At 37.4% G+C, this 72,089-nt stretch overlaps 1 protein-coding gene and 2 non-coding genes across 3 annotated transcripts; all 3 read left to right on the top strand.

Moving 5' to 3' along the window:
• Positions 1-26,850: 26,850 nt before the first annotated feature.
• On the top strand, positions 26,851-26,934 carry LOC117275344 (small nucleolar RNA Z159/U59). Its single transcript, XR_004505508.1, has one exon. It is a non-coding gene; the product is annotated as a small nucleolar RNA Z159/U59 (small nucleolar RNA).
• Positions 26,935-27,100: 166 nt separating this feature from the next.
• Positions 27,101-27,180, top strand: LOC117275345 (small nucleolar RNA Z159/U59). The gene has a single exon (XR_004505509.1). It is a non-coding gene; the product is annotated as a small nucleolar RNA Z159/U59 (small nucleolar RNA).
• Positions 27,181-35,186: 8,006 nt separating this feature from the next.
• On the top strand, positions 35,187-38,949 carry LOC104090596 (vacuolar iron transporter 1). Its single transcript, XM_009595732.4, has 4 exons — positions 35,187-35,613; positions 36,324-36,409; positions 37,316-37,430; positions 38,500-38,949. The coding sequence occupies exons 1-4, from the start codon at positions 35,393-35,395 to the stop codon at positions 38,798-38,800; spliced, it is 723 nt and encodes a 240-aa protein (XP_009594027.1). The 5' UTR covers positions 35,187-35,392; the 3' UTR covers positions 38,801-38,949.
• The last annotated feature ends 33,140 nt before the right edge of the window (positions 38,950-72,089 follow it).

Consider the following 72,089-nt stretch of genomic DNA (forward strand, 5'->3'; position numbering starts at 1 on the left):
AGCTACCTTGATAATCTCCACATAATGAACTCCGAAATATAGCAACTGCCATATCCGGGAGCACCTGGATATGCACACGAGATGCAAAGTGTAGTATGAGTACAACCAACTCAATAAGTAACAAGACTAAACTTTGGGCTGAAAGTAGTAACGAGCTCAGCAGGTACAGTCCAGTATAGAAATAACAATACAGAAATATAAGCATGCTTTCAAGTTCAACAGTTACTCTCAGTACAAATAAAATAGATCAATTCCGAACAATGTGAGGAATATGAGATCTTTGTATCTACATGTCAATATACATATTGTATGTCATGCAACTTAGTGAAAACTCTGTGTACTCACGATCTAAACTACTCAATCACTCATTACTATATATGGCCAATCCAACCGAGGGAAGATCCATCCCAAATATATATATATATATATGCAACTTAGTGAAAACTCTGTGTACTCACGATCTAAACTACTCAATCACTCATTACTATATATGGCCAATCCAACCGAGGGAAGATCCATCCCAAATATATATATATATATATATATATATATATATATATATATATATATATATGTGTGTATATCCATCAACTGACAGTCAGTCACTTAATACTGTATAAGGGCAATCCAACCTAGGGGAAGATCCATCCCCAAATATCAATGATTCGGATAAGATCCATGTCTAGGAAAAATTCATCCCTCAATATAAATGCTTCGGGTAAGATCCATGCCTAGGGAAGATCCATCCCTCAATATAAATGCTTCGGGCAAGATCGATGCCCAGGGAAGATCCATCCCTCAATATATATATCTATGGCAAGATCCATGCCCTGGAAGATCTATCCCTCAATATATATATCTATGGCAAGATTCTTGCCCAGGAAATATCCATCCCATATATATATATATATATATATATATATATATATATATCAACTACGCTCACTGTGGGGATGTAGACCTCCGGAGGGGCTCCTTCAGCCCAAGTGCTATAATAGCTAGATCTAGGCATAATAAATAAACATAACTATCACTCAGAATCTCCAGTCTCTCGGGCTCTCAATGACATGAAAAAAAAATCAACCAGACATGATGATATGAAGTATCAATGAATGACAACATAGAATGAGATATGATATGCAAGTGATAGATGTGGCTGAGTACAATATTGTAAATTTAAACAAATAGTTCAACAATAAAACAACCCATGTAGGTCCCAAAATATATTGATGCGTAGCCAAATCATGATCTTTAACACGAGTCTCGGCTCAATTTTTCTAACAAGTGCATGATGTGCGGATAATGTCATTTATTTAATTATGCAACTCCACAGAATCAATTAAGTCACAATTCCTATGATGCACACTCACACGCCCGTCACCTAGCGTGTGTGTCATCTCCAAATAATTCATACAACATGTAATTCTGGGATTCATACCCTCAGAACCAAGTTTAGAAGTGTTACTTACCTCAAACTGTGTAATTTCTCACTCCGCTATGCCCTTGCCTCGTGAATTGGTCTCCGAAAGCCTCGTATCTAGCCACAATTAATTTTATTCAGCCAATACAAATTATTGGAATTAATTCCATAATAAAATACTATTTTTTCAATAAAAATTCGAAATTTAAATCAAAAATCGCCCATGGGGCACACATCTCAGAACCTGACAAATATTACAAAATATGAACGTCCATACAACCACGAGTCCAACGATATAAATTTCACCAAATTCCGATATCGACTCGACCCTCAAATCTTCAATTAAAGTCTTTGAAGATTTATACCATTTTCAATCCAATCTTTACCCATTTGAACTCAACAATCTTTCCATAAACCTTATTGGTATGTGTATGTATAAATAATACTCTCACACCCAAGAATCATACTCTTAATCACACATCTTTTACTCCAAACCCGAAATTGAAGAATTGGGGAAAGAAATTCTTACCTCTTTGAAGCCCTAGCAAGATCCTTGTGAAATCTTCAAACCTTGAACAAGAATTGATGGATAAATGACTAGGTCTTCACTTTCTCTCTCTAAAATATCAGATGAAATCCATCAAAATGACCTCTATAGAGTTTTATAAGAATGGGGTCGGGTTTATAAAACCAAAAAAATTAAGCCCCGAAACACACTCTGCGGTCGCATCTGCGACTTGCAAAATGGCCGCAAAATGTGGCCTCCGGAACTGGGCAAGGCTGCCTCAGTATTTGGTTGTTATGTGGTCCGCAGACATGTTCTGCGGTCGCATAATGCACCGCATAACTGATATATGATCGCACAATGCGCCGTAAATTTTCCTCCATACTTGCCCCACTCTTGATTCACTCGGCGACCATTATGTGGTCCACAGAGTGATTTTGCGACCGCATTGTGGGCCGCAGAAATGGCCCTTTTCTAGCAAAAACTTTTCTTTACTCCTCGGTGCATTGTTCAGCCCAAAAAGTTCTATAACCTTTGCAGAATTGATCCACCTCGGTACCACAAAACCTTAATTTCCATAGCAACAATTCTCCGGGGTAGTTTACATATAAGTCATAATACCTCGTAGGAAGTTATTCAACACTTCAAATAGTTGAAAGGAGCGTAAATGCTCAAAACGACGGGTCGGGTCATTACATTAGTATGGCGGGGCCATATCTCGAACTTTATGACATTTATGTACTCGTAGGGCTTGTAGACAAAAGTCATGTATATGAATACTTGTATGGCCTTGTCGGCCTATGTTTTGAGTATACAAATGATCATGTCGGGATTATAAGCCCGTATGTCGCATGCATAAGCTTATATATCATGTTGGGTCATCTCATGTCGAGTATTCTCTTTTGTTTAATTCTACTTATCTCATGATGGCCATTCCAGTTCAATTATCAATGATAGAATGATAAGTAGGATACGTTACGTTGGTACTCGGTTGAGTTAAGCACCGGGTGCCCATCGCGGTACTACGGTTTGGGTCGTTTTAACTCATTTTTATGGTCCAAAACAGTTCCTAAATACTCTCCAATGGTTCCTCTGTGATTCTAGGGTGAGAACCTAAGATGAAAATATGAATCCAATGCTAGAAATCCCGTGGTGCTTGCTAGATCGTAGTTCTTCGTCTTGTGACTGTTTTGAAGGCAAGTAACCTCAAATTTCGTGTTGTTCTTGTTGATTAAGGTAATAATCAATACCTCCTTCGTATATATTAGATTTTAAAGGTAAACTACAAGTGTTTACACACCAACTTGAACACCAAAAGTTGATTCATGGAGAGAATACAACACCTATAGTGTTGTGGTATTATTGAGGATAGTTGTGGGTTGTGCTTGGCGGAAATTTTGTGTTTTTTCTACTATTTAAGGTGAGTATAAAATCCTACTACATGTATTTGTAGTTGTTTGTGTGTTGGTTGCATTATTTGAACAATATACTACAAGAGAAGACTTGAAATAATTTGAGATGTTATAGGTTTTAATGGACTGTTTTGGAAAGGTTATTTCCATGAACTACAAATGGATGGAAAATGGGGAAAATAACTTGATTATGATATGGTTTCTGTTATTATGCACGTCTATATGTTTATCAAGTGAATTGGTGAAAGAAGCACAAGAAACTTGAGATTGGAAGTGAATATTAGCTTAAGTCACTTCTATGGTATTGTATTGCCATTGAGGGTTGTTGTAAGCTAAATATAACTTGGATTTCGACTTGAAGCTATTGTAGTTGGTATGTATATTGTGTTCTAGCATGTTCTTAAGGTTATGTTGACATTGATTAAGTTAAATGGATGGACTAGACATGAACTAGTGAGTAAAGTTGCTAATTGAGGATAATTAGAGTTGTAGATTGTTTTCTTTGTTATAAATATATGGTATAAGGTTGTAATCATTGATGAATGACTTCAATATCATTTTAATTATACTAGTAAGATAAAGTAAGAAGTCTACAAGGGGTGATATTGGGTATACAGATTCCAATTGGGCTTGTAGCTCGTCGTGAAGTAATTGTGACTTGTTGTTGTTATATGGTGTCTTGTTATTGATAATTATGTATTGTTGGATTTTTATGGTCATTGTTGTTGGTATATGGTATTGGAGGAGGCTATTGTTACTGGGGAGATGCTGCCCAAATTTACATAAACGAGCTACTAGTTTAAGTTGCGGAGTTAGCCTTTACTCAACACTGATATTGAATCTCCTTATACTATGGTAGATTGAGTTGAGTTGTTTGAAGAATTGCTTGGAAATTATTAAGGATTCAATTGAGTTAAGGTATGTTAAGGCTATCCCTTCTTTCTTTTTTGTCATGATCCATATGATACGACGAAACGAGCAAGCACACCACTTTCACGAATGATTCTATCCTAGAAGTACTAGGGTTACCTATGTTCTTGATTCCCCATATGTCCTACTATCATATCATATGTTCATGGGTCTCATGACATTCCAAGAGATCTAAGTGACTTATTTCATTATGTATTGTATTCATTTTATACATGTATATTGACCCATGACCAGATGGTGTTATATACACGTATAGTATATGTATATGGGGTATGTGTTAAAGTTTATGGCGTTATATACGCACCACCACCTGATCAACTGGTATACGTTGATGATTTTGCCCACAGTGGCTGAGATGATATAATGGAATTCCCTCAGAGACTTGATGATGTTATTACTCATATACCTATGCATGGTATGATATTTATACGCACATGCATGACATTATAAATTTTTCATGATTCACATAGATATTCAGAATTACAGGTTGAGTTCTTTACTCCATGTTTTGTTCACGTCTTTTATATACTATTGTCATGCCTTACATACTCGGTACTTTATTTCTACCGACGTCCCTTTTGCCTGGGGACAATGTGTTTCAGGCCCGCAGGTCCCGATAGACAGGTTGAGAGTCCTCCTAGTAGGCTATCAGCTCCGCGGAAGGTGTTGGTGCACTGCATTTGCTCCGGATTTACCTATCTGGTCAGTATGATTTGGACATGTATTGATTGGTTGTCACGACCCGAAATATCACCTGTCATGATGGTGCCTATCTCAATACTAGGGAAGTCGACAATCTTAATAAATCACCATATATTTTAAGTTTGGAAAACATAATATCTAAATTTTGCGGAAGAAAACTTACAAATACATATATAAACACTCCCAAAACTCGGTGTCACTGAGTACATGAGCATCTAAATGAATACAAGGTCTGACTGATAAAATCACTATCTTAAAATATAAAACAGTACAATAACTAAAAAGGAAGGGAGTCAAAGTATGCGGACGCCAAGCAGCTACCTTGATAATCTTCACATAATAAATTCTGAAATCTAGCAACTGCCGTATCCGGGAGCACCTAGATCTGCACACGAGTTGCAAAGTGTAGTATGAGTACAACCAACTCAATAAGTAACAAGACTAACCTTTGGGCTAAAAGTAGTAACGAGCTCAGCATGTACAGTCCAGTATAGAAATAACAATACAGAAATGTAGGCATGCTTTCAAGTTCAACAGTTACTCTCAGTACAAATAAAATAGATCAATTCCGAACAATGTGAGGAATATGACATCTTTGTATCTACATGTCAATATACATACTGTATGTGATTCACCTTAGTGAAAACTCTGTGTACTCACAATCTAAAATACTCAATCACTTAGTACTATATATGGCCAATCCAACCCAGGGAAGATCCATCCCAAATATATATGTATATCCATCAATTGACAGTCAGTCACTCAGTACTATATAAGGCAATCCAGCACATGGGAAGATTTATCCCCAAATATCAATTATTCGGACAAGATCCATATCTAGGAAAAATCCATCCCTCAATATAAATGCTTCTGGCAAGATCCATGCCCAGGGAAGATACATCCCTCAATATAAATGCTTCGGGCAAGATCCATGCATAGGGAAGATCCATCCCTCAATATATATATCTATGGCAAGATCCATGCCCAGGGAAGATCCATCCGCAGAGTGATTTTGCAACCGCATAGTGGGCAGCAGAAATAACCCTTTTGCTTGCAAAAAATTTCCTTTACTCCTCGGTGTATTGTTCAACCCAAAAAGTTCTATAACTTTTGTACCAATTGATCCACCTCGGTACCACAAAACCTTAATTTCCTTAGCAACAATTCCCTCGGGGTCATTTACACATAAGTCATAATACCTCGTAGGAAGTTATTCAAGACTTCAAATAGTTAAAATGAGCGTAAATGCTCAAAACGATCGGTCGGGTCGTTACATTGGTATGTCGGGGCCATATCTCGAACTTTATGAAATTTATGTACTCGTATAGGCTTGTAGACAGATGTCATATATATAGATATTTGTATGGCCTTGTCGGCCTATGTTTTGAGTATACAAATGATCATGTCGGACTTATAAGCTTGTATGTAGCATGCATAAGCTTATATATCATGTTGGATCATCTCATGTCGAGTATTCTCTTATGTTTAATTCTAGTTACCTCATGATGGCCTTTCCGGTTCATTTACCCATGATAGTATGATAAGAAGGATACATTACGTTGGTACTTGATTGAGTTAGGCACCGGGTGCCCATCGAGACCCTACGGTTTGGGTCATGACAAAAGTAGTATCAGAGTAGTTATGTCCTAGGGAATCTACAACAGTGTCTAATATAGTCTTGTTTATGGGTGTATTGTGCACCGCACTTATAAGCATGAAGCTACAAGGCATTTAGGACTGTCACTCTTTCTTCTTACTCTAGATCATGTGGTAGAGCTCAGTTGTAAGAATTCAAACTCTTAAATTTTATTTTATTTATAATACAACGATACCTACATCCAGAAAGACAGTTGATAAGCGATTGAATGTGGTTGTGGAAGAGTTAAGTGAGAGAAACTCGATTTTGCATCATGCTTATGATGAGTAAATGTGAGGTCTTCAGAAGATCATGTGTGTACTAAGATGTGTAAGATTCTTGATAAGGAGACCTAAGGCAAGAATATTTATCCACCCATATGGTGAAAAGAAATAAGAGAATCAGAAGGTAGATACAAGTTTCGGCAAGTAAAAGAAGCAAGATGAAGAAGGGTATGAGGTACCTAGTTAATGAAGATTATCAGTATTTGCAATTCAGACAGAGAAATACAAGTATTATGAGTTACTTTCAACAGTAATAGAGTTATATACAATTGGCCATATTCATCTTAATTACGCCCTATGGGAGCCAGCAGATATAGTTTAAGAGAAGGATAGAATATCGGGATCCAGCTGGGGTTAGAGTAACCCAAAAATGGTGGATGGATTGTTATCATCAGCTAACATTTCCGAAGATAGTACAAATGTGGTAATAGAGACACCCATATGGTGAACTCTAGAATAGTATAGTCAGATATGAATACTAGACTGTTTAGAAATTTCAGAAGATAGGCACTGAAATCCTAGAAGGGATAAATATTTACCTTAGTATGACTCCAGCTCCCAGTAAAAAAAAGAAGAATGTTAGGCATTCCGAAGAGCCAGTGAGATGAAGCAAGGGGAGCTAAAAGTGAAAGAACGTTTTGTTGAAGTTTTCAGAATAAAGTAATAGACAAAAATATTATCCGGAGAATAAGAAGAGAATAAATAAAGTATCATGAGTAAGATGTGATATATGGGTGATAACGGTAAATCAAAATATGACACGATGATAGAGTCTATAGTCAAGTGAAGTAAAAAGACAAGAGGAGACGTGCCTTGAAATAATAGAAGAGTATAAGCCATAAAGTCATATCTTTCTTTCGAGAAATAAGTTGGTGACTCCAACATGATTACCACAAGGAAACGTTATACCCCAGAGTAATAGAAATTAGTATGAGCTGGTGAACAAGATAAAATGAATGTGAATTAGGGACCGAATAATTTGACAATAGTCGGCATCATGAGAATTGTAGAGATCACGTTCCGACGATAATAGAATGGACAACAAAAGAATAACCTTTAAAGGTCATCCAGGAAGACGCTTCCCTAAAGCGAGCATTGTGAGCAAAGTTAAGCTTAAGGGACTAAGTGTGCCAGTTACACTAGGTGTCACCCTCGTGCGTAAGAACTTTAGTTATTCTTGGTACAAAAGGGTTACCACAAGGTGGGTAAGATGTCAGTAAAGATGTGAAAATATGCCAAAGATGAAGAGGTAACTATGGAATAGTAAAGAAAGAGTGCGGTAAAAAGGTGAAAGAAATTAGATTTAATTTATTCAGATCCTACATATATTATACGACTCCAGAACATTATGCAAACATGATGTCGGCGAGAGGCAGTAAGGGTTCTGCACTAGATGATACTGATAAATAAATGGGAATGAACACTCGCTACATAAGGAGCCAGTACGAGAGGTAAGTTAAGACAAAGGACATAACCCAAGAGGGGTTTCGCAGTATATATATATATATATATATATATATATATATATATATATATATATATATATATATATATGGACCAACGAGTAGTCTATAATGGGTTCAGGAAGAGTCTAGTTATGGCTAGACAAGAGGATACAAATAAATCAACAGATCATGCAAAATAAACATAGTGAACCCCAACATAGAAAATCCAGTATCGTAGATACGAGATCGCAATTGTTGAAAAAAATTCAGATAGGAGTTGGGGTAGTTAAAAGTACTGTATAAGTGTTCCAAAAATAAAAGAGAGTGCCACTGGGGAGACATTCAAAATGTGAGTTCAGAAGCAACCCTACGAGTACAAGGGAGCGGAGGTATGTAACTAAGGTTAATTATAGGCGAGTAAGAACATCAAATACTCCTTCGGGTATGCGATGTAATAAGATCGTATCTTTACAGGAGTCAGAGGGTCTCCACTATGTACTACCCCGAAAGACTAGCTAGGAAAATAAGGAAGAATGCTTCAACCTAAGCATAGTGACATAAAAATGGTCTTGTAATAATACTCTCACTATAATATTGTATACACTCCATAAGAAAGTGGCACCATCGTGGCTAATGAACGGAAAGTAAAAATCAAAGGTGATATTTGAGATCATATGAGTTACAGAAAATTCCAGTATTCGTGGACAACAAGATAAGCCAAGTATTCATGCAACAAGTGGCAGAATGACCAGGAAAAGTAATTGCTTACATTTAAAGACAAATGAGAAGGCACGAAAGGAAATATATGGTACTAGCAATTTAAAGAAAGATTGCGAGTAGTATAAATAGATATGTGTAGGTCGCAAGATAAAGTATGATAGAGCGACAAGGTTTTAGGTAGATAAGAGTAAGGATATGATAAGGTGAGTGAGATGGTGACGAGAACAGGTAAGGCCTCGAGATTAAGCCTATCAAAACAAGAGAGTTAATGATTTCCATAAGTTATAGAAAGCTCGGTACAGTCTAAAGGAACTCAGAGGAGCCTAAGAATATGAGCAATTAAAAGAAATGAAATACTGCCCTGGTAGTAGAATAAGGATGTAATGGTGATAGATAAGAGGATGACGTTTAGGCTTTTGAATGAGTAATGATTTTAAGTCTAGCATGACATGAAAACTTGATATGAATCTAAAGTCTATTTATATCGCCTATATGAATTAACTTATATGACAATCCTTGAAGGATTTAAGTCACTTAAAGCATATACAATTCTTGGTCCTGAAGTATCACATTATAAGTGCAATTTGTGCACACATGTATCTTGCTATAACTATAAGTATGATAATATGATAGTAAGAGTCTTTACCCCTATGTGAAGATATTGAAATGATGATTACAAATAGATCACATGAGGGCAATACATCTCTATCAAGAATGATGATTTCAAAGTGCAACATATTCGTTCAAATTAATATGGTTGATTTGTTTATCAATTCTATACCAACAATATTTTGAAGATGGTGCACAAGATTGGAATGCAAAGACTCAAATATTTGAATTGATGCTCTCATCAGGGGGAGTTAATACATGTTATACTCTTTTTCCCTTACAAGATTTTGTCCCACTAGATTTTCTGTGCAACATTTTTAACGAGGCAACCAAAAAGCGTATTGTTAGACATGAGTACTCTTTTTCCTTCACTAGAATTTTTTCCCAGTGGGTTTTATTTTAGTTAAGGTTTTAACGAGGTACATTATCTGTTGAATATACATCCAAGGGGTAGTGTTATAAATAGAATTGTATTTAAGGTGTTTTAGAGAGATTTTAGGGTTTGTTACTTGGTGGCCAAGTCACTTTTCCCCTATAAATAAAGAGGTTCTATTCCATTCATCCCAAATTAATAAGAATTCTCTCTACTTTTCTCTGCAATACTTTTCTTCTTCTTTTATTGTTTTATAATATCATCACAATTAATGACAATTAAAATTAATACTTCAGTATAACAATTCTATTTTACTTCATCTAGAACAAACATTAACTTGTGTTCACAATTAATAACAATTAATACTTCCTCGAAAATTTAGCAATTACACAGGTATGTAACCAATTCTCGGATTTCTTTACCAGTGGAGTCGTCCGTGTATATTGTTTTTGATACCAAGTCATTGTGGAGTCCAAGTCAAACATTAACTTATCATCACAATTAATAATTCAATATTTTGGTTTTCTTTTAAATTAAATCCAGCTAAGTTGCTGTAATTAAATTTCAAAATAGCGAAATAGAGAGAAAAGAAACAAAATTCCTATATATTTACATATGTATAAATCAGTATTTTGGTTATTCTATTTTTAAAAATTAAAACCAATTAAATAACAATATATTTCAAAAATAACAAAATCGAGCAGAAGAAACTGATTTTACTAAATATGCAAATATTGTTTTACGAAATACGCCTACGTACGATAGAGGTTTCTCTTTTGAAGACTATGTCAGTGTTAGATCTGGTATTTGCGCTCCTTTGGGCATGTAATTTGCTGTAAACTTGTGATATGATCTTTTGGTAGCAATGTGTTGATACTTAGATTTATTTCGCTTCTTCGAGAAGAATATTTGATTGATGATTTTAAATTTTATTATTAAGACAAAGTACACGTGCAACGTGTGTAAAATGATACTGGTATATCAAAACATGCCAGATAATTTAATTGAAGAGTAGTCAACAATTATATGATCGAAAGCGTGTTCTGTTGGGCCCTTGCGTAAATGGCTTGATATGATAATTTAATATGTACTTGAATTCCTATCTGGCTTGATGTGATAATTTATTATGTACTTGAATTATATTCCTACCTTCAAATTGTTTAAGTTAAGTTATTTTTCTCATCAAAGAAGTTAAGATGCATATATATGGAGCGCTGGTATTTTGATTTTTTATTGGCTCTTTTCAATTTATATATTTTATTAGATGTGTAACGTTCAATCTTCATATTGTTCTTTTATATTGTATACAGTCAAAATCGGGTTCGCCTCTTGTGTGACTAATCGAGACTGAAATATGGTAGGTTAAAGTTCGACCTCGAATTATATCGAATCGAGGTGCGAAGTTATATTGTTAAGCTCGAGACCATGTCATCGAACAAAATCGAGATCAGACGAGATCGAGGGAAATTTGCCGAGTCGAATACCAGAAGAACAAAATATCCGCGATTGGTTGTAGATCACGACGGAAATCTCGGGACGTATCAAAGATATGCCGATTCATTAGCAAATCATGAGATTTTTTACCTTGTATAGAATTGTATCAAGAGTAGGACTCCCCTACTATATAAAGGGGGTCTGATCATTTGTAACATAGACCACATTACGCAACATAAAGCAATATACTATCATTTTCTAGCTTTTATCAGCTTGTTATTCTGTTCATACGTCAGTTGAGACATCTCTTGGTTCAAGGGTGATTGAACTCGAGGGCCAAGGCTATTTGATTTGTGTGGTTTGCATTTATTCTTTTATCGGCAATTTCAATTCTAATATGTTTCCTTAATTTGTATCAAGTTATATCATGTATCCTTAAAATCGCGTATAAATTTAATTGTTATTCGATTTTTAGGGTAAACAGTTTGGCGCACACTGTGGGGCTAAGGATAATAGTGATTACCTGGTACAAACTTTCATAACACACACTATTTTACACATGTTCTTTGGAGTATCTTTGATTCTAGGATCAAAATGTCGAACTCTCAGTCATCACCCCTACACGTGGACAATGATTTCGGTTACCACAACGAAAATGATAACATAACACCAAGGAAGGACGTACCTCCAGTTGGCCTCGATGGAGTTCCGGCTGTATATCCAATCAACGTCAGCTCGCATGTAGCCATCAATGCAAATTTGGCCGTCGATCCCGAAAGCAACATCCGTAGAGATGTTTGATCACCCACCGAGTAGGATCGAGCCCGAGCCGTCCCAGGAAGTTGCCCACATAGTCGAATTGGTTTCAAGAAAATCGAATGAGAAGGAATCGGAGGCCGATCCTGCAATCATGAAGATGCTCGAATAACTGACAAAACGAGTTGAGTCAGGGAAAAAGAAGATCGAGGCAAACGACAAGAAGGTGGAAACTTACAACTCCAAGGTCGATCAAATCCCGGGGACACCACCAATATCGAAGGGTTTGGATTTCAAAAAGGTCGTGCAAAAACCCTTCCCCCTAAGTGCGGCTCCCAAACCGATTCCCAAGAAGTTCCGCATGTCCAAGATTCCTAAATACAATGGAACGACCGACCCAAATGAGCATGTCACCTCTTACACATGTGCTATCAAAGGGAATGATCTAGAGGATGACGAGATTGAATTTGTCTTGCTAAAGAAATTTGGGGAAACCCTATCAAAGAAAGCTATGATATGGTACCACAATTTACCACCTAACCTATTGATTCGTTTGCTATGCTTGCAGATTCTTTTGTAAAAGGCACACGTTGGGGCCATCAAGGTCGAAACCAGGAAGTCATACATTTTCAAGGTAAGGCGGAAGGACAATGAAATGCTCAAAGAATTCATGTCTCGATTCCAAATGGAACAAATGGATCTGCCATCGGTCGCCAATGATTAAGTTGTTCAAGCTTTCACCCAAAGACTCAATGTTCGAAGTTCAGTGGCTTCGCAGCAGTTGAAGTAGAATTTGATAAAATACTCAGTCGCTACTTGGGTCGATGTGCACAATCGGTATCAATCAAAGATCAGGGTCGAAGATAACCAACTTGGGGCTCCTTCTGGGTCTGTTTATCCTATCATGCCCGTTGATAGAATCAAAAGGGACATTGACCGAGAACCAAGGTTGAACATGGATCGGTACCGGCCGTATAATGGAGATCGTAGGAGCAGCGGATATGGGCGAAATCATGTACGAAATGAAAGAAGGAGTGATCGAGACCAGAACTCTCAAAGGCTTATGAGTAAGAACGTCTTCGACATACCTATCGGACCTAAAGAGGCACCACGATTATCAGAATATAACTTTAATGTTGACGCAACCGCCATCATATCGGCTATCGGATGCATCAAAGATACCAAATGGCATCTACCTTTACTTACCGATCCAGCCCAGATAAATCCCAACCAAATGTGCAAATATCATGGCACCCATGGCCCCAGAACGGAAGATTGTCGATAGTTGAGAGAAGAAGTAGCCATGTTATTCAACGACGGGCACCTTCGGGAGTTTCTGAGTGATCGAGCCAAGAATTATTTCAGAAACATAGATTCTAATAAACAAAACGAGAACGAAGAACCTCAACACGTCACTCATATGATTATCGGAGGGGTCGATGTTCCCCAAGGTTCGATGTTTAAATGCACCAAGGTGTCAATCACGAGGGAGAAACGAACTCGGGACTATATACCAGAAGGAACCTAATCTTTCAACGACGAGGATGCAGAAGGAATCATACTGCCCCATAATGATGCACTGGTAATATCTGTACCGATAAATAAACCTCGAGTTAAACGTGTGTTAATTGATCTAGGTAGTTTGGCCAACATCATTCGATCAAGGGTCGTAGAACAACTCGGTCTACATGACAAAATTGTGCCCACGGCTCAAGTTCTAAACGGATTCAACATGGCTTGTGAAACTACTGAGGGAGAAATAACATTACCAGTGAACGCAACCTGGACCATCCAGGAGACCAAGTTTTATGTGATCGAAGGAGACATGAGATATAACGCCCTGTTCAGGAGACTGTGGATTCACAACATGAGGGTTATGCCCTCAACCCTTCACCGGGTGCTAAAATTCCCAACACCAGAAGGGATTAACAATCTACGGGGAGAAGCCCGCCGCAAAGTAAATGTTTTTCGTCGATGAAGTGATTCCAATATCGATACTCTCATCGACAAAGGAGTCAGATTCGAAAGCAAAACAGGAAGCCGAATAGCAATCACAGTCGTCGGCCTCAACCCAACTAGATAAGCAGGGGAATGACGAAGATGATGATTATGAGGTTCATCGATCCTTCATAGTCCCAGATGATTCCGACACTACCAAATCAAAGGTCGAAGAGCTTGGACCCAAAATTCCATCCGGTGAAGCAGAAAAAGAGACCCCAGTACGAGATCAAGCATGCCTTCATCAAAGACGAGGTAACTAAGCTTCTTAAAATAGGGTTCATCCGGGAAGTCAAATACCCCCAATAGCTAGCAAACATAGTAGCAGTCCCAACGAAAGAGAACAAACTAAGAATGTGTGTGGATTACAAAGATTTAAATAAGTCATGCTCCAAGGACTCTTTTCCTTTGCCTAACATCGATCGCATGATCGATGCTATGGCTGGTCACGAGATCCTCAGTTTTCTTTATACCTATTTCGGGCACAACCAAATACAAATGAACCCGGATGATCAGGAAAATACCTCATTCATCACTAAGTATAGCACATACTACTATAACGTAATGCCATTTGGATTAAAAAATGTTGGTTCCACTTACCAACACCTAGTAAACCGGATGTTCGATGAACAAATAGGGAAATCTATGGAATTTTACATTGATGACATGTTAGTTAAGTCCCTGCGAGCAGAGGACCATTTGAAGCATTTGCAGGAAACCTTCAGTATATTGAGGAAGTACAACATGAAATTAAATCCAAAAAAATGTGCGTTCAGAGTCGGGTCATGTAAATTTCTTGGATTCATGGTATCCCACCGAGGAATCAAGATCAACCCTAACAAGATCAAAGCTATCGAGGATATCACGGTAGTGTACAACATAAAGGCCGTGTAGAGGCTAACCGGATGTATAGCCGCCCTGGGATGATTCATCTTGTGGTCCTCCGATAAGAGTCATCGATTTTTCTCATTGCTGAAGAAGAAAAATAACTTCACATGGACTCCAGAATGCCAATCGGCCCTGGAAGAACTTAAGCGATACTTGTCGAGCCCGTCATTCCTTCACACGCCGAGGGCAAACGAACAACTGTACTTATATTTGGCAGTATCAGAGATAGCGGTAAGTGGAGTCCTAGTTCGGGAAGAACAATATACGCAATTTCTGATTTATTATGTTAGCCGGACCTTGGGTGAGGCCGAAACAAGATATCCCCACCTAGAAACAATTGGCGCTTGTTTTGTTAAGCGCCTACTATGAGAGCTTCCGGTCCTTGAGTATGAGTACTCCTATCCACTATTGGGTTCATAACCGGTCCTATTGAATTAGTTGCACATGAGTACGGTCTTTTCGGGGTCGGGGTTCCCTTTACCAGGATTTCCCCTTGGCAGATAGAGCGGAAACAGAAAGCGATATATTTGTTGTTATTATAGGTTAAAACATTATGTCTATCCTTATAGGATAAGAAGGCTTTCTCTATTGTAGATAGGACACACTACAAAAGCCTCAATAAGGCCAAAGAAGTTATCCAATTCTGCCGTTTATAAATTATTATGCCAGACGTCCCAGCCTGAAACTGAAACCGCACTTTCAATGCCACCCTATATGTGTTGTGACAACTTACCCATTACGAAATATAATGCATAAACCCGAACTCTCGGGACGATTGGCCAAATGGGCCATGGAAATTAGCGAGTAAGATATCGAATATCGACCCCGAACAACCATTATGTCTCAAATCTTGGTAGATTTCGTGGCCGACTTCACGCCGGCCCTAATACACAAGGTCGAAAGAGAGTTGTTGGTAAACTCGGGAATGTCCTCGGAAATCTGGACCCTCTTTATGGACGGTGCATCGAACGCAAAAGGGGTCCTGACTTGGCATTGTACTGAAGCCACCCACGGGCAACATGGTTAGAAAATCCATTAGAACTGTGAAGTTGACTAATAATGAGGCCGAATATGAGGCCATGATTGCAGGTCTCGATCTAGACAAAAGCTTGGGAGTGGAGGTGATCGAAGCTAAGTGCGACTCCCTCCTTGTGGTGAATCAGGTTAACAAAACATTCGAAGTCAGAGAAAAATGAATGCAAAAGTACCTAGATAAGTTACAAGTAACATTACATCGGTTTAAAGACTTTGCAGCACGTGCCTCGAGATCAAAATAGTGAGGCCGATGCCCTCGCAAACTTAGGGTCGTTGGTCGAGGACGACGAGCACAATTAAGGGTCGTTGTGCAACTCACGAGGTCAGTAGTCAAAGAAGGTCATGCCGAGATAAATTCCACAAGCTTAAATTGGGATTGGAGAAATAAATAAGTAGAATATTTGAAGACCAGGAAACTTCCCTCAGATCCAAAAGAATCGAGGGGCCTGTGTACAAAGGAAGCCCGATTCACCTTGTCCGAAGATGGAACCTTGTTCAGAAGAATGTCCGCTGGCCCACTAGTAATATGTCTTGGACCGAGAGATACTAAGTATTTTCTGAGGGAAGTTCACGAGGGCACTTGGGGAAATCATTCAGGTGCTGAATCATTGGTTCAAAAGGTAATTAGAGCCGGCTATTACTGGATCGATATGGAAAAAGATGCGAAGGAGTTTGTTCGAAAATGTGACAAATGCCAAAGATATGTTCCAATTATTCACCAACCCGGAGAATTGCTGCATTCAGTCTTGTCACCATGGCCATTCATGAAGTGGGGAATGTACATAGTTGGCCCTCTTTCATGGGCACCAGGTAAGGCTCAATTTATCTTATTTATGATTGATTATTTTTCTAAGTGGGTTGAAGCACAGACATACAAGAAGGTTAGGGAGATGGAAGTCATCGACTTCATTTGGGACCACATCATATGTCGGTTCGGGATACCATCCAAAATTGTGTGTGACAACGGGAAACAGTTTATCGACAACAAAGTGACCAAGTTTCTAGAAGATCATAAGATCAAAAGAATCTTATCGACACCTTATTACCCTAGCGAGAACAAGGGCAAGCCGAATCGACCAATAAAACCATAATCCAAAACCGTAATAAGAGGTTAACCAACGCCAAAGGGAAATGGAAGGAGATCCTACCCGAAGTCCTTTGGGCATACCGCACGACTGCGAAATCCAGTACCGGGGCTACTCTGTTTTCATTGGTTTATGGTGTCGAAGCCTTAATAATGGTCTAAGTCGAGGAACTAAGTATCAAATATCGATATGCAACAAAGGAGTCAAATGACGAGGCCATGAATATGAGCTTGGAACTATTGGATGAAAGGCGTGAAACTGCCCTTGTTCGATTGGATGCCCTTGTTCGATGGCCCAACCTTCGATACTTTAATGTCGGGGACTTAGTGCTAAGGAAAGTCGCACTAAATACCCAGAATCTGAATGAAGGGAAATTGGATCCGAACTGGGAAGGACCGTACCAGATTTTTGAGGTCACCGGGAAAGGATCTTATAAGCTCGGAATGATGAACGGAGAACAACTACCGAGCAATTGGAATATATCCCACCTAAAATGATATTACTACTAAGGTACGACCCCATTTAATTTCCTTTTTATTTTGGACTAACACTTGCAGGTGATTAACAAGAAGCGGCACGAAGTTTTTAGGTCTGATAACACGTGTTGCACTCTTTTTTCCTTAGATCGGTTTTATCCCAAATGGGTTTTTCGGCAAGGTTTTTAATGAGGCAACAATGCATCGTGCTAACTTATAATCAAGTCTGATCATGAATCGGTATCGAAAATCAATTCAACAATATTCGAGGTCCCTCTACAATCAACCTCGAATACTGGGGGGGGGGGAAATTACCCTCAGATATGCATTACCTTCAGATATCAACTTTAGCGAGGAAATTACTTCGTAAAGGAAGGGTCTCGATAGGGTAGGATTTATTGTAAGGGACAAACGGTCAAACGAATCGTGCCCACATAGATTACTTGAGCCCTGTCATAAAACATATACGCATGTATGACTGCTTTGCACAAGAATACAGAGAAGTACTTGCCTTGCAATCATCTTATGTTATAAATATTTTCCTCTTTACATCCCTTAAAGAGTTTAATACTTCTTATCTCCTGAAAATAACGAGCCCAATGGCAGTCTATAACCGGAATACGAACTACCACTCCCTCACTCGGGGACTGCCAACAAAAAAACTCGAGCAAGCCCAAGTCACTAGGCTTCAGGGGCATAAGACCTATTAGGCAACTCCCCTATTTTTAAAGTCCACAGATACCCTACTCGGGGACTATTATCTTAGGCAAGACCGGATAGCTCGGGAAAAGAAGTCCAATGGGCAGCGCCCAAACTAAAAGGCTACGGTCAAATTAATATGGCTTAGAGACGTCTGAAACTCGTAACAAAAACTAGGCCTTCGAAAAAGAAATTTTTTCACAACCGGTTCTAAAGGCTACCCTCGGCAAACTACAATCTCGGCTACCTACTTAGGGAAAAGGTTCTGGTAACACCGAACCCCCAAGACGCCTTAAAAATAAAGTAGGGCAAAGGCAAGGTTTGTTTGAACTTTCGGACACAACCTAAATTACTTTATGTTAAGGCGTTTCAGCCCTTATGAATACAAGTAATAAAGCAAAGGAAAATTTTGAAAGCCAAAGGGGAAAGAAAGCCTTGTATATATAATCTTTTTACAAATGCCAGAATAGCCTGATATAGATATGTACAATGCCCAAAGCGTCCTTAAAAGATGCAAAAAGCAAAAAATAAAAACATCTAAAGGCCTAAGTGGTATGGTCCTCATCGGGGGCAGCGTCTTCATCCTCGGGGTCTTCCCCACCTTCAGATTCAGTTAAGCTCTCAGAGCCTTCCCCTAAAAAGCCAGCTTCCAACACCTGGCTTCTTCTACCTTGACATTCTCGATTTCCGCCAGTATGTCAAAGCCCTGAGCATGGACTCCCCCCTTCGAGCTTCCTACTTTAAATGATCCATCATTCTCTTGTCATGTGCTTGAATAACCTTGACGTCAACCTTGAATTGGGCCACTTTAGCATCAGCCTTGTTATTGGCAACGACCACCTCAGATTTGGCCGCCTCGAGCTTTGTGGCCAGGCTCTCTTGGCCAGAAATAGCCGAGTTAAGCTCAAATTGGAGCTCCTCGATCCTCTTGGCCTGCACTGAGGTCTTATACTTTGAATCCCGAAGTTGAGCCTTAGCCGATGTCAGTTGTGCTTGGACAACTTCCTTTTACAAGTTTATGAGGTCCATGTTTTTCTTGAACTCATCGGCCTCAGTTTGTATCGCGTATACCTGCGCCTTGAGCTGCCTTATTTGTTCAAGCCTTTGTCGAACCTGCAGGATCAGATCATTCGCCATTGAGTTCAGTTCGTCAACACTGTCTTCAAGTACTCGATTTACTTGCTGGGTCCACTCGGTACGCTCCTCCCGAGACACTTCTAACTAGGTCTGAAACTTCTCACTCAGAAACTTACAAGTATCCCTCTTCTCGGTGAGTTCCCGAACCTCAGCCTCATGCTGGGTTAACTCATCCCGGATTTAGAGGAAAGCCTCATGGTGCAATACCGAGGCCTGCAAGCATAAAGAAAGGTGTTAGGATTATTTACAACTTTAAATTTAAAATAAATAATGAAGTGACACTCGAAGTTACCCGATTCAAGGCGTGTTGGGCCTCAATGAATAGGCAAGGCGCTTCCACCGCGTCCATCATAGCTTGGTCCTCTTCGATCACCAAGCAACTAAGGTAGCTAGCACCCCCCACGGGGGTAGACAAAACCCGGGCATCCTCCGGGATAGAGAAAACTATCGACCGCTTGCGGTCAAGGTTAACACTTAGGGACGAGAACCGAGCCACCAGCTTTGGGCTCGATGAAGACCCACTGGCACCTGATGACGGTACCTTCCTTGGCACCAGCAAGTCACTAAGCTGGTGACATCTTCTGAGGCAGTGGAATCTAACCCATCCAAGAAGTTATGGATATCAGTCGCCCCCTGAGGCCCCTCGTAAGAATGACCTTCTAGCATACCAGCCTCGCGTATCATGGCGTCTGAGATTTGAAGGGACCCGGTAAGGTCGATCGCCCCAAGATTGTCCCTCGGGGCACCTCCCTCTGCCAGAGAAGTGTCAGCCCCGGTCTCTCTCTCGATCTCCCTGGCCTAGGGCAAAGAAGCCGCACCTCGTTCTGGTTCGCAAGTACCGACCAATGCCGTCTCAAAAGCCTCCTCAGTTCGAGGCAAAGCGGTCCGCACCCGAGCCACTAGCTCAGAGTTATCTTCTTATTCTTCAGGCTCATCCATCAGTCGGCGGATCGAGTCCGATGGGAGGGCGCTGGTACTTTTCTTAGCTTTACGCGCCAGCCTCTTCTTTGGTTTTTTCTTCTCCGAGTCTAGAGAGCTCGGACCCCTCTTCTTCTTTTTCTCGTCATCTTGCTTCGGACAAGGGAATCGAGAGGCTCATCCTCACCCTTGGATGGAGGCCTCATAGCAACGTCCTTGGGGAGACCTACAAAAAAAAATAGAGCCGATAAGAATTCGACAACACAAGGAGAAAGTCAAAACCTTATCGAACTAGAAAAGGAAACTTACCATGATTATGGGCATCCCACCGACCCTTCGATAATTCCATCCAAGTACGCTCGAAGTATGGTCTCTGTGACACAAGGTCCTCGACCCATTCCTTGAGTTGAGGAACCACATCTGGCATCTAGGCCACAACTGTAACACCTAAAACACCAATAAGAAAGAAGATAAGAGGAGAAGCAATAGATTAAATCTTCTAGGCAAAGTAATACTTACGTTTCATATTCCATTTCTCGGGAAATGGCATGTCCTAGGCAGGGATCAAATCTCAAGTCTTTATTCGAACAAAACGATCCATCCAACCTCAGTCCCGAGCCTCATCTATACTCGAGAATGGGGCCCTATTGGCCCGGCAAGCAAGCTTGAATAGCCCCTCTCGATAGAGTCGGGGACTATAGAGACGCATAAGGTGATCGAGGGTAAAGGGACACCCCAAGATTTTGTTTACGAAGAATCGAAGGAGAATCACTATTCTCTATAATGAAGGGTGAATCTGGACAAGAGTCACGTCGTACCTCTTGCATAAGGCAATAATGATCGGGTCTAAGAGACCCAACGTGAAGGGGTAAATGTAAACACTTAAAAAACCATCCACGTGGGTAGTGATTGACTTCTCATGCGAAGGAACCACCGCATGTTTATTGGCCCAGTTGCAATCTATTTTAACCTTGGTGATGAGATCATCGGTGATCGTACATATGTACCTCAAGACCGACTCGCATCGACCCGGTACCGAGGAAATTTTTTCAATCTTAAAATTGGCAACGGTCGGGCACCCAGTAGGAACGAACTCCTCAGGGTGTGGTTCCGCCGCAGCCCCCGTTGCCAGCAGGTCGTGATGAAGAGATGACCTCCTTTTGCGGGACCGTCTTAGAAATTTTCGCCATTGTAGAATAGAAGAAAAGGAAATTAGGAAGGTATGTTTAGCGGTTTGCTAAAAGTTCAAGAAATTCGGGTGAAGAGTTGGAGAGCAAAGGGATTTTTGAAGAACAAAAATAGGAAGAGCTTTGAACATAAAGTTTGAATAAATGAAAGTTAGGGTATTTATAGTTTGCTGATGACGGTTCAAAACTCGTAGTGGCCTACCAGTAATTGACAGGCATTCAATACCTTGGTAATTGGACTAACGGGACGTTTCGGTATCCGTTTGTCGCTTATGTCATAGTCGGGTGTCTCAGTGGCCGTTTGTCGCTTACGTCATGGCCCATCGAGATGGGATTCAGAAGTTCATATTGTTTCTCGTCATCTTCTCTCCTAGAAACGTATGGACTATTTGTATATGGTCAAAACCAGATTCACCTCTTGTGTGACTAATCGAGACTGAAATATGGTAGGTTAAAGTCGGACCTCGAATTATTTCGAACCGAAGTGCGAAGTTATATCGTTAAGCTCGAGTCCATGTCATCGAACAAAAATCGAGATCAAATGAGATCGAGGAAAATTTGCCAAGCCGAATAACAGAAGGACGAAATATCCGCGATCGGTTGTAGATCACGACGGAAATCTCGGCACATATCAAGGATATGCTGATTGATTAGCAAATCATGAGATATTTAACATGTATATAATTGTATCAAGAGTAGAACTCTCCTACTATATAAATGGGGTCTGATCATTTGTAACATAGACCACATTACGCAACATAAAGAAATATACTATCATTTTCTAGATTTATCATCTTGTTATTCTGTTCATACATCAGTTGAGACGTCTCTTGGTTCAAGGGTGATCGAATTTGAGGGCTAGGGCTGTTCGATTTGGTAAACAGTTTGGCGTAAGGCTATTCGATTTGTGTGATTTGCATTTATTTTTTTTATCGTCAATTTCAATTCTAATCTGTTTCCTTAATTTGTATCAAGTTATATCATGTATCCTTAAAATTGCGTATAAATTCAATTGTTATCCGATTTTTATGGTAAACACATATCACTAATGAAAGAAAAATAACAAAAGGAATAGAGGAAAGGTTAGGCGTGATTAAACACAAATACATGATTTTACTTATAATGTTAAGGTATTGTTTTGTATTAACATATATATTTTCCTTTTCTTGACTAAACTAAACCAAACCTATTATCTTTTGAAGGAAACAATAGCTTGACTACTTCACCTTTTTTGTCTAGGCCAAGCCAAGGTAAAGTAAATCGGTTTTACAATTGTTGGACGGAGGTAAATTATTTCTGCTGGTCCTTTATAGTTTGGCTCTTCTTTGTTTTAACTTTTAATCTCAATTATACCCCTTATAAAATAAACTATTTTATGATTTTGCAATGTAATAAATAAATGAGAGTCTAAAACGCAAAAATAAAAGGATAAGATATAAATAAAAAAATTATGGATAGATTAAAAGCCCGTTTGGATTGGCTTATTTTAAGTATTTTTAAGCCAGAATAGTTTTTAAGTCATTTTGTAGTGTTTGGATAAAATAAAAAGTGCTTTTAAGCACTTGTTTTTATGCTAAAATAACCCCCAAAATATTAAAAGCCAAAAGTTAGAATTTCTAACTTATGAATTATGCTTAAAAGCCACTTAAAATAAGCTCATCCAAACGGGTTCTAAGAGTATAAAATGGAAAGAACCCCCAAAGTTAGAAAATTATTTTTAAAAGAAAAATTCTGTTGAATCTTACAATTATAGTTTGTTAAGTATTTGATGCCTTGACGGAGACTAAAAAGTCTAATTTTTGGCAAACATAAAGGATCAAAAGTGCCCAAGAATATACTTTTTAAGAGACCACTTTAAACTTATCCCATATGTAGGGACACTTTTCCGTCATTTATAGTATATTAGTATCCACCTACAGCGTCAGCTAATTTCAATTTCACCACCGAAGGATCTTCTCTCCGACGGCAGCTGAGAAATTTTCCATCGGAATACATAGAACCCTTCCCTGCTTGCAACTTTCCATTCAATTCCAACTAGCTCGATCCCTTTAATATTTTCTTGATCCCGAATCCCTATCGCAATTGTAATGGCAGACATCCCTCCTGCCACTTTTATATTTTTGTTAATTAGGCTCTAAAGAGATGATTTTTATGTTACAAAGAAAAGAAAAGTAATTTTTGTGTTACAAAGGCAAACTATTCGGTAAGATTTACTCTAAAAAATATATACTATTTTTACCAAATATTTTCCAAACAACTAAGCATTCAACTCAACCTCTTATTTGCATAAACTTTAGTAGACATAGTTATTCGATAAAAGTACTTAATCAAACAATCAAGGTAAACTCACACAACATGTTACTTTAAGAAGAAAAAAAAACTACTATACTCGAATAGAAACTATTAATTATCTTGTTTTTATGAGCGCAACGTTAGTAAGAAGAGGGTTCAATTGAATCCCCTTTGTCGAAATATTATATTTTGTAAATAGAGTAAAAATAAAATATTTTATTTGGTTATATATAAAATGTTGGATTCTCTTAACATAAGAAAAAACTCTTATAATAATAAAGGGGGTCCAAATGTTGCTTTAGATCACAAGCTTGAATCCTAACTATGACATTTTATTTTATTATTATTATTATTATTATTATTATAAGATCTTTACACAAATAGTCGGCCAGATTTACTGCTTACTTTTTCTAATGTAGATACATAGATTATACACTAATTATATATGATTATCAAATATTATATATGAATTATACTTATTATTTACATTCGCCGACTATTTTTAGTTAATTCTTCATATAATTAAAGCTTTTGTGTTTATTTTGCTAATACGAATAATTATTAAAAGTTAAGAAAGACAAGTAGTAGAGGTTTTACACTGGAGGACTGTCCTGGCTATACAAGTTCGGGAACAATCATTATTGAAAGCAAGTAAAACATAAAGAGGGGGTTCTTCATAGTGTAGAGGATGGCAACGTTGATGGCCTGCGCAAGGAGCTAAAGTCATGACATGCTTAGCAAGTAGATCCGCTACAGTGTTGGCTTCACGACAAATATGCTGAAGCTCTGGATGTCTTAGCATTATCAGTAATGACTTGCATTCCAAACTAATAGGTAAGTAAAGATCAATTCATGCATGCAAGACTTTTTGCATTACCTGAGAATCCGTTTCTATCTCTAGTGGATAAAGGTAAAATTGTTGAGCAATTTTTAATCCTATCAACAAGGCTTGTAATTCTGATTTGAATTCTGACGAGCACGGGATTTTTGTGGAGAAACCACGAATCCACTGACATTGATTGTTTCTAAATACTCTAGCAACACCACATATCTTAGTGATGGGATTAAAAATGCCGTTAATATTAAGTTTTAAAATAAAATGATATGGGGGGGAGGGGGGACATTTAATATATTCAAGGGTGGAAATGGGAAGGGGAGTTGGAGATGGAAGTAGGTCAATTAAATGAGTACCAACTCTCTTCTATAGTCTCGGTCCATAGTTGTTGACTCTGTTCCTTATAGCCTAACGTTCGGGATGAAGCCAATAAAAAAAAAGAGGTAATGAAATTCTATACATGGAAGAGAATATTATTTTATGAAGACATGTGCATGCAAGTTATTGAGGAAATTGTGATTTCGGTTGGTCCAGATATGCCAAATGATGAATGAGGTAAGTAAAATTTTGGGAACTTCAATTCCTTGGTAGGTGAAAGACCAGTGAATGTTGGTACAGTGCATTATAAGCTAAGCAGTGAAGGAAATAGCGTTAGTAGTGCTAATATTAAAGAATTTCCAATGCACTCGAAAAAAAGACAATAGAGAGATTCAGTTATATCGCACAAGAGTAGCAGTGAGGGTGGTGAAGAACATTAATAGATGACAAATATGAAGCAGTAGGTACTCGATTAAGAATGAGTAGACAAAAAAATATTTTTATCTCATTGGGGATATGAAGGGTCCAAATCCATTTGATATCAGGCGGTTTGGCAGGAAGAATACAATGGGTTGCAAGATAAAAGTGGTAAGTTGATTTAGCGGAGAATGAGCCTGTAGAATTAGCAAGCCAACAATATATATCAGGTCGTGAAAAAGTAGGATTAAATTACGTATTATGGATGAGAAAAGAGAAATCTTCAGGTAGTTCACCCAATTACCATTGGATAGAAGGTGATCCAGTGTAAGGAATTGTTCGTTATGAGTTAAAAGACCTTGGATAATGCTACGAAGCGTGGAGTTATTGGGTAGCCAAATATCAATCAAGATGTTAATAGAGGTTTAGGTGCGTGCCAATGTTAATTAAAGTTAATTCTTCATATAATTATTAGTGGAAGTGACACCAGATAGCCATTTTTAAGCATGTTTAAAACGTATTTAAAGATTAGCCAATTTTACTCAAATTTCAGGACACGACGTCCTAGAGTTTAAACCTCAAAGTTCAAAATTCAGGACATCGTGTCCTAAAGTTCGAAAATTGTGTCCTGAAGTTCAAATCTTATGTCCTGAATTTTAAATTAGTACTTCAGAAATTCAGGACACTTATTCCTGAATTTCAAATTAGCAGCTAAAAAATTCAGGACACTAGGCCTTGAATTTCCAAATTCAGGATACTTAGTCCTAAAATTTGGGTAAATTAACTAATCTTTAAATATATTATAAATTATGAATATATTTTAAATAATAGGCTTAAAAGTAACTATTGCTGCACTTCACCCTAATTATCAAGCAAGATGGGCCAACATGTTGTGAAGAGCCCAAGCAGTTGATCACTAAATTATAGCCCAAACTGCCTAGGGCTCTATAATTCCCACCGTCATTTTGTCCTTATAAAATCCAGGCACCAAGTCTTTGTATGAGTGTATGTTTGCTCCGCAGCAAAATAGTGAACGGACGCTAGGGTAACGAAGGCTGCGCCTTCTCTTTTAGCTTTGCTCTTAACTTTTTTAGTTTTTATTTTTTAACTTTGCTTATAATTACCTTATACCGAAGTGTTTTTTCTTAATTTTCTCTCTTTGATGATCATTATTCATCTATTGTGATTTGAAGAGGAAAATCTATGTATTCTTTGTTCATATTTGTTTTCCTATTACCTCTTTCCTTAGTCTGTTTTGTGTTTAGTGCTATCTTTTTTCAAGTTGGTATATAAAGGGCTTGTATTTTTTGATTCTCCTATGAAATAAAGATCTCTTTTTGTCTCTGATGATGATCAAAAATATAACTTTCGTTCTTCTGAGATTAACCATGCGGAAAGTTATGGAGACCTGAACTGAAGAGACAAGGTGATTTTGATTCACACATCATTTCCTTTTAATTTCAAGATTTTATTTGCAAAAAAAAAAATCCCAATCTATTGGAAGTGGGCTTGTTCTTTTATTGAAATTATTTTTAAACAATATAAATTTTTATTTTTGTATGTTGAATTTGTTATGGTGATCTTATTTTGTGTCTAATGATGATCATTTGAAACATTTACTGAGGTTTTATCTTGCTGAAAAATCTTTGGAGACCTGAACTGAAGAATCACTAATAAGATCAGTATTTCTCATGTGTTTCTGTCTTTTTGGGTATTTTTAGGTCTTTTTCTTGTGATCTTCCTGTCCTTAATAATACTGAGTTTCAACTCCAATTAATTAATTTGATCCATATAGGAATTCTAACAGATTAGTAAGTATAAAAATTTCACACAAAAGCAAGTATTTTAAACCCAAAATCCTAAAATGAAGAATGTTCTTTTGATTTCACTTTTAGATCCAATTGACATCTTATCTTATATTGATTCAGATTTAAAAAATTGTAAAATGTAGCTTCGACAAAGTAGTTTTCTTTATTCTAGTAGTGCAATTAAGCATATACTTAATTGTTGATATTGCACGTAGAAAGGGGTATTAATTATTAGGATTAAGTAAACTGTGGATTGTTTAAAATCATTACTTGATCATGACTAAAACCGCAAATTTGTTACCAGTAAAATGAGTTAGGTCAATAATATGTTTCAATTGAGAGTTATATTCGAACGAAAGTAGGGGTAAAATCAGATTTGCTCAGAAATAAAATGGCGAATCAAAGCAAGAAATAAATACTAACAAAATGACACCTTTACATTCGTATTCATTATAGACCTTTAATTTTGTCAAATTATATATTTGTCACCAGCTAATTTCAACAAATACTACTTTAAATTCTTCAGAAATAGGAATAAGTACTTCAGTGTATGCACAAAATTAGGTTGGAAAAATAAGAATTAAAATGAAAATTTATACACAAACCAAGGTATTTGTGGGAGCGGTATCAAATGGACAGATTGAGTGAAAATTGAATGGCTTGAAATCATCGTTTAATTATAACCACTGTTTTAAAAGGTATTTTCGGAACGAGTTTTAGGGCGAGCACCAAAAATGACTCAGGTGATGGTGCGGGGTCAAGAGGTGTATGCTCAGCAATTTGGGGCGTACGTTCGGGCGTTTGAGGTGTGTTTTTGTAGTGAGACGTAAGTCCTTTAGATTTTTTCAAATTAAAATAAATTTTGGTAAATAAGTCTATATAATACTTAGATTCTCAAAAGTCAGCTTGTAATTATTCAAAAGTTTTAAAAAGTAACTGAAATATTAAATTTAAAAGTCAGGACTTTTTTTTATTGATACAAGCCTTCAATTTATGGTCTTTCTAATTCTTTATCTTGTCAGTTAGTTTGTTACTATATCCCAAAAGCAACGAATAATCAATTTTTATTTTTTATTATTTTTGCAAATGCACAAAGAACTTCATTAGCAAGTTCAAAGTTCAAATTGTAGGTTAATCGTCCTTTTTGTTCTCCATATAGAAAATTTTATTTTTTTCAAGCTTGTAAGGACCGTATAGTAGATTATTTTGACTAGTTTTTTGTGGGGATGGAGCACACACACACACACACACATATATATATATATATATATATATATATATATATATATATATATATATATATATATATATATATATATATTTCCCACATATTTATAGTTTTCTTCAATTTTTATGCAATTTTACTTATTTATAAATATTTATGTAATTATATTATTTTATAAAATATTAAAAATTAAATACAAATGAGGGTCCCGTGCCTCGAGTTTACGTCTCGTTTTACGCCCACGTCTTTTAAAACACTGATTATGACTAAATATGCAAATGTGTTAAGTCAATAATATGTTTAAATTGAGATGTAATCGAACTAAAAGTAGAGAGTTAATATAGTTTTTGATAGAAGTAAAATCATTATTAAATCAAGAAACAAATATAATAATATGATACCTAATCTTTTGAGGTGAAATTAAAAAATAGTCAGATTTACAAGTTATAATTGCAAAATAGGCATAGTTTCAAAAGTAATCGAAATTTAGCCATTTTTCATGTAAAGATAAATCTGAACGAAAACATTGTTCAAAATCCGAAAAATATTCTAACATAATATATTGAGTTCGAATTTTTACATGTGAAATTCCAGCATAATATACTGGAGTTCCAGCATAATATGCTGGATATTCATACACAGGTGCATCAATCTCCTGTATATTATGCTGAAACTTTTCGTGTTGCAGCAAAATAGTGATTATTTTTTAATAACTTTACAAATACTGACTATTTTTCAATTATCAATTCGAAAATTGGCTAGCCCGTGCTATTTTCACAATCTTTTTACTCATTATGGGCCTTTTCTTTTCTAAAGCTAAACTCTTTAGAAATGGGAAACATGATAGTGGTTCAATTTGTTTGCTTCTATAGCTTCTACTTTCTCTCTAAATGGTATAGGAGAGAATAGATACATAAGTATTATCTTCAGGTAAAAATTCTTTTTTGTCAAACAAACTATTATTTCACTCGAAATATTGATCGAAAAACCAATTTTCAAATTACTTAGGACCCGTTTGACCATAGATTTTGTCAAAATAAACTTGAGTTTTATTTGGCAAACACATGTTTGGCCATAGATTTTGCCTATATTTTGGCCAAATCTCAAATCCCAAATGCCAAATCCCAAAACCAGCTCAATAGTTGATTTTGGCCTGGGCCAAAATATCACTATTATATTTTTTAAAAATTGCCCCAAACTTTTATATTTTATAAAAGAGCCCACCATTCACTATTTTGTAACGATGTTGCTTCGTCTTCTCGGTCATCTGATAGTGTATCATGTAATTCATTATAAAAATGATAATTTTGTATTAAATTTATTTATGTTTAGGATTATGGTTTGCGATAATATAATGAATGTTATTGATAATGGTATTATTGGGTATTTGTGATAGTTTTTAGAACTTGTGGGTATAAGTCATGTTTCATATTTTTCCAAACCAAACTTCACCCAAAACATATGTCCAAACACATTTTCATCTTCAAACCAAACTTCACCCAAATCAGATTTTTCGAAATAAATTTGGGAATCTATGGCCAAACGCTAGCTTAATTTCAATATTTGTAGATACTCATGATCGAACTAATAATTTCCCATATTAAAGTTTAGCATTTGTAAATACTAAAAACTAAATATTCCAGTATTTATGCCCTAATAGGTTAGTGATTTTAAAGAATTTTTTATAAAGCACTACAGTTTAGAGCTTAATTACCATATGTAATTACAGTTTGTCTAATTATAAAATTTTAATTCGTTCACCGACCGTTAATCCGATATCAATAAGCCAATAAACCACTTTTACGGTTCAATTAACAGTGACAGTTCGGTTTTGAATAGCCCTAGTAACAACTACAACCTGTGTCAATTGTATTCGTTCACGCAACGAATTCACCAAGGCAAAATACAGGGATGTATACACAAGATACAACTTGTATTCGTTCGTGCAACAAATACAACTAAGGCGAAATACATAAATACAGAAAAATAGAATGCTCTCATTGAGAGTCGAACGCAAGACCTCCACTTACTAAGCGAGCTCTCTAACAACCAAGTTATGAGAGCTTGTTGCTTTCTTATTTCAGTTCAAAACGATTGTTCTCTTCTTTCAGTACTACAAATGAATTTGCTATAAAATTCAAATATAACTATAGATGATAATTTTCTGAAAGTATGGCTACGATAATAAATGCAGATATATATTTGTGTATCGTGTAATTTTTCTGTCATTGATTTTACGGGTCATTGTAAGTTGGGCCAAAAAGTGATTTGCAGTGCGACCCGTGAATGGGCTTCTTTTGGTGCCTCTCGTGAGGATAGTCAAATCACGCTTCAGAAAAACAGATGCTAATACTTGAATAAAGGTTCGGAAAAACGAAAAAACGTTATGCACCTTCACGTGAACTAAAACAAATGACGAACCCAAAAATTGTTAGAATTCAATACGATGGTAATTAATTAGGTAAATTAAGTGGAAACAACCAAAAGAACGTCCCAAAAAAAAAGGTCTTGCAGTAAAATTTCAAGTGCACCAAGTTGACACGAATTCTTATAATCTAGTGGTATCAGTGAAAAAATATAACAATAATCGTAAATTTAAATTTTCATTACCCCTTGCCTTATATCACTATGTAATAATATTTTTTATTTATATGTCGAACTTTTTAACTCTTTGTTCGATCTAACACTTCTGTGTTTCCTTATGTTTGGATGTAGGTTTTAAATGGTGCTTTATATATACACTTGAGTAGTTTTGATACTTTAAATTTGTTAAAAGTGAATGTATTTAAATGACTATTTTAAACTTAACTCCAATATAAGGATCACTTTGTCATTTTTATCTCAAATGAAAAAGGAGTACATAGAATGCGATATAGAATCGCGAGATTGCTAATTTTGTAACAAAAAATTCTATCAAAAGTGAGATAAGATAATCTCGACACTATATATTATCCTTGTAACCATACGACCCCTAAATAAAATACAAAGTAAATATCACTTGTTGCTACTACTACTTTTTTATTTTGTTCTTAAGACGAAGGTCTTCAAAAACAGCCTCTTTTCCTATATAGGGTAGTGTAAGGTCTGCATACACAAGGGCGGAGCTAGAGTGCCGAGTGCAGGTTCGGTCGAACCCAATAGTTTTGGTTCGAACCTTGTATTTGTCTTAAAAAAATTATTAAATATATATAAATTATTAATTTAGAATCCAGTAGCTCAAGCCAATAAAAATCGCGAATCCATAAGCTTAAAATCATGACTTATATATATATATACTATTGTTGATCCACACTGAGCTGAGATACTTTGGCTGAGTCAAAAGTGTTATTTTCTAAAATGCAATGATTATATACTAAAACAGCGAGCCATGTGTATCTAGTGCAGTTTTTTATATTTTTTTTTATTCCCTCCCTCCTAGAGCTCCCTGTGGTGATTTGAACTGACAACCTTACATATCAAGTGCATAGATTTGGTTATTTACCAAGGGAAAGCTATGTTTGATAAGAGGGTAGGCTGGATTAATTTGACTTATTAATTGGTGTGTGATAGACGCGCGTCTTTTTGTACTTCTTGTGAACTGTCTTTTGGAATTTTGCATTCTTGGGAGTATCTTTTGCTGATGCCTTGATCTCCAGAATATCTTTGTACATATGTTATGGAATAAACCAATATTTTGCCATGCAATTAAGAGGTTTATTTCGTTGGTAATATACGGCAGTCATTAGTGTCATATGTTGCATTTTAGGTTGGATTGAAAATTAATTTTTCACCAAGTTCAAAGAATCATAACACCTAATTCTCCATCAACCCCCCCCCCCAAACCAAAAAAAAGGAAGAGGTAGAGAGGACCAAAATTTTAAACTGAATTTAAATGTCTATTTTTTTACAAAATTTTATATGTTCTAGAGTTACATAAACAATATGATAAATTTTAACTTTCTTATAGTTAAAAATGTTTGTAAAACATTGCAATACATGTAGGACATAGGTCAACTTATCCCAAACACATGAGAAAGTGAAATTAATAGGCATTTGCGAGTATTTGAATGTATATAATTATTTCATTTGGAAAATTACTTAGCTCTGATTCATTTTTTGTAGCTACGAAACTAAATCAATGCTGAGCTATTAGGCTTTCTTCACGAGATAGGCTACTTTTGAGCCTACCTCCTTATTGCGTGATCGCTCGATCACTTCCCTTTTCGCTAAGATATTGCCTACAATTATTCATGTAAGGAATATCACCTTACTCCACCTTCTTTCTTCCATGTAGGTGAATAATGTAGGGTGGGTGGGTGGGTGGGTGGGGGATTATTTAAGAGATCTTATTCAATCTTAAGAGTTTACTTCCTCGGTCTCAATTTATGTAGCAGAGCTCGGATTTTGAAAGTCAAACTTTTTAATTTTAACTGTGAATTCAGACATACAATTTTTAAATTTTTTGATGTAAAATTTATATATTTAAAAACTATATAAAAAGTACTATAAATCAAAATAATTAATAATATTTTTTTAAAAAAAACTTGTAATCCGAACTCCTACACATAAATTGAGATGGATAGAATAATAATGTCATAATAATAATAATGTCATTTTTTTCATGACAAAATGTAATAAAATCATCAATTTCATATAAAAAAGTTCAAAAGTAGTAATACAGTCCTATTGAAACAGAGATCCATTTGCATCTGCAGCAGCTTTTTATTCATGTGCATAGATTTTTGTGTGGGTGGGTGGGTGGGTTGATTTGTCATAATAGGCGTGTGGTGGACGTGTGTCTTTTTGTACTTCTTGTGAACTCTTTCTTGGATTTCGTACCCCTCTAGACTTTATCTGTTGCATCTGTCGTCGTATGTGCTTTGTCCTTATATTACTGAATAAGTAGTATTTTTTTAGTTTCATTTATATAGTCGTGTTTAAATATAGGCATGAATATTTAAAAAGATTAAAGAAAAAGTGTCGTATATATTGGAATAAATGAATTCACACAACTTGGATTTTATCATTACTTAACTTTTAGTAATTAATTCATATTTTTTCCTCAATTTCTTAATGACTATATAGCCAACTAATATTACTGGGTATAAACTATTGATCAAAATGCGCAAATTAATTTAATTAGGAGAAACCATCCTTGGCTATGTAATTAAGGGGTTTGCTTCATTAGCAATGTATGAGATTAGCCAATTGTGACTTGCGGGGGGGGGGGGGGGGGGGTTAAAGTTAACTTTTGTTCCAGATAAATCTAAAAATATATACTAACTAGTGTGGTAGAGTATACTCCAAAATTTGTAAAATAAAGAAAGTCATATTTTCTTAATTACTTTTCATCTCACCGTTGGTATTGAAGTCTCGACTAATTCAAATTCGTATCACATAAAATTTATTAAAGAAGAAAGCTTTTTATTAATTTTTTTTATTCTTAAACTCGAATAGTCGAGAAATTATATATCTATCTCGTTACGATCCTTGTCGATAAGGAAGTGATAATAAATAATAAAAAGGATGTATGGATGGCAGGTTAGTGGTTGTGTACTTTGTTTTCTTTTTCTATTCTGTTGTCTTTTAATAGTACGAGTATCATTCTTCTTTTTGAATAGCAGTATAACTTTTTATCTAATCTTTTTGCCAATAATGTTGCGCATGGTGAAATAAGGACAAATGTCGAGTTGCCCAAATCTTTTTGGGTTGGGTGGGGAAAGAAGAAAAGGGGTTTTTATACTATACTCTCCGTTTTAATTTATATGAATCTGTTTAACTAGACACCAAATTTAAGAAGAAAATAATTTTTTTTGAAATTTATAGTATTAAACAAGTCAAAAAGGGTAAAAGATTCTCATTAAGGGTAAAATTGTAAGTTTACATTAAATTGTTACCAAATTTAGAAATAAGTTATTTTTTTGGAACAGACTAAAAAGTAAATAGGTTCAGATAGAGCAGGAAATTTGGAATATCTAATTTTCAACACTATTTTCTATTTCGAAATTTTAAAAGTATCAAGTTATTTTGTTATTTTTTTGTTTTTTTCATATTTTAATTTTCCAACTTGAAAATCATAAAAAGTAACAACAACAACAACAACACTCCAGAAAAATCTCACTAATGGGGTTTGAGGAGGGTAGTGTGTACGCAGATCTTACCCCTACCCCGAAGGAATAGAGAGACTTTCTGAAAGACCCCGACTCAAGAAAACAAAAAGACAAAAGGATAAAAGGAGACAAACCATAAACAGGAACATAATAGCATTATTTTGGAATTTTATAGATCATAAGCTATAAATGTATCTTAGAACTAGTAATCAAAATTGAGAAGAAGTAATATTTAGATCTTTTTTCGTTTGACAAGAATTTTTTTGGAAGAATCAGAAATTTTTGGAATCAAATTGATTAATAGAATATGTGACAGAAATATACTAACACTAGGATCAATCCAATAAATACAATCATAAGTATTTACATAAAAATATCACATGATTTACTAATCTAATTCCAGATATTACAATATTCTTGAGGTCAAAATATCACATGAAACGGTGCAAAATATATCTTTTTTTCTTTATTTTTTGGGTAACACTAAGCATTTTTAGTAAAATATTTAATTATATAAAATACTTATAAATTAGTTCTCTGTCCCAGGAATCTCAGTCTGATTATGAAACCAGAACCTTACCTGCTTCCATAAAAGGCCAAACGTAAAACGATCATCTTCCACCTCCACTTCTGTTCCCCTATATATACAAGAACAACAGCAAAGAAAAAGAACCACAACGGAAATTAATTAAACAGGTTTTTTGCGGATTCATTTTAGTAGAAACTAGAATATAGTAAGTAAAAACAACCAGCATCAACATGGCTCATGAATCTGAGAAATCTTTATTGGATCAACACAAGGAGAAACATTTCACCGCCGGCGAGATTGTCCGGGACATAATCATCGGAGTCTCCGATGGACTAACGGTGCCGTTTGCATTGGCGGCGGGGCTATCAGGGGCAAATGCGTCTTCCTCTATTATTCTTACTGCTGGTATTGCTGAGGTTGCTGCTGGTGCCATCTCCATGGGACTTGGAGGGTACGTATTCTTTTATTACTCCACTTTCTTTTTTCTTTTTCTTTTTCTTTTTTTTTTTTAAAATAAAAATTTATGTTTACATGTAGTTGGTTCAAAATTCATATAAGATGAGAGTTGTGATTGGTTAACAATCCGTCTAAAGTAGTTGAATTATAATGAATCTTTATAGTAACAAATGTGTTTTTTCATGTTTAAGGCCTACAACAACAACAACAAAAAAAGGAGTATAATCTGACGGGTTTGGGAGGTAACCTTACCCCTACTTAGAAGACTCCCGGCTCAAGAAAAGATCTCAAGAAAAGATGAAAAGAAAGTAATAGTAATAATAGCAAGAGAATAAGTTCATGTTTAAGGCCTAACGGTCAATAATGTGGGGAACATCATGAGAGACCAGGTTCAAGTCTTAGCCGAGACAAAAACGCTAAATAATTTTTTCTCATTTGTTTAAGACTTGGTGAGTAGAATTATTCAATATTTGTGCTGGTGGAAGCTAGGTAGAATAACCGATCGAGGTGCCCGCATCACCACCATAGTTAAAAAATGTGTTTTTACATGACTCCTAATGGAATTTATATTTTAGAGAATTTGTCTACTGGTGTGGTATTGAGTTTTAGTTGATTGGTTGATGTACAAGTACTTGAATAGCTTCCTTTTACTTGATTAAAGTTTTATGTTAATCATTGGTTCATTCTTTTTACGTGAATTTACAGTTACTTGGCTGCCAAGAGTGAGGCTGATCACTATATGAGAGAGCTTAAGAGGGAGGAAGAAGAGATCATTTCTGTACCAGATACAGGTATAACTTCTCATGGCACATACTCACTTACACATAATTTTGTGCAAGCGGTGTTAATCCATCTCAAACTGATGTTTACTTTACAGTATTTTTCAATGTTGTTCTGTGTGTATATATGTTTTTAAAATATTAGGTACCTATATTCATTTAATAAAAAAATTCGGAGAGAGTGTTGAATGACACAATTCTAAGCAATGTGTGTCCATTAGTGATGGCACAACTATCTTTGAGGTTTAATTTGAAGGGAGTTTCTTTTCCCTGGCATTTAAAGGTGGTTGCATAGGAAAGAAACTCTATTTTATATACATGTCACCTAAATCTATATATTAAGTACTCTAAAAGTTTGAAATGACTATTTAATTTATTATACTTTCTCAAAATGTGTTTGTTTATTGTTTTTGTTGTTGTTATTTTCATCATTGTTTACCGTCCACTAAATGACAACCCGCTATGCGGAGAGGGGTCCGAGAAAGGGCCAGACCATAATGGTCTATTGTATGCAGCCTTACAGGCTGTTTCTAAGGCTGAAATCCGTGACCTCCTCATTACATGGCAACAACTTACCAGTCATGCCAAGGCTCCCCTTGGAAAGAAGAATCCGTTTCATACATTCAGGATGGTATAGCTTTTTAAGCACATAACTTGTACCAAATTGACATTAACCTCTCTGTCCCTCATAATGCTGACTAGAGTTTTGTATTTGGTAATGGGTGGAGATATAAGGAAGAAAGAAGGGATACGTGGATGACACATAGATTGAAGTTTAGTTACTAGTGTATGAGGGAACTAATACTTTTAAGAAATGAAAAGGTTATTATGTCTAGGCTTTAAAATGTTCTAACTTGCAAATTTGGCACAATTACTTGGTTTGACAAAGAGCTTGTGTTATCTTGGTATAAATTGCAGAAGCAGCGGAGATTGCAGAAATTTTGTCACAATATGGGATTCAGCCCCATGAATATGGACCAGTTGTGAATGCTTTGAGGAAGAACCCACCGGCATGGCTTGACTTTATGATGAAGTGAGTCTTATCAATACTTTCTCTTTTTCTTCCTACTATTTGGCTGATTATGCATCTAAGTCGAGATTTTCTGTTACCATACATGTTATAGTTGTTTTATTCATGCAATGTCTAATTGATAGTTGACGATTTCAGCAGTCTTAGTTTCAATATGTAATTTTATTTGTGTTGCCTTATAGCAGGATTTTTATAATATTTGACTGAGATGGGCTTAAATCGAGCGATATGGACAGTGAGGATTTATATAACCGACCCCAATTTGGTTGTGATTGAGGCGTAGTAGTTGTAGTTATTGCCTTAGAGAAGGAAGGAGATATGGAAGTATGTAAGTTCCATCTTAGATTTGACTTTGGACCACAGAAGAAATCATGATTTGGGAACCTTATCCCGACCTACTTAATGGCAGGCCACTTAAAGTGGAGCAAACACTTTGAATAGTTTCTAGCTTTTCTTTTATGGTCCCTCCATTTAGTTTGGTATTTAGCTGACCGATCACTTCTTTCTGGTCCTGCTCTTCAACTTTATTCAGCTAGTAGGATGGATAAGTTAAACTTTCTGCTTTTTCTGATCATCATAGCTCCAGAGAGGCTTTAGGCTTTGAATAAACCAAACAAATTAAACAATAGTGAGAGTGTTTGAACTGAAATTACTTGAGATGGTAAGAAGTACTATAATTAAGTTAATATGATGATAGCCACTAGTTTCATTTAGAACTGAGTGTAAAATTAAATGGTTTCTATGCAGGCTGGTGTAAATTTCTATCCGAAAAGATAATTTAATCAGTAAAGTCGTCTAAAGCTTCAAGTTTTTTTCGTTAGAAATCTCCTTAAGTCTGTGCTAGAAGATTGTCGCCACCAATATCATCTTTTTCTTCTTTTCAGTTATATACATTTCCTGATGGAATTGGATAAAAAATTTAATCTGTCATAATGGTGAATATGTTGATGTTGTTTTGGCGTTCTATTTGATTTGCTTATAATAAGATCTACCTTTTTCTAATCACATAAAGTCTGCGATTTTGATTTTTCGTGGCACGGATCAACTGTAATAAGTTTATGTTGAATGGCAGGTTTGAACTTGGTTTAGAGAAGCCAGATCCAAGAAGAGCGCTGCAGAGTGCGTTTACCATTGCCATTGCTTACATCTTGGGAGGACTAGTCCCTCTGATCCCATACATGTTCATTCCAATCGCAAGAAAGGCTGTTGTCGCTTCTGTGTTGGTAACTTTGCTGGCCTTACTAATCTTTGGATACGCCAAAGGTCACTTTACTGGAAACAAGCCGTTTAGGAGCGCTTTTCAAACTGCACTCATTGGAGCAGTTGCATCTGCTGCTGCTTTTGGCTTGGCCAAGGCTGTTCAAGGCGGCTAGGACTCTTGACATTTCTGTTTCTTGTAATGTAACTTTCTTCTTCTTCTCATCTTTTTGAAAATTCAGACTTGTGTTCTTCCTCACTAGTTTTTGTGTATCATGTTATGATAGATGTTGAGGCATTAATTTGAATCGTGCCTTAGTGTTAATGTGCTTTAATTTGTTGCTCTTCCATTTTTAAAGTATATTTTAGAACATAATATTCCACGATATAGCTAATGCCATCTAAAGTATGAGTTTATGGCAACATTCTCCTGCTAAGTTTCAATGGCAGAGGGGGGGAGGTCCCCAAGCAAGCAGCATGAAGCAAAAGAAGAGAAGGGAAAAAGAACCTAGTTTTGTATGACAGGACATTTTATTTAGCTTATGCAGATTTAGAAAATACAGTTAATTAATCTAAGAGTGTGTTTGGTAAGAAGAAAAAATATTTTCCATGGAAAATATTTTTCTAAAAGATAGTACTCCCTCAGTCCAAATTTATGTGTCATACATTTTTTTTGCCTCTGTCCCAAGAAGAATGTTATACTTTCTTGTTTAGAAATAATTTAACTTTAAACTTTTTACTTTACATTAATGAGATTTACATAAATATTTATGATTAATTTTAGACCACAAGTTTTAAAAGTCTTGCTTTATTTTTAAATTTCGTACTGAGTCAAACAATGTCACATAATTTGGGAAGGAAGAAGTAAGTAGTTTTCTTACTTAATAAAGAAGAGCAGTTGAACCTGTGAACTTAAAAAAAACAAAGTTTTCCTTTCTGGATTTACCGAAACAAAAATCATGCACAACATCAGAACTTGGAAAGATCTGACCATAGAATTATTGTTTCCCCTTTCAGAGATCATTAGCAGGCTATTAAAAAATAAGTCATCCAAATAATTCTCCGCTGTTTTGTCTAAACTCGTATATATGTTAAAAAAAATTACTGTCGCAATAATACATTTGGTGTCGGTTCATCAATTTTAGGACAATTGAGACCAGTATTTTAAAAGGCGTTTTCGGGGCGAGCCCTGGGGCGAGGCGCACCAAAAATACCTCGAGGCGATGGTGTGGGGAGAAAGTTTCAAGAGGCATACGCCCAACAATTCGGGACGTATGCCCGGGCGTTTGGGGCGTACTCCCGGACGTTTGAGACGCATTTTTTTTAGTGAGGCGTAAGCCCTAAAGATTTTTTCAAATTAAAACAAAATTGTTGAATAAGTCCTTCATATAATACCCAAATTCTCAAAAATTAGCTTGGTAATTACTCAAAAGTTTTAAAAAGGAATTGAAATGTATTAAATTTAAAAGTCAATACCTTTTTTATTGATTAAAGCCCCAATTCATGGTCTTTCCCAATTCTTTATCTTTTCCGCTAGTCTGTTAATATCTCCCAAAAATAACGAATTTTTTTTTTTTTTTTTTACAAATACAAAGAGAACTCCATTCTCCTTTATAGCAGCAAGTTCAAAGTTCAAATTGCAGGTTAGTCATCCTTTTTGTTCCTCCATGTAGAAAACTTTATTCTTTTCGACTCAAGTTACTTGAGCTTCTAAGTAGCGTATAATAGATTGTTTTGACTAATTTTTTGTGGGGATGAAGCGCGCGCGCGCACACACACATATATATTCCACATATTTATAGTTTTCTTCATTTTTATGCAATTTTACTTGTTTATAAATATTTACTGTAATTATATTATTTTATAAATTATTAAAAATTAAATACATATGGGACTTATGCCCCGTGCCTCGGGCTTATGCATCGCTGATGCATATGTAAAACTCCTTGGCTTACGCCCACGCCTTTTAAAACACTGATTGGGACAACATATGGATTCATAATTAAAATATAACTTGAATCTATCTCAGAGATCACACACCAAATAAGATTCATATAAAATAATGTGTTTACTTTCGACAAGACATTGGTATCCAAGCTTAAAAGAAGAAAAACAAATACTGAAAGAAACGAAGCAATACAACCACAACAGAAGTTGAAAGATGGAATTGTTTACAAGAAAGAAATCACTTCACATGATAGTAAACTCGACATGTAACAAACCCATGAAATGACAGTGAAGCGCATTTATTTAAAATTAAAACAAGTAACCAGATAAACAGATAGCAAAACAGGAAATGCGCCCATGCCTTTGATCCTGTCCTGCAAATTGAAATAATCAAATATACAGGAATGTGATGCAGTCTTATTGAAAACCTCTATTAGGGATGTAAATAGGGCAGGGCGGGCGGGGCAGGGCAAGCCTTGACCCGCTAAAATTTTGACCCGCTCCGCCCAACCCCATTTAGCCTTTTGTCAAAATTTTGCCCCGCCCTGCCCCGCCCTATTAAGCCCTGCCCCGTCTAGGCTCTATTTTATTTTTTTTCTTTATTTTTTATTTTACAATATGCTTTTAATTTCTTTTATCCTTTCCACTTTCTATGCAAATTGATTGAATAAAAATATAAATTTTTAACATTATTAAAGTGTTAGAAAGGATTTGGACCATAGCAAGTTCTTTAAGGTAACATTATTCTGCACTTGCCACTTATTGACTTAAAAAGAAGAAAAATTGAATAATATTTGGACCCTACGGAGATCTCGAACAGAGCTTCATACTTGTCGTAATTCTCTTATATGGCCTACGTAATATATTATTTTTGGCCTTTTGTTACGCAAATGTATGATTTTGGCCGCTTCTGTAACATCCACATTTAGAAAAAGAAAGACAAGATTGGAAACTAAAATGGCAATGTCAATCATATGATACAGAAAAATTTGGACAACATAAAGTTTCCCTAGCACAAAGCAAGAAGCTAGTTACTTATGTTCTGATCAATTCAAAATTTCCATTTCTCACAGAGACAACAAACATAGGGATACAAAAGGAAAGCTTGAGTATATTACTGCCAAGTTTATCGATTTAAAGGAAAAATATATTTTAGTTCAACCATATTAAAAGTTTGGCTCCTTTTAAGTCAACTTATGAATGGTTTTCATATCAGCAACTCCCGGGAGAGTTCCCTTCTCAACATGGTCCCACCACTTGAACAAAAAGTTGTTGACGACAAGTCTGAATAGAAGATAATCAACGACAACATATTTGATATCAGCAACTTCATTTGGGTTCGGGTTCATATTGACATCACAGATGATGAATAGAAGATAATCAATTGCAATAAAAAGGAAAGATCAGTCACGAGTTATATCTATTCTACCCAATACAACCTACATTCTAGCCGGTCTGTGAGATCAAAAGCAGCAACAAATATATATAGAAAGCAATAATGTCAGCGATTATAGTACTAAGCGCAACAACCAACAACAACAACAACAATTTTATAATGGCGACAACTTTTTCAGTAACAACCAGCAGCATCAGTACTACAATGATGGTAACACTTACAATAATAACGACAACAACAACAACAACAATGAGGAGTACTACAATAATGACAACACTTATTACAACAACAAAGGGAAGTAATGAGAAAAGTGATCAGATAACATACCCACTCTATCTGTGGTACATAATTCTAGCTTCAATCCCTGAACAAATACAAGGAAAAATGATCCTATTAGAAATGAAATCCAAAGCCAACAAGACAAGAAAAAGGCAGTACAAAATTATCAAATACTAATATGACTCAGGGCACTTAATTAAATTGTAAAATATGACAACAAGAGAGACATAATCAGACAACTAATAGACATATACAAAGTTAAGAAGCATATTTTAACTCAATAATACAATTAAACAGAGTAATATTCCCTCATCTCTATTTTATATTACTTCTGTTACATAGCTAGCATTTTTTTGACTTAAAACATCATCAGTAGTATTATTGCTGTCTTTATATCTCAGTCCTCACAATTTTCATATTCACAACTCTGTTTGGACTTTGCCTGCATCAACAAATAGGAAAAGAGTTAGTGCTAGAAACTAAGGGTCCACCAAACTATGTAGAGAACCAGGTTCTCTATAAGTTCCCACAGAACGCATGCACACAGCAGTAAGTAAATGACACAATGGAATTTTACGTAAAAAACTCCCAGCTCGCGGGATTAAAAACCAAGACCTATCCTTGTAGGATTTCAACTTCACTACTGAGTAAACTTTAGATTAGCCCCTATTATAACCTAGGAATTAACCTTTTAATCCATCACTAACTTGTAACAACTCTATTACAAGCCACTTTATAATAACTCTATTACAAAGACTTACAACTCGACTAACTCTAGCCAAGACACAAACACATAGTTTATGATTTAACAAAAATTTTCTACACAATTGCTTCTAATTAAGCTGAGTAGAAATTACAAGTAAAGAACTTAAACAAAGGTGCAACACAACTAAGGACATGTAATGACTCAATGCTGGGAACTGGTCCTTGTTATGTTGTTCTTTGTTCTTGAAGCACTTGAGAATCGATTGCTGGATTGATGCACAAACTTGAGAGCATGCTAGATGGATTCTTCAATGCTCAAGTGATGTTTTGCCTTTGGTTTAATGTTAATATAACATTGATGACATCACTTGAATGATGCAAGCATGTTTGGTACAAGAGTATTCCCAATGAAGTTGACAGCTGCACTATTTTGCACTGTTGCATGTGCAGGCAGCAACTTTACAGCTGTTGGGAAGTTAACTGGCACGGTCACCAGGAGAATTGGTGTCCATCTGTTCCCCTTGTTGTTTCTTTGACTTCTGAAGAGTTGATTTACATCTCCAGTTTGAGACTTATTATTCTCACGTACTTGGGGATGTGTATCATGTTCCTTATCTGGTTCTTATTATTAAGTTTGTTAGATCATCAAAATACAACAAGAATGCATATATCCTATGCATGCATCCTATTAATTTTTCCTTTTTTGATGATGACAAACTTATAATTTGAGGTTCCCCCCTAAGAACCAGAATTCCCCTGATCCTGTTATTCCCCCTCAATTTAAACTTTCCCCTTTTGGCATCATAAAAATATTAATAGCAAGCAATAAGCAAAATGAAGTCTAGCATATTTAACTCATGCCACATGTGTGCACACAACATAATAGAGAACAGAGTAAATGAGCAAGATCTGTACAACCAAAAGGACGAAATATCATTAAGTTTTTGGAAATAAAATAGGGAGCAGTTCCATTATTGCAACAACATCCACAAAATAAAACAAAAAAAAAAGATACCAGTCATAAACATCACCGAAGCATAATAAAAGGAAAGAGAGGACAAACACGAAGAACTAGACACTGGGCACAGAATGACTAGTAAGGAGCACGAGAAGGGGGAGAACTGGAGGCTGAAGAAGAGGCAAGGGTTCTAAGAAGGATGTCCATGCGAGCATTTCGAGACCCTTGCTCGTTTAGCAACCTTTCCTTTAGGTCCTCAACCTGTTTCCTGAGATCAACATTTTCCTTTGTCAAGCGGGCAACCTCTGTGCTTTGGGCACTACTGGATCCAGATGCTTCCTGGGCCTGACTGAGCTGACCTTCGAGAATGGCATTCCGAGCCTTCAGCTTCCTTATTTCTTCAGTGGCACTATTTTGAGTGTTGATTAGCTGAGAAATGGTCGAATTGCTGCCAACCCCTCCACTCCTATCAATGCATTCACACTCTTCAAGGGTGCTTTTGGAGAAAGATTGCTTGCTAATTCCTACTTTAGCCTATCCCAAGGGAACCTTGTAGAATTCAAACACTTTAGTGAGGAGAAACCCGTAAGGCAACCCATGATTACCATCCTTGAACTCTGCCACTTTCTTCATGTGCTCTATCATAAGACCAGGCAGGTTTATAGTGGTGTATCCATCCAGTGCTTCCATGAGAACCAAGTGCGGTCGTGATGTAATGGAGCGTCTTTCAGCACGTGGGAGCAGAACTTTGTTCACCATTTCGAATAACAGTTGGTACACTGGAAGGAGGGCCTTCTTGTGTACCCGTTCCCCTTGTTGCACTGCCTTATCCTTCACAATGGCATTTCAGAAATTTTTAGAGCAGACCCCCTCAATGGAGGACATCCCATCAGTGGGAACGCCTAAAATGGGTCCCAGTACAATGGTGTCCATCACAAAATCAACACCGTTCACTTTCAGACAAATGTTATCATCCTCAACTGTGAAGAAGTCATCATAGAAACTATGCACTTCTGCCTCATATATCTTGGGATTGTCACTTATGAACAGATATGTCCACTGTTGGAATTCACAGATCTCCACCAATTGGCGCATACCTGACATATCCAGAATATCAGGGGAAAATGTACGGCCCCATAGCACCTTTTGGTTTCTCAATTTTTCCCTTCCAGCATCCTAGGTTGGACCAACCTTGGCCTTCTTAGAGGAACTAGGTTCCTTACTGGCACCAACCTTCCTTTTCACTGATTGTCTTGCACTTTTTCTTTTCTCAACAGATTTCTCAGACACCCTTTTCTCAGACACTTGTTCAACCAACTCTTCAGTCTCTCTCTGCCCAGACTGGGCAACTGCTTTCGCATCAGATTTTTCACCCTCAACATTGCTCAAGCCCATCCCACTTACAAATGACTCTTTCTTGGACGTTGGAATTGTAAGTTGCTTTGAGGACTTACGAACTAAGGAACTAGGTTCCTCATCCACCTCATCATCAATATCGACAACTGGTGCTGGAGGCACGACCTTCTCATTTACAATCTTCCCATCCTTCACCAATATCCTTTTCTTCTGTTTTTCTTTGCTTTTCCTAAGAATTGACTCAAGAGCTTCCTTCTTCTGAAACCTAGTGGTAGCTCTCTTAGAAGTTGACTCTTGGGGAGTTTCCTGTCTACTCCTAGCCCTGATGAAGCGCACAAAATCCACATTGTCATAGTCATCTTCACTCCCTTCGTTTTCCTCCTCAGACAGAGATCTTATCCCGGGAGGAACAATGGCCAATGGCTCAACATAGAAATGAGGAGAGGGAGCGGGATCAGTACTGACCTAGGGTTCTTTAGAAGAACAGAGAGTTTCATACCAAGTAGAAGCATAGTGTTCCTCTTGCGTGGAGGGATCAAGTCCCTCAGGAAGTTCCCTAGTAGTACTGTCTGGTGCCAGATTTTTGACAGGCACCAGTTCCCTGTTAGACCCATTTGTTTCAAACACACCTTCATACTCACCAACTACACAGCTCTCAGCAGCGATTGACAACATATTCTCTATGGCCTCTTGTTCTTGTAAACCCAAAGCAAACTCAGAAGACATATGAAGAGGATTACCTATAGACTCAGCGACATTCAAATCAAGACCTGAGGTAGTATTTGCCAATTCATCACTGTTACAACCCAACCCTTGCATCTAAGAACATTTTTCCACTGATCGACTAGAATTTCCTGATTGTATTTTTCCGCCACTGTATCTGCTTCTACCATTTTTTTCGACGAGACATAAGGAGAGGTTGCTGCCACAAATTTCTTGGAAGTCGAGGTTTTGCGACTCCTATGAGAGCCAATATTCGACTGAGTTGGAGAGGAACCAGTAGGTGGTTGTGACTCTAGCTTAGGTTTTGGACTTGATGGTGTAGGGATTGTAGGCTCTAGCACTGGGGTTTCAATGGGTGAAGACACAGTGGGGATGATGCTTGGAACAGTTTGAGTCTCTAGATTTTCAGACATGGTGGAGGATAGTGAGAGTTTGATGGAAGAAGTGAGTGTTTTGTTTGAAGAAAAAGGGAGTTTTTGGCTTTGATGTGAACATTTATGATAGTGACCGTGAGAGAGGTTATTTAAGAGGGGTGAGGGACTGGTTAGGAACGGGTATCAAGTTGGGTAGATGGGTTGTTTCATAACGGGTAGGGCGCTTGAGTTCCAAAAAGAGAGGGAGATGAAAGATTGACATTTTAATGACATGGCATGATTTCAGCCGTTAAAAAGATGCGGATGAGAGTACATAGAAACTACTAATCTCTGTCAAAGGAACCAGGTTCCCTGATAGATTTTGTAAATGTGAACTTCATCCTTTTGACTGAAATGCGATATTATTGGCTACTTGTTTGCTCTGTAATCGTCATGCGTGTCTACTTTACTAGAAAACATTTTTTAGCTATTTTACCTGTACATTTCTTTCATAGCCAATCATCGAGGGACCAGGTCCCTAGCTAGATTTCATCAACCCTAGTGCCTAGAGATTCTCTTCAAAGTGCTCTCTGCTTAGTGCTTTGGTGAAGATATCTGCAATTTGATCTTCTGTGCTGCAAAACTTCATGCAGATGAGCCCTTTCTCAATATTTGTCTCTGAGGAAGTGATGCCGCACATCAATATACTTTGTTCTCTTATGTTGAACTGGATTTTTTGCCATGTTGAGAGCACTAGTGTTGTCACATAGTAAGGGCACACAATCAGAAAACACACAGAAATCTTCTAACTGCTGCTTGATCCATAACAGTTGAGCACAACAAGAGGCAGCTGCCACATACTCAGCTTCAACAGTTGAAAGGGCCACTGAGTTTTGTTTTCTTGTGCCCCATGAGATTAAACACGAAACCCATAAAATGTGCCATACCAGAAGTGCTTTTCCTATCCACCATATAACCAGCATAGTCAGCATCAGCATACCCTATTAAGTCAAAGTTATCTCTTGAGGGATAGTAGAGAACCAGGTCCTGCGTTCCTTTGAGATACCTCAGAATTCTCTTTGCAGCCTTTAGATGAGACTCCTTTAGATTGGACTGAAACCTGGCACAAAGTCCCACACTAAAAATAATGTCTGGTCTACTTACTATGAGATACATAAGTGACCCAATAATGCCTCTATACATAGTCTCGTTTACATGAGAACCAGGTTCTTCCATATCCAGGCGAGTGGTAGTGGCAATAGGTGTTTTAATGATCTTTGAACTCTCCATTTCAAATCTCTTCAGAAGCTCTTTGATGTACTTTTACTGACTTATCATTGTGCCCCTAGGAGTTTGCTTGACTTGTAGACCCAAGAAGAAATTCAATTCCCCCATCATGCTCATCTCAAACTCACTTCCCATGAGTTTTGAAAATTCCTCACACAATGAATCGTTTGTTGCTCCAAGATGATGTCATCAACATAAACTTGCACAATGAGCAGCTTCTTCCCTCATTTCTTCTGAAATAAGGTGTTAATTTTTCCTCTTGTAAAGCTATTTTCTAGAAGAAATTTGGACAACCTTTCATACCAAGCACGAGGAGTCTACTTTAGCCCATATAATGCCTTGTAAAGTTTAAAAACATGCTCAGGATGTTCATGATTCTCAAATCCATGAGGTTGCTTGACCAAGACTTCTTCTTTTAGAAAGCCATTTAGAAATGCACTTTTGACATCCATTTGGAACAATTTGAATTCCATATGAGACGCAAAGGCAATAAGGATTCTGATTGCCTCCATTCGAGCACCCGGAGTAGATGTTTCATCATAGTCAATCCCTTCTTCCTGATTGTAACCTTGAACTACCAGCCTTGCCTTGTTTCTAGTTGTGTTTCGAAACTCATCAAGTTTGTTTCTGAATACCCACCTAGTTCCTATAACAGCTCTGTCAACAGGTCGTGAAACCAGGTGCCATACACTGTTCCTCTCAAATTGATGGAGTTCTTCTTGCATAGCTGTAATCTAATCAACATCTTTTAATGCTTCCTTGATCTTCTTGGGCTCAATTTAAGAGAGAAAAGCTGAGAAGGCAAGCGCGTTTCTTGCCTTTGATCTGGTTTAAATTCCTGAATCAAGAGGAGTGATCACATTTTCCAGAGGATGTGAACTTTTATGTTTCCAGTTAGATACTTGAACCTCGTTGTGGGATGGTCCATGTATTTCTGAATATTATTCTCTCTCTGCATGTGGGGTCCCTTAAACTGCATCAATAACTCTGTTTTCAGCTTTAGTTGTTGTGATTGAGGAACCGGGTTCCTCTATGTCAGCTAGAGATTCAGCTGTGCCATTGTCATTTGAATCCTTGACCTGGCTCATCATATCGGCCTTTCCATTTGCCATGTCAATAACTTCACCAGGGACATTTGATAACTCTCCATCTTAATCAGCCTTATCATGTGCAGCTTTTCCAAGAGGGTGTTGTGCTTCATCAAAGATCACTTGTATGCTTTCCTCAACACATTGAGGTCTTTTGTTGTATACCTTGTAGGCTTTGCTTTGTGATGAATATCCAAGAAATATTCCTTCGTCACTCTTGGCATCAAACTTTCCCAGAGGTTCCTTACCATTGTTAAGAACAAAGCATTTGCAACCAAATGTCCTCAAGTGTGTTAGCTTAGGTTTTCTCCCATTCAGCAGTTCATACAGGATTTTGTTAAGGAGGGACCTGATCATGCACCTGTTCACTAAGTAGCATGCAGTGTTGACTGCCTCTGCCCAGAAACCTTTTGCAACACCACTATCAATCAACATTGTCCTAGCCATGTCTTCAAGAGTCCTATTTTCCTCTCCACGACACTGTTTTGTTGAGGTGTTCTTGGAGCTGAAAAATTATGACTTATACCATTTTCAGCACAGAACTCGTCGAACTTTGCATTGTCTAATTCTATACCATGATCAGATCTTATACTCACAACATTATGGCTCATCTTCACTTGGATCTTTTTTACAAATGCAACAATTACTTCAAATGTTTCATCCTTGGATCTGAGTAACAGAGTCCGGGTGAATCTGGAATAGTCATCCATAATAACAAAGATGTACTTCTTTCCTCCTCTACTTGGCATTCTCATAGGTCCACATAGATCCATATGAAGGAGATCAAGTGGCCTTGAGGTACTGACTTCCTTTTTGTTCTTGAACAAAGATCGGACTTGCTTTCCTTTTACACATGCATCACACACTTTGTGATTCTTGAAGTATGAGTTGGGCAGGCCACGAACCAGGTCCTTCTTGACCAACTTGTTTAGCAACATAAAGCTTGCATGACCCAATCTTCGATGCCATAGTTCAACATCATCATCTACATCACTCAGACAACTGAGATCTCCATTTTGCAGAGATTCAAAATCAGCAACATAGATATTTTTGTATCTTTTGGCCACCAAAACCACTTCACCAGTCACAAGATTTCTGACCGTGCATATTTTTGACACAAATTCCACCTTATTTCCCTTGTCACAGATTTGGGAGACACTTAGCAAGCTGTACTTCAACCCTTTCACGTAGTACACATTTTCAATTGAGTGAGTAAGAGACTTCTCAATCCTTCCAACTCCCATAATGTATCCCTTTTTGCGATTTCCAAAGGATACACTCCCTCCTTGCAGGGCTTTGAGTGAAAGGAAATCATTTGTACTTCCATTCATGTGCTTTGAGCAGCTACTATCCATTTACCATTGTTGGCTGCTCCTTTTCATGGCTCCCTGCACAAGGAAATCAAGGGTTAGACTTAGGAACCCAAACAAGTTTGGGTCCCTTGTAATGAGGAATTGGGTGAATCAAAGTTCTTTTTGTCCAAACAGGCAATACACGTTTGTTATATGTGGGAGTAGGGTTTTTTTGCAGTAGTTACTCTTTCAGCAAAAACTTTATTTTTCTGCTGGGACTGGAATCTGGCTTTACATGTTTTCTTGAAATGTCCAGTGTTACCACAATGAGTGCAGAGTCAGTTATTAGGAACATTAATGTACTTGTTGTGTGGGTTGTAAAGGGTTTTTCCTTTTGGAACCCGATTCCCTGCCTGTTCCCCCACTGTTTGTATACATAGCAGTGATTGCATCATGGGACCAGGTCCACTTAAGAGATTTTTCTAGGTCACTCTTCACTCTGCCTAGATCTTCCTGAAGTTGTCTGTTTTTCTCAAGCTCAGCACACAGACTAGATTTCACTGATTTTAGCTCATTTTCAAGCCTAAGGTGTACCTCGCTTGTAACTTCCTTTCCCTTTTGAGTGTTCATAGGCCTACTTTCCTTTCTTAGTTCCTTAATTATTTCCTTTAGGTCTACAACTACTATCAATAGGTCATCTATCTCATGCTCTATGTTTGTAATTCTCCCAGTCAAAATATCTTTTTCTCTTTTTAAACTCTCAATGGTCTCTCTTAGATCAACTGAAACCACCACTAGATCATCTCTCTCGTGTTCTATTTCTCCTAGTTCCGTGGTTAGCACATTTTTATCATTAATGAGACTGTGATAAGCATCAATTAAAATATTAGCCAAAGAAATAAGCTTCTTTTGAGAATAGGATTTCAAATTTCTTTGAACATCCAGAAAGTTTACCTCATCTTCATCGTCATCTTCCTCATCCTCATCTGATTTAGCCATTAGAGCAAATATGGAATCATATTTAGCTGCTTTACTTTCTACTGCCATCATAGAGCTGTCACCTTGATCATCATCATCTCCAGATTCGCTGGAGGAGTCTCCCCATACAGCAAGAGCTTATTTCATAACATTGTCAGCGACATCTTTTCTCTTGAACTTTTTGCCAGGAACCTGGTTCCTTTTGCCTCATTTATCTGTGTTGTGCTTGTACTAGTCTTGCTTAAGGAGAGGGCAGTCCTTGATGAAGTGTCTTGACTTCTCGCATTTATGTCATAGGTCATACCCTCTTAGCTTGCTTGAACTGCCCCTCTTTGGGATACCTCCATTTCTGCGAACTATTTTCTGAAGTCTCTTTGGCAAATATGCCATATCAACATCCTCATCTCTTAAGTCATTGTTGTCTGTATTTAGGACCAAGTTCTTTTCTCTTTTGTGCTCTCTTCTTTCATTGTTCTTCTTCTTCTTTATTTCATAAATTTTCATATTACCAATGAGTTCATCAATGGTCAGCTGCTGCAAATCCTTTACCTCTGTGATGGCGTTTACCTTACTTTCCCAAGAACGAGGTAATACACTAAGTATCATCCTAACAAGTTTGTTCCTAGGAATGATTTCTCCTAGTGAGTAAAGCTTATTGATGATAGAGGTGAAGCGAGTGTGCATGTCCTGAATTGACTCATCATCCTTCATTCTGAAGAGCTCATACTCAGTTGTCAATATGTTGATCTTCGACTGCTTGACTTGAGTTGTCCCTTCGTGTGCTGTTTGAAGAACTTCCCAGATCCCTTTAGCACTCTGACAAGCTGAGATGTAGTTGTATTTATGTGGTCCGATTCCACAGACAAGAATCTTTTTTGCCCTGAAATTCTTCTCAATAGCCTTTCTGTCAGCATCGTTGTACTCTTTTCTCATTTTTGGGATTGTAGCTGTTCCCTCACCAACAGTTTTCATGAGAACAAAAGGCCCGTCACAAATTATATCCCACAACTCTGAGTCCTCAGCCATGATGAAATCATGCATTCTTATTTTCCATCAACCATAGTATTGACCGTTGAATCTAGTTGGTCTATACGTTGATTGTCCTTCCTCGAAGTTTGGTGGAGCAGCCATGATGAAGATCCTTTCTAGGTGTTAAACTTTTATAAAGAACTTGTTATGATACCAATTGATAGAAACTAAGGGTCCACCAAATTATATAGAGAACCAAGTTCTCTATAAGTTCCCACAGAACGCACACACACAACAGTAAGTAAATGACACAATGGAATTTTACGTGAAAAACTCCCAGCTCGTGGGATTAAAAACCACGACCTACCCCTGTAGGATTTCAACTTCACTACTGAGTAAACTTTAGATTACAATCTATTGTAACCTAGGAATTAACCTTTTAATCCCTCATTAACTTGTAACAACTCTATTACAAGCCACTTTGTAATAACTCTATTACAAAAATTTACAACTCGACTAACTCTAGCCAAAACACAAATATAGAGTTTATGATTTAACAAAAGTTTCCTACATAATTGATTCTAACTAAGTTGAGTAGGAATTACAAGTAAAGAGCTTAAACAAAGGTGCAACACAACTAAGGATATGTAATGACTCAATGCTGGGAACTGGTCCTTGTTATGTTGTTCTTTGTTCTTGAAGCACTTGAGAATCGATTTCTGGATTGATGCACAGACTTGAGAGCATGATAGATGGATTCTTCAATGTTCAAGTGATGTTTTGCCTTTGGTTTAATGTTAATATAACACTAGTGACATCACTTGAATGATGCAAGCATGTTTGGCCCAAGAGCATTCCCAATGAAGTTGACTGTTGCACTGTTGCGTATGCAGGCAACAACTTTACAGCTGTTGGGAAATTGACTGGCACGGTCACCAGGAGAACTGGTGTCCATCTGTTCCCCTTGTTGTTTCTTTGACTTCTAAAGAGTTGATTTACGTCTCCGGTTTGAGACTTGTTATTCTCACGTACTTGGGGATGTGTATCAGGTTCCTTATCTGGTTCTTATCATTAAATTTGTTAGATCATTAAAATACAACAAGAATTCATATATCCTATGCATGCATCCTATCAGTTAGCTAAGCCAACGTGGTGTAGGTACTACATTCGGAATATGACTTTGAAGCCTCCATGAATCATCTTTATCATGTGGAGCAGGGACATAAGCAAATCTCAGAATATAACTTTGAAGCCTCCATGAATCATCAATGAAATGACCAGTTATAGCTATAAACCCTTTTTTGTTACTATTAGAAGTCCACATATCGGTTGTTATTGCAATTCTACTCGTGACTTTCTCCAACAACTTAGAAGTTTGCGATTTAAAATTGTCAAAAATTTTCATTATGTCATTCTTGATTGTATTTCTGGAAACCATCTTAATCATAGGCTGGAGACTCGCAACAAAGTTCCTAAATCCCACATGATCAACTATAGAGTGGATACTCATGTAAACTAATGGCATGTGCAAGTTGTTTACGTGAAACATCTTGATCAAAATAACCACCCTTAGTATCACCCTCATTTTGTACATCTCTTGGCCTATTAGGACACTTAGGTATGTGATCTAACATAGATTTTGTACCATAATTTCTAGCATTTTTATATCGGCGATTGCAATACTTACAAACATCATATGGAACACCATTAAACTTCACCGGCTCGAAATGATTCCATGCTCGAGAATATCTCCTTTTTTCCATTTCAACAACTTCATCAGATTGTAAAGGCCTTTGACTCTCATCATCTAAGAAAATAACATTAGAAGATGAAGCTGGCAGATTCTCTTCATTTTGAGATGCCATGATTATCTAGTAAAACAAAGACAAGAAATATCACTAAAAGCTGATATTTAGAAACACAATTATAGGAGAAGAAGATCACAGAGACTGTAACTATCCGTAAATTTAACGTTCAAAATATTTTCTTTCCCCTGATTTTTATCATTCAGATTGACTGAAGAATCCACCAAAGTGAGTCTTCAGAATCACTGATCCTGTTGAATAATGTAATTAAAGGTTAGGGTGGGGGTGCTATGATTAATTAGAAAGTTAAAAATCAGCTTTAATTTACAAAAGTATGAATACATAACTAGAAAAAAGGTATTTGCTAACTACCAAGCAAAACAAGAAATAAAACGATCCCAAGTCAACAGGAGAAAGTATATGAAAGTTGAATATTTGCGAGGTTAACCAGTATTTCAATTGATAATACACCTTCAATCTTGTATTTCATATTCAGTAGAAGTTGTGAGTAAGAAGTTGAGAGAAAGAGAAATCGAGAGCATTACCTGGATTTGCTGGAGAAAACTTTGCCCTGATACCGGAGAAAGAAGAATCGAAGAAGGTTTGAGGTTTGAGGAAGAAGAATCACAGCAGTTCAAAGAGGAAGAAGAATCGCAGGAGCTCAAAGAGGAAGAAGAATGGCAGGATAGTTTCTGAGTTTGGGAATTTGGTTTGAGCATTTGGGGATTTAAGATTTGGGGGAATATACAACTATTAACCCGTATGTGCCCTACCCTACCCTACCCTATTAACTATTTTAAAAAATAACACTTTGCCCTGCCTTGCCCTGCCCTGCCCCATTAAAATCTTCCCCTGCCCCGCCCCATTTAAGGTTATCCCTGCCCCGCACTGTCCCAATTGCCATCCCAGTCCTCTATGGATAATGATACCAGGTGAACAGGAATTCGGCTAACCTTATTTCAACTTCTCTTTGTGGCAGAAGGTACTCTAAATCAGCCAGCATAAGTGGCATAGCCTTAAGATCAACACAGGAGACTAGAACAAGGTTCCGAAGTCTTGGGAAGGGACAATTTGATGCCTCCCATGTTTCAAATTTTACGTTTTCAATCCGCAACACTTGGAGTTTCCTAAAACCTCCTGTTTCCACCTTCCAGGACTTCCATGTGAACACATTTTCTTTCAACTTTAAGACCTCTAGGCATTCCAGCTGCCCCAATCTATTAGCCTCGTTCCACTCAAACCTTATTTTTGATAGAGTGAACTTCTTCGGTTTCGGTAAACATTTGAAGAATACTAAATGAAGGTGAAAAGCTTTACTTATGTCATCATTGAGCAGTGTCAAATTTTTCAGGTGCCGTAGCACTGGAAAATTGCTGAACTCACCCTTGCTAGCTTCAAGAAAAACCTCTAATTTCCCTTCAATACTCAATCTTTTAAGATTAACAGCCTTTGCAAGCACATCTTCCTTGCAGCTTTCTGGTGCAACCAGAGAAAGAGTTTGCAAGCATGAACTTATAGAGGTAGTAGGGAGTGGCAATTTTGCAGGTTTATTGGTGTGCAAATGGCGCAACCGTGACATGTTCCATATGTCAGCTTTTATATCAAGGGTGGGCTTCGAGGTATTAAGCACAAGAGTTTGTAAATTCCAGAAATAGCTGAAGAGTTTAGGAAGTTCATTGAAATCACCTGACATAGCAATATACCTCAAGTGGAATAGCTGGTAAAAATCCTTGGAAATACGAAATTTTAGAGATTCAATCTTCAGGATCCTGATAAGTGAAAATGCTTTAGGGATGCGTTGGACGTCAATATTAGAAAGGTCAATTTGTTTTCTTTTTGAGGAAAAACATAAGAAAGATCTAACATGATATGTAGTTGGATTTTTAGAGATAAAATATTTAGGAACAGATGATTGAATAGACAATCGACGAGACTAAGTATTTGAGTTTTGTATAGAAGGACTATCTTGATCGGGTGTGAGACATACTTGTTGGATAAGACTTAGTCTAGTAGCCTCCTTAATGCAAAACTCATGTAACATGTCGTGAACACGACATGTTTTTATTTGACCGTTACACCTCTTCTCCAGCACCATCACTAAATTACTATTTGCAAAGTCATTCTAATGACACTCTGCTATATCCTCAATTTCACTACCTGCCAAGTTAGACATTATGAGCCCCTCAGCAATCCACATGCGAATCAATTTCCAAGCTGGAATATCAAAACCCTGAGGAAAGGCACCAAAATATAAGAAGCAAGACTTTCTATCTTGAGGCAAATGATTGTAACTCAGTCCAACAATCTTCAGGCATCTCTGATGTTCGTCTTTTTCTATAAGGTACTTGCCAACATTTTCCTTGACTACCCTCCAATCAATTACGTTCGTACAACCTCTTAAAGCTCCTGCAATTACCACAATTGTAAGTGGTACAATGCCTTCTCCAAGTTCTACTAACTCAACAGACAACGACTTTTGCCAAAATCTCTCTTTTCCAACAGCTGAAAACTTTCCTTCTGAGTCAGAAACTTGAGATTGTGTGTTATAAATAACACTGCTGAAATGGACGCCGACAAAGATGACACTTCGGAAGGAAACCTCATGGACATTCAACCTGTGTTGAGGCCAAGCGCACGTGTCAAACAACCCTCAAAGAAGTTAACTGATTTTATTGTGTGAATTAGTATAAATACCTAGGGATAGATCTGAGTGAGGGTAGGCAGTTTAATGCAGTAAACCTGCTGTTCTATTATTGTAAAATCGTATTTGTTTGGGTGCTTGTTTTAGTCCGTAAAGAGACTTAACAAGTCTACATACCTTCTTTTCTTTACAAATGCGAGCGAGCGACGACGACGGCACGAGGCTTGCTTTCTTCTTAATTCTTTAAGAGCTACAAGAAGAGCAATTATATATATACCCACCAAAAATCTTTTCCTCTTCCAATATGGGACAATGTCTCATTGTCAAGAGGGGAAAACTTAAAATTTTACTCAAAAATTTTATTTTCCCTCCATTTCCCATTCACCCTCATTTTAAGACTATTTCATCTTAAATAACAAAAACCTCAACACTTAGGGTCTCTTGGCTAGTGGTTACTGACTATGCCACTCACCTCTTTGAATTTTTTCATCAAGGAACAACTATCAGTTGGAAAGGAGAGGCACCGACTGATGCTCAACCAGTGCAATTACACAGTATAAGATGGTATGCAGCCACATATGCTATTTCGTCTTATTTTTGCTTGCAAGTAGTTCCTTCAGAATCTTCACCCACTGATGAGGTACCGCCTGATTTAGTAGCTATCCTTGCTTCATTTGTTGATGTTTTTCAAAAGCTGCAGGGACTACCACCTGTCCGACCTCAGGATCACGCTATACATCTATTACCAGGGGCTGAGCCAGTAAATGTTAAGCCTTGTAGGTATCCCTATTTCCAGAAACAAGTCATGGAACAATTGGTTGCCGATATGCTCAAAGAGGGAGTCATCAGGGCAAGCACTAGCCCCTTCTCCTCCCCGATCCTACTTGTTCGTAAAAAAGATGGAACTTGGATATTTTGTGTGGACTATAGAAGCACTCAATGCAGTAACTGTGAGGGATAGATTTCCTATACCAACCATCGATGAACTTTATGACGAGCTACACGGTGCAGTTTATTTTTCTAAACTCGACCTGCTCTCAGGGTACCATCAAATTAGAGTTCGACCTGAGGATATAGTGAAGACAGCATTTCAAACACATGATGGACAGTACGAGTTCCTAGTAATGCCATTTGGATTGTCAAATGCTCCCTCCACTTTTCAAGCGACTATGAATGAGATGTTTAGACCATATTTGCGTCGCTTCGTATTGGTGTTCTTCGACGATATTCTGGTTTATAGTTCCACTTGGAAAGACCAAATGGATCATTTGCAAGCTGTGTTGTTAATTCTTAGACAACATCAGCTCGTTGCAAAGTGAGCTAAATGTCTCTTTGGCCAAACCTCTATGGAATATTTGGGGCCTGTGCTTTCAAATCAAGGTCTTAGCGTGGATCCTTGTAAAATAGTTGCTGTCCAGCAGTGTCCGGTACCCAAAAATGTCAAGGATGTGTGTAGTTTTCTTGGTCTTGCTGGATATTACAGACGATTCATACATCATTATGCAACTATTGCAGGACCTCTTACGGATTTGTTGCGGAAAAATTCCTTTGTATGGAGTAAGTGTTGCGGAAGCCAAATGTATATAGTGTGAATGAGTCACAACTACTATACCAAAAATTATGACAACCACTAAATAATAAACAAGACAATAAGACAACAATAAAAGAACACCAGAATTTACGAGGTTCGGCCAATTTTGCCTACTTCCTCGGACACAATCAATATTTTATTCCACTCCAAAATTACAAGTGAAATAATACTAAAGAGAGAAGATATAAATGCCTTAAGAAGATAAAAGGGCAAATGGGAGGTGTGTATAAATCCTAAACATTAGGCCTCCTTTTATAGGGTGAAATTCCCATTCAAAATTATCATCCACCGATGTGGGACTTTTGACAATTTCAACAAATCTCCACCTTGGCAAAATTCCACATCTTCAATTTTCTCTCAATAACAAATTTTGGTTGTGTCTTCATCTTCAATCTTTAGTGTTCAACAATGTTGATCAAATCCAAACAATGTTGAAACTTGACCGCAGTCACCACTTTTGTCAGCATATCAGCAGGGTTCTCCGTAGTATGAATTTTCTTCACCGTGACTCCACCTTCTTCTATGATTTCTCGTACGAAATGATACCGAACATCAATGTGCTTCGTCCTTGCATGATAAACTTGGTTCTTCGCTAATTGAATAGCACTTTGACTATCACAAAAAATTGTAATATTTTTTTGTTCAATACCAAGCTCCTTTAGCAACCCCTGAAGCCAAATTGCCTCCTTCACAGCCTCTGTAATAGCCATGTACTCTGCCTCTGTTGTAGACAAAGCAACTGTTGACTGCAAAGTAGACTTCCAACTAACTGGTGCCTTTGCAAAAGTAAACACATAACCAGTAGTTGACCTTCGTTTGTCCAGATCACCCGCAAAATCTGAGTCACAATATCCAACTACAGACCGATTGCCTTCCTGCTCAAAAACTAACCCAACATCTACAGTACTATGAATATACCGTAGAATCCATTTCACAGCTTGCCAATGCTCCTTTCCTGGATTATGCATATATCTGCTAATAACTCCAACGGCTTGTGAAATGTCAGGTCTCGTACAAACCATTGCATACATCAAGCTACCAACAGCATTTGCGTATGGTACCCTTGACATATACTCCTGTTCAGTTTCATCCTTTGGCGACATAGTAGTACTTAGCTTAAAATGGGGAGCAAGTGGCGTACTAATTGGCTTAGTCTTCTTATCTATGCCAAAACGCTGTAGTACTCTCTTCAAATATTCTTTCTGAGATAAACAGAGTTTCTTTGAACGTCTATCTCTTATTATCTCCATGCCAAGAATTTTCTTTGCCTCACCCAGATCCTTCATCTCGAACTCCTCCTTCAGTTGAATCTTCAACTTATCAATTTCTTCCGAATTCTTGGAAGTTATCAATATATCATCAACATATAGGAGAAGATATACAAAGGAACCATCATTAAGTTTGCGCAAATACACACAATGATCGTATTTGCTTCTCTTGTACCCTTGCCGCAACATAAACTTGTCAAATCGCTTGTACCATTGTCTAGAAGATTGTTTCAATCCGTACAACGATTTTTCAAGTTTGCATACCATATTTTCTTTTCCAGCAACTTTGAATCCTTCTGGCTGATTCATGTAGATTTCCTCCTCCAAGTTTTCATGTAAAAATGCAGTTTTTACATCCATCTGAACTAGTTCCAAATCCAACTGTGCTACCAAAGCCAACATAATTCTAATGGAGGAATGTTTTACAACTGGAGAAAATACTTCATTATAATCAATTCCCTCCTTCTGAGCATATCCTTTGGCCACCAATCTTGCTTTGTAGCGAACATCTTCTTGGATAGGAAATCCTTCTTTCTTTGCAAATACCCATTTGCACCCAATTATTTTCTTTTCCTTCGGGAGATTGGCCAATTTCCATCTATGATTCTGATAAAGGGACTGCATTTCTTCATTCATGGCAATCCTCCACTTATCTTCTTCTGAACTTTGGATTGCGTCTTTATAAGTGGTAGGAACACCATCAGCTACAATTGAGGTTGCGCAAGCAACCGTCTCTATGAGACGAACAGGTTTCGTTATTGTCCTTTTTGGCCTGCTGGTTGCTATTGATTCAAGTTGTTGTCGAGGTTCCTGAGTTGGAATCTCCCTCTCTACTGGCTCTTCTTCCAGAGGGTAATCTTCATGAGTTTCCTCCTCTGCTTCTTGTGTAGGAAAAATAAATTTTCCCTCAAACTCCACCTGCTTTGATGCACCACCAGTTTGTTTGACATCTTCAACTGTCACCTTATCTGTTATGGAAGATTCATCAAAGGTAACATCTCTGCTGAATATAATATTCTTTGTCTCTGGACACCATAAGCGGTATCCTTTGACTCCAGAAGTAATCCCCATAAATATAGTCTTCTTTGCTCTCGGATCCAATTTTGACTCTTTCACATGATAGTATGCAATTGAGCCAAACACGTGCAAAGAGTCATAATCTACAGCAGGTTTTTCCATACCATTTTTCAAATGGTGTCTTGCCATCAATAGCAGCAGATGGTAGACGATTAATGAGGTGGCATGCATATGTAATTGCCTCAGCCCAAAATTCTTTGCCCAAGCCAGCATTGGACAACATACACCGTACCTTCTCCAGTAAAGTCCGGTTCATACGTTCTGCCACTCCATTCTGTTGTGGTGTATGTCTGACAGTGAAGTGTCGGACGATGCCATCATTTTCACAGACCTTATTGAAATGATCATTTTTGTATTCTCCTGCCTGTTTGATTCTCTACCATCGTCTTCCATTTGAGAAAAATTCCCAACACTTCATCTTTCCTCTTCATTGTATACACCCACACTCTTCGGGAAAAATCATCAACAAAGGTTACAAAATAGTGCTTCCCACCCAATGAAGGTGTTTTGGAAGAACCCCAAACATCAGAGTGTACATAATCCAAAATGCCTTTAGTATTATGGATCGCTGTACCAAATTTAACCCTTGTCTATTTCCCTTTGACACAATGCTCGCAAAACTCCAAGTTGCAAGTCTTTAAGCCTTTTAACAATCCTTGATCAGATAGAGGTTTCAAGGATTTCCCTCCAGCATGTCCCAAGCGCATGTGCCATAGCCTGGTTGCTTCTGCCTCTTTGTCATCACTGGATGTCACTGTCGCTGTCCCAATAACTGTACTACCACGATAGCGGTACATGTTATTGTTCTTCCGATTGGCCTTCATTACCACTAGTGCACCGGAGCATATTCTCATCACTCCATTTTCTGCAATGATTTTGAACCCTTTTGATTCTAGGGCTCCCACAGAGATGAGATTCTTCTTCAAACCCGGTACATATCGAACATCTGTTAATGTTCTGATCATTCCATCATGGCTCCTTAATCTTATTGAACCAATGCCATATGAGGTAAGAGGGCTGTTATCCGCTGTGTGGATGACTCCATATTCTCCTTCTTGAAAATTCACGAACCAGTCCTTGTTGGGACACATATGATAGCTACAAGCCGAGTCCATCAACCATATGTCTGATGATGTTGATAACTCTGTTGTAACTAATGAGAAGTCTGAATCATCACAATCAGCTACATTTGAATCCATAATGGCCTTTCCATTGTTATGTCTGGCCTTATTCTTCAACTTCGGACAGTCTTTCTTCCAGTGCCCCTTTTCTCGACAAAAGGCACATTCATCTTTGCTGGGTCTAGATCTCGACTTGGATCTTCCCTTCTTAGTCCTCGTTTGATTTTGAGGACGACCCCTCACAATTAGTGCTTCTCCTTCTCCGCCCTTCTGTTTTTCTCCCTTTCTTTGTTCATAGCTGTACAAAGCCGAACAAACTTCTCTGAGAGAAATTTCGTCATTTCCATGGAGTAGAGTAGGTTTCAAGGTGCTCGTACTCATTAGGAAGTGACCCCAACAACATCAAGGCCAAGTCACCATCATCAAAAGTTGCATCCATATTTTGCAAATCTGTGACCAACTTATTGAAACTGGTGATATGTTCATTCATTGTGGTACCAGGAACATAGGTGAAGCGAAACAGTCTCTTCTTCATGTACAATTTATTTTGACTGTTTTTCTTCAAAAATTTATCCTCCAGTGCTTTCCATAATTTACTTGCAGAAGTTTCCTTTGTGTATGGATATTTCTGCTCTCTAGCAAGGTAGGATCGAATGGTACCGCAAGCAACACGATTGATAATTTTCCAATCTTCTTCTCCAATAACATCTGGCTTCTTTTCTTCAATGGCAAGATCTAGCCCTTGTTGAAAAAGAACATCTAGAACCTCGCCTTGCCACATCCCAAAATGTCCTGACCCGTCAAAAATTTCTACCGCAAATTTCGCATTTGACACAATTCTTGTCATAAGCGAAGATGCCAACGATGACGTATTATTGACACTTGATGTAGATTCTTCTTGTTTACTGTCTCCCATTTTGACACAAATATTATTTAGTAGCTGACGACACAAATCAAGATTATTTCCTTTCTGGTGTGGAAGATCAGACTAAGCTGCAACCACAGAGCATACTCAGATAGAACCTTGACTCAGTTACCAAGATAGATCTTTTCTGATGTGGAAGATCAGACTATGCTGCAACCACAGAGCATACTTAGACAAGTACCTTGGCTCTGATACCAATTGTTGCGGAAGTCAAATGTATATAGTGTGAATGAGTCACAACTACTATACCAAAAATTATGACAACCACTAAATAATAAACAAGACAATAAGACAACAATAAAAGAACACCAGAATTTACGAGGTTCGGCCAATTTTGCCTACTTCCTCGGACATAATCAATATTTTATTCCACTCCAAAATTACAAGTGAAATAATACTAAAGAGAGAAGATACAAATGCCTTAAGAAGATAAAAGGGCAAATGAGAGGTGTGTATAAATCCTAAACATTAGGCCTCCTTTTATAGGGTAAAATTCTCATTCAAAATTGTCATGGGACTTTTGACAATTTCAACAATAAGTCTGCACAAGAAGCTTTCGAAACTTTGAAGGTCAAGTTAAGCTCAACCCCTGTTTTAGCACTTCCAGACTTCTCCCAGGAGTTTCAACTTGAGATAGACGCATCAGAACAGGGTAGGGGCTGTTCTCTCACAAAAGGGACACCCAGTAGCCTATTTCAGCCAGAAATTAAGTCCTCGAATGCAACGTGCTTCCACTTATCATCGAGAGATGTTCGCTATAACTCAATATGTAAGCAAGTGGCGTCAATATCTGTTGGGGCGCAGATTCACAGTATACACTGATCAGCAATCCTTGAAAAGCTTGACTAATCAAACTATGCAAACCCCCGAACAACAAAAATGGCTCAGTAAATTGATGGGATATGATTTCAAAATTGTTAATCGTCCAGGTAAACAGAATCAAGCAGCTGATGCTTTGTCTCGCAACACTGATGCTACCCTACTTACAATTACTACTCAGAGCTACGAGGTTGAACAAACATTAAGTTTCCTTAACAAGTCTCATCCAGAGTTGCTTGGGCTTCAAAAAGGACTAGAGAGCCATCCAGAACTACATGTTATGTGTTCCGTGATGGGTTGCTCTTTTTCAGAGGACTCCTAGTTATTCCTTCTGATTCTCAACTTCGCCACGATTTAATGACTGAGTTTCATGCCACAGCAGTAGGTGGACATGCCGGAGTCGCTCGCACTTACCATGTTTGGCATCAAATTTCTTTTGGAAGCAAATGCGCAAGGATATTCAAAGCTTTGTGGCAACTTGTCAAACTTGCCAACAAATGAAAGATGCTCACCATCATCCAGCAGGTCTTCTGCAACCTTTACCAATACCAAAAATGGCTTTCGAAGACATAGCCATGGATTTCATCACCTGTTTACCTAGTTCTAGAGGGAAGTCCACAATAATGACTGTAGTGGATAGATTGACGAAGTATGGCCATTTTATTCCTTTAACTTCTACTTTTTCTACGCGGACAGTAGCTGAAAATTTTGTGGGGGTAATCATTAGATTACATGGACCTCCCAGAACTATCGTCACTGATAGAGACCCTAGGTTTTTGTACTCGTTTTGGCAGGAAATTAACAGATTGTAGGGTACCCACCTTGGCTATGAGTACCGCTTATCATCCCCAAACTGACGGACAATCCGAGGCTCTAAATAAGTGTGTTGAACAGTATTTACAGTGTTTCGTGGCTGACGCACCTCATAAATGGGTAGCAATGCTACCATGGGCTGAATATTGGTACAATACTTCCTATCACACATCAGCAGGGATGACCCCTTTCAAGGCGCTTTATGGTAGAGATCCACCAACTGTAGCGCGCTATATTATGGGGAGCAGTTCAAATGACTTGGTAGAGGCTTATCTGGTTGATCGGGATGAAATTATTTCCTTGCTCAAGCAGAATTTGATCAAAGCCCAAAATCGCATGAAAGAGGTTGCTGATAGAAAACGAGTTGAGGTCTCCTTCAAGCAGGGTGATTGGGTCTTTGTCAAACTCAAACTGTATCGTTAGAATACTGTGCGCCATCAAAAACATCCAAAAATGGGCAGACGGCTATTTTGGTCCATTTCGTGTTCTCAAACGCATTGGAGAAGTAGCATACAAATTGGAACTTCCTGAAGCAGTTCGCATTCATCCTGTTTTCCATGTATCTATGCTCAGGCGCTGCTTAGGCGAACCAGTCCAGCAGATTACACCATTGCAGCTCACAGTCTTTGAACAACCAGAAGTTGCATCACCACAGAACCTTGCGGACAAGGTTCTTCTGCAGAAAGGGAGTATTGTTATAAATAACACTGCTGACATGGACGCTGACAAGGATGACACTTCAGAAGGAAACCTCGTGGACATTCAACCTGTGTTGAGGCGAAGCGCACGTGTGAAACAACCCTCAAAGAAGTTAACTGATTTTATTGTGTGAATTAGTATAAATACCTAGGGATAGATTTGAGTGGGGGTAGGCAGTTGTAGTTGCAGTTTCTCTGTTCTCATCTCCAGTTGAACTCCATCTTCTCATCCCTTTCTACTTCTATGTTATTGTTGGTAATGTCATTCCAGTTGTTTAGTATCTTCAATGTAAGTTTAGCTTACAAATTAATGCAGTAAACCCACTGTTCTATTGTTGTAAAATCGTATTTGTTTCATTGTGAGGATCTGCATTGACAGCTCTAGCCACATGTACGTGTCGAGTGGTTGCCATGATTCTGTGGCCTCTGTTGTTTTCTGGAAAAACTGTCTTGACAAAATCTACAATATCTGAATCCCACACATCGTCCAAGACAATGAGACATTTATCTCCAGACTTATCCACGCGATCACATATTTCCTCAGCTATTTCAGTCTCATCCATGTCTTGTTAATTCTTCAATGCGTTTCGTGAACCTTTTCAAGATATTAAAAAGTATAAATGACTGACCAACGAAAACCCAAATGCAATTGAAAAATTCATCTGGAATCTTAGGATCATTATAGATTTTTCTTGCCAAGGTGGTTTTACCAAGCCCCGGCATTCCCACAACCGGGATAACATCTAGACACTCTGATCCTTCAACAAGACGCTCGATCACTTTTTTCGCTTCCTCATCAAAGCCAACCACTTCGTTATTTTCCAATGAAGGACCCTTTAATTTGACACAGTCAAATGAATTGGATACGAAAAGAATGTAGTGTAATGCTATCATCAGAAGAAACTCCAAGTAACACATGTTGAACAATAAGTTTAATTGTATTGTAAAGTTCATTTCATAACTTAGTATGTCTGAGAAGTAAACAAATAATGGCCGGGACAGTTGTTCCGAACCAAGACGTTGAAAGTTTTTGAAGTCACTAATCTATTTATTTGTTTACCAAAAGTCATACACCATCATAAAATCTACTTTTTCTTGAAAAGATAATTTTACCAACCTTGAGTTGTATTTAATTATCCCTCAACGTTGTTTCTTGGGTACTTTCATGGCCTTCATCTTTATCATTTCAATATATACACATTATTCAAGTAACAATGAATCAAATATGAAATATTAATTAAGAAATTGAGATAGTTGTAACTTTAACCGAAATTTGAAAAATTTAAGCAGAATTTCTCTCATATTTTCCTTCTACAATTTTTTTTTCTAAAAATATTTTGTTAAATTAATTGTTGAAACTATAATCTCGAGCCGAGATTTTATCTGAAACAACCTCTCTACTTTCTCAAGGTAGGGGTAAGATCTGCGTACACACTACCTTCGTTATTGTTGCTATTTACTTCACCTTTCCCAGTTTATGTGATATTGTTTGATTAGGCACGAAATTTAAGGAAAAAAATAAATATTTTTGATAATTATGAGATAAAATATTTATCTGGCTATAAATCATCTTATTATAAAAACTAAATAGTAGGTATTTAATTAGAAAGTTGTCAAAGTAAATAGAAAACGTCAATACATAAAGAAATTTTCAAGATGCTTAGGTTTTTTTAAGGCATACCTGCGTCTCCTGGACAATATTTTCAGGGTGATGATCGGAACTAATCACCGGGCTGCAGGGCTCAAACAGTTGCTTATGATCTTCTCGGATTTTCTTCACGTCTTCAAGGATCTTGTTGATCTTCGCTGCAAAATTCTTTTTTACTTTGAACAGTTTTTTCAACACATTCTCTTGATTCAGCTTAGACTGAACCAAGAATTTATCAATGACATTTTCAGGTTCATATACTGTACGTCGAATTTCATCGATCAACACATCCCATTGAGAGCTATTGCTTCTCAATTCTGCATTATCAACTAGAAGGGCGTTTAACCGTTTAACTTCATCCAACGAATCAGTAAACCCTTCCTCTGCTTTGTTGGATGAAGTTAAGCGGTAAAACGGCCTCCACAAGAGTGGATTGCTTTAGTAGTAAACACCCTCCTCCACAAGAGTGGATTGTTCTAGTGGCGAGCACCCTCCACTTCCAACCAAGAGATTGTGAGTTCGAGTCATCCCAAGAACAAAGTGGGGAATTCTTGGAAGGAAGGAGCCGAGTGTTTATCAAAAACAACCTCTCTAACTCAGGTAGGGTTAAGGTCTGCGTACACACTATAGTGAGAGTATAATGGATTGTTGTTGTTGTTGCTGCTTCCTCTCCTGCAATCACATGCAAATTATAATCTACTAGATGCTACAGAAGGTTCACTGCTGCTGTCACCGCTGTAGTCAACACAGCAGCCGTCAGTGGATCCATTCTCTATTTCAGAATGTAATGGTTAAAGAGGATATACACTAGGTGATGATATCTCTCCGCCATAACTCAATTAATTTGAAATTCATTACTAAGTTTCTTAAATTTCTAGACAATTAATTTAAAATTTAGAATATAAAATTTTAATTTCTAGACACAATATTCGGATTCTAGGACAGGATGAAACTTCAAGACGTCATTTTCTGCCGTTTGAGCGAATTGAATAATCTTTAAATATATTGTAAATTGTGTATATATTTTAAACAACATGCTACATGGTCATTTCTACATTTTTAACGTCAGAAAATAAAAATTACTCTGTAAAAGTTATGACGGCCCATATTTAACCAAAGATATTTAAATAAAGAAAAATCTATTACAGTATATAAGTCGAAGTTTTAAAAAAAAAATCAATCCAACTCCTTTGTGTATTGTCTATTGTCATCGCTTTCTTTTCTTCCCCATTTAAATAGTGTTAATTGTATTTTCTTGAAAATAAGGATAGTTGAAATTTTCTTTATTTGCTTTGTACCTAGTACCTACCCATCACTTGTCTTTTTTTGAGTATTCCGACCTACTTACTTATTTTAAAATGACAAAAAATAGTTTTATAACTCTATCATTATAATGAGTAAACTTTAATTACTTTAACGTGACAACAATTAATGTTATAACTTTATTGGCTAAAGAGGTAAAGTTCAATTATTTTAACATTATAAACATAATAATTTTATTGTTATAGTTAGTAAAGTTCAATAATAATATAGATGTCTAATATATTATCTTAAGCTGCCCTTCATGGGGAATTAATTAAACCAAGTCAATCAGTATCCTTATTTTACAAGACACCACCAACAATTGAGCAACTCCTTAAAAATGTGCAGAAGTGTAGAATGAGCACATCACAACGGTGCTCAGTAAGTATCAAGATTAACCTCGGTGGAGTAGTGACGAGGAACAGTCAATACATCCACTGGTCTAATAAACTGAACAAGTATAAGTATAGGAAATAACAGAAAAATGATATCTACATAAAGACTATGCAATATGGCTCACAACACAGTAATTGCAATAAGAAAGGAAACAACAAGTATCAGCGGAATATCATAAACATGACACAGAAAAGTGAATGGAACATAACCTAAATCCGAAATCATAAATACAACAAGGACAAATAATAACTCAGCAACTACAATCGCTTTTATATCAGGTGTTAGTCAACAAACTCCACGAGGTACCGAACCTCAGACAAATCACAACTCACGGGTCTCAATACCTGAACCCTAATACTTGGCATCATGTGCCCACATAACACCTCATAATCGCACTGATGACTCACGTGCCAATAGAGCCATTCTCACATAGAAAGCAAGTAAACAAGGGTGAGCATCTATGCTCAACAATATCAAGAACACCTCTTATCCGATAAGAGTGCTTAACTACATGTATGCTTGTGCAAGTGTCCTAACATAGTCCATATCAGCAAATAAGCATAAGGAAAAAGAACGGACAACATGTAGAATATTGTCTCACAACTTTCACAAGATAAAGCTCACACAGGTACGTGTACCACTACACAAATATCAACAACAAGAATGCCCCCAGGCCATCACAAATCATCACAAATCAATTCCTGACACAGTCCACCTTGTCTTGTCACGTGTGCAATAATAAAATAAGTGCCCGCCTTGTCTCGCCACACGTGCATAACAATATTTCCACCTTGTCTCGCCACATGCGCAACCCCTCCCCCATATATATATATATATATATATATATATCTCGTCTTGTCACGTCGCATGTGCAAATATCAATAGTAACTATAGTACGGCAGAAACCTCGTGCAACCCCATAACAATAACCGTACGGTAGAAACCTCGTGCATCATCACAACAAGTACAACAACAACAATGGTAATAATACAAAGTACGACAAGTAAATCAACTCAAGAACTTTAAATCACAAGAAACGGTAGAACCAATTCACAAGGAATAACCAAAGTAAAGAATGCTAGGAATAAAGAGAACAACTCAACAAGGGAAAACTAATATGTAGCAACGATCTCACAATATACATTTAACAACAGGGAAGCTAACACAAGTCAAATAATTTCAAATAAAATAAGTCGACTAAGATATAGGATATCTAAACTTCTTTTAAGATTGAGAAATTACGAAGGATATTCAACAATTCAATTAAGGATAAGCAGCGTAAAGATAATCATAGCCTCAATTAAGACTGAACAATTATAGGATGAGATAATAATAATTTCAAATAAAGATAAGCAGATATGAAAAGATAGCATGACAATAGAAGAGGTAAAATCTTCAGCTAAGTCAAATAAGAGTGAATCCTGAAGCAATTAATTCTAATTAAAGCATGTAGAGGTGAAACTAATAAATAGGAACTTAATCATATCAAGAACAACTTCATACTCGGTGAATATAAAGACCTAAGAATCCTAAAAGGCCAACTTTCCATAAATAAGTCTGAGTACGCACTCGTCACCTCGCGTATATGGACTACAATCAACATAGAAGACTCAAATCCTAAGGGAAAATCCCCCACACAAGATTAGGCAAGATACTTACCTCGAACCAAGCTCAATCAGTCCGTAAGAATACCCTTTTCTCGATTATCCGACTCCGAATGGCCAAAAATCTGGCCAAACACAATTGCATATCATGAATACAACCATAATAGACTCATCTAATTAATGAAATCAATACTTTAACAAAAATCCCGAAATCTGCCTTAAAAAGTCGACCCGAGCCCACGTCTCGGAATAGGGTAAAAGTCACAAAATACGAAACCATACTAAAATCATCAAATTCCGATACCATTTTGTCCCTCAAATCGTGATTTTTTATTTTGGAATTTTCTTCAAAAACCACCATTTTTCTCAACTCAAAACACAAATTAAATGATAAAAATAAAGATAGAATCATGAAAATAAATAAATTCTAGGTGAAGAATACCTACCCAATCGATTTGCTTGAAACACCCACAAGGAATCGCTCAAAATCGAGCTCTACAAGTCAAAATATGATAAAAATGGCCTAACACTCGATTTGAAAACTTATATTCTGCCCAAGCTTGAAAGCATCGCGATTGCGGAAGAGGAGCTGCGATCGCGAAGAGGAAATGGCTACTGTCGGAATTGGTGCTGTGCGATCGCGAACAAGAATATGCGATCGCGAAGAAGGAAAATAATGGCCCAGGAACTTGGCTACGCGAACGCGTGAAATGGCACGTGAACGCGAAGAAGGAGAAAACACACTTACGTGTTCGTGGATAGAACAATGCGAACGCGTAGAGGAAATGGTCACCAGCTCCTAGTTTCTACTACGCGAACGCGATGAAGGAGATGCGAACGTGAAGAAGCGGAAGGCAGACCTTCGCGATCGCGAATGGAATCACACGAACGCGAAGAACAATAATTCATTCTCCACAAATTGCACTACGTGAACGCGAGGGAACAGATACGAACGCGAAGAAGGAGAAGGCAGACCTTCGCGATCACGAACGTGATCATGCGAACGCGAAGAATAACAAATTCCTCCTCCAAAATTACTCTTCGCGAACACGAAGGAAGGGACGCGAACGCGATTAAGGAAACCAGATGACAGAAAATAACCGTTCAAAAATAGAAGGAAATGAACCATACCTCATTCGAAACACACCCGAGGCCCCCGGGACCCCCATCTAAACACACAAACAAGTTCCATAATCTAACACGGACTCGCTCGAGGTATCAAATCACATCGAACAATGCCGAAATTACGAATCGCATCATGAATCGAACTTAAGAACTTTCAAATCTTCCAACTTCGAAAACTCATGCCGAAACCTATCAAACCAACCCGGAATGACGGCAAATTTTGCAGGCAAGTCCCAAATTAGATAACGGAGTTGTACCAACTCTCGAAATCGCATTTCGACCTCAATATCAAAAGGTCCACTTCCGGTCCAAATCTCTAAAAAATCGACTTTTGCCATTTCAAGACCATATCAGCTACGGACCTCAAATTCACAGTCCGGACACCATCCTAAGTCCCAAATCACCCAACGGAGCTAACGGAACCGACAAAGCTCCATTTCGAAGTCGTCTTCACACAGTTCCGACTACGGTCAAAATCCTAAAATTTAAGCTTTCGTTTTAGGGACTAAGTATCCCAAATCACTCCGAATCATTTAATAACTGAATTCAACCACGCACGCAAGTTAATACACATAATATGAAGCTTCTCAGGGCCATATGCCACCGAACGTGACTTAAATTCTTAAAACGATCGGCCGGGTCGTTACATCCTTCCCCTCTTAAACAAATGTTCGTCCTCTAACGTGCCAAGAATCACCTCGAAATCTTTAAATCACTGAAAGCACAAATTCAACATACACCCGCCGGCGACCCCACGTCACCCCAATCGACATAAGCCTGACGACACCATCCCAACTGTAATTCATCCTTTATATCAACACCGACAAGCCTTAGAGTTAAAATTCCCACCCTCTATTTATCTTCAAAAGATCCGATTCTAAATCCATAACCGGTATCAGTCTCAACCAGCTATAACAACTCATGCCTACACCCACAAGGTACGCCCACACAACATGACACACCACACATAGGCCCATAATAACACTTCTGATCATAATAGCTGCCCGTAATCAAAACCAACGCCGACAATTAGCCTCATATCCATTAGCAACCCGTTTCAAACCTCCACAATGCTGACAATGATGCAAGAAACATGAAGACCTCATAATTATACACCCAGATCAACAAGTCACAACTGACACCACCGGGCACACACCCACCCCGCAAGCTAAAACTCAAGAAGCACATAATGAAAATGACTGAATATGTAAAGAGAAACACATAAGAGAAATATCACAAGCCCGACATGCACAACTCTCTAACAGTACCATACTACAAATCTATTTAAATAGGAAAAATCA

Source organism: Nicotiana tomentosiformis, chromosome 4, assembly GCF_000390325.3.
Source record: "Nicotiana tomentosiformis chromosome 4, ASM39032v3, whole genome shotgun sequence".
Lineage (NCBI taxonomy): Eukaryota > Viridiplantae > Streptophyta > Magnoliopsida > Solanales > Solanaceae > Nicotiana > Nicotiana tomentosiformis.

Coding starts and splice junctions, on each gene's coding strand:
- LOC104090596 (XM_009595732.4), top strand. CDS start 35,393: ATGGCTCATGAATCTGAGAAATCTTTATTGGATCAACACAAGGAGAAA. Junction 36,410..37,315: donor CATTTCTGTACCAGATACAG/GTATAACTTCTC, acceptor TATAAATTGCAG/AAGCAGCGGAGATTGCAGAA. Junction 37,431..38,499: donor TGGCTTGACTTTATGATGAA/GTGAGTCTTATC, acceptor GTTGAATGGCAG/GTTTGAACTTGGTTTAGAGA.